Raw genomic sequence first — 69,712 nt, 5'->3', positions numbered from 1 at the left:
GAAGAGGGGGGAGAAGAGAAGAGAAGGAAAGAAAGGCGGGGGCGGAAAGGAAGTGGAAGAAAAGAATAAGGGGCGAAATAGAAAGAATGAAAGGATATGGGCGGAAATGAAATGATCAGAAACTTCTGACCCGCGTCAGAAATTCTGAGGGCGTCAGACCGGTCTGATGTCGATTGACCGGTCTGACGCCGATCTGAACCCCCACCCGATTTTTTTTTTGAAATTAAATAAAAAATGCCATCCTTTTGTTAGGGTAGACCAAAATTAGGTGCTGACAGCTTGCCCCTCTTTGGTTGCGTGCTCGGATAGAGGATGCAGCCAAAGATCATGAGAAGCACCTCGTCTGTCTTGATTCTTTCCCAGTAGCCACTTGTTCTCTTGTTTCGGACGTGTCGGAGAGAATTGTGCAAGTGCATGGACCCTGCAAAAAAGTAATGATGGGACTCGGCCCTACACAAGAGTAAAGATAGGACTCGACCCTGCAGAACAATGAATGTGGGACTCGGCTCTGCAGAAAAGTAATGATGATGATGGGACTCGGCCTTGCAGAAAAGTAAAGATGGGACTTGGTCCTGCAAAACAGTGAAGATAGGACTCGGCCTTGTAGAAGAGTGAAGATGGGACTCGGCCCTGCAGAATAGTGAATGTGGGACTCGGCCCTGCAAAACAGTGAAGATGAGACTCGGCCCTGTAGAAGAGTGAAGATGGGACTCGACCCTGCATAATAGTGAATGTGGGATTTGGCCCTGCAGAAAAGTAATGATGATGGGACTCGGCCTTGCAAAAAAGTAAAAATGGGACTCGGCCCTGCAAAACAGTAATTATGGGACTCGGCCCTGCAGAAAAGTAAAAATGGGACTCGGCCATGCAAAACAGTAAAGATGGGACTAGGCCCTGTAGAAGAGTGAAGATGGGACTCAGCCCTGCATAAGAGTAAAGATGGGACTCGGCCCTGCAGAATAGTGAATGTGGGACTCGGCCCTGCAGAAAAGTAATGATGATGGGACTCGACCTTGCAGAAAAGTATAAATGGGACTCGGCCCTGCAAAACAGTAATTATGGGACTCGGCCCTGCAGAAAAGTAATGATGATGGGACTCGACCCTGCAGAAAAGTAAAAATGGGACTCGGCCTTGCAAAACAGTGAAGATGAGACTCGGTCCTGTAGAAAAGTGAAGATGGGACTCGGCCCTGCAGAAAAGTAAAGATGGGACTCGGCCCTGCAGATTGAAAACATTTGCATAATTGAAAGGTGCGTGCATAATTTGAAAAGCATTTGCATAATTGAAAAGTGCAAGCATAATTGAAAAGCATTTGCATAATTGAAAAGCGAGTGCATAATTGAAAAGCGAGTGCATAAAGTAAAGTGCGAATGTGGAGGGATCGCGCGGGGCGCGAGGGAAATGGTTGCAGTTCGCTTGGCGCCGGGCTTGTGTATACTGCAGATGATGCTGGGACATAATGTTTTGCCGCTCACTTCTTGATTGCAGTGCAGTTGTTCGACCGTGTCGAGGCTACCCTGGAGACCCTCTACTCGCGTTAAGACTGCTGCCCGCTGCCTATTCTGCATGAGGCTAGGGCCGATCGTTAGCTTGGTGGGGTTGCCCCAGCTAACCTCGAGTGTTCATCAAGGATGCCCCGATTGCTTCTGAACGTGGCCATAAGGTGATGCTGCTGTGGATTGGCTTGGCTCTCGAATTGTGACTTGCCTCGTTGCAAGGGAATGATAACCGCCAGTGGTTCCCTCACGGAGGTGGACATAACCCAATGTTAGTTGGGTAAGCGGCAGCATGCGTAGTGAGTGTGCTGGGAGGATGCTGTCTTAAAGGTGTTGGCTTGCCGAAGGCCGGCGTCATTGCTAAAACAGCTGCGCGACTTGCTTGTTGGTATTGCTTTGCTAGGGGCCGATTTTGCCACTGGATCGATTGCTCGTTGCTCTTGCTGGAAGCTGGTCTCGCTGCTGAAGCGATTGCTTGCTGGGGATGCCTTGGTCTCGCCACTGGGACGGTTGCTTGCTGTTCTGCCAGAAGTTGGCCTCGTCGCTGGGGCAGTTAGTTTCAGCTCTACCTGAAACCGGCCTTGTTGTTGTGGCGGTTGCTTGCTAGTTTGCCGAGGCGGTTCCTCGTTGCTCCGCCTGGGGCGATTGCTCGTTGCTTCGCCCAAAGCGATTGCTCATTCGCCGGTTGGAGCGGTTGTTCATTCGCTATGGACCGGCGTCTTGTGATGCGGGACTCGAGCTCTGGGGGAGCCTACGTACCCCCTTGGATAGGGGATCAGAGTCTGCCGTAGTTCTTGCAGTATGGTACCTGTAATCCCGGCATCATTAGTAAGTCATGAGAGCTACTAACGATGTATGGGCCTATCAATGCTATGAAGATAACGTCATTGTGATGCACGACGCTTCAGTTTTGGGTCCCCTGGGTGACATGAGAAGAATTTTGCTTTGACAAATACGAATGGATCCCGCTTTCGAAGGCCTCAATGAGAGGCCTTCAAGGGCTTTTGTCGGCCATGCATGGGTATATTAAGATGTCCTTAGTGATGCCCTAGCGACTCTATCGATTGTTCGACGCGCTCGTCGGCTTAGGATCCTTCTCGTCAGGGTACCGTAAGGCGGCTGCGTTTGTGACCCGCATGGGGCAGCTCTGTGCAAATTTGGTCAGGCCTCGGTCTGGTCATTTCCAGAGTGTTATGACTAGACTCCCGAAAAGGGATATCTAGGATTTTGGCTTTGTGGTAGCCGATTGTAGGGTGGCTGTGATCTGTTTGAAGTTATGAATTAACTGAGAGAAAAGAGAAAGCATATGAAGCACGTTGCCCCAGACAGAAAGGATACACGAGTTCACGTCTGCGACGAGATGTACCCCCCGTTTTGTCCTTTTGTGGTGTAGGCTGCACCAAACTGCTCGGATGGTGTGCTTGGTCGCCTACTGTACTCGAGGAAGAATCTACCTCGGAGGGTTGAATTGTGTTGAAGAGCCGATCGGGGATCGCGTTGGAGTAGATAACCTGGCCATTTCCCTTGGGGATCCTTAGTCCGCGCAGTGTGCGAGAGCCTAGGGTGACTGTTTTGTTTATCTCTCATTTGACTCTCATTTTGCCACGGCCACCCACCTCGGGGCCGTACCTCTCAACCTAAAGGGGATGAGCTCTCCTTTTGCCACGGCCGCCCACAAGGGGTTTCCGGTCGTGCCTCTCTTTTGTCATAGCTTTTGCCTAAGCCGCCCCTAGGAGGGGTTTTCGATCTAGCGGGCTCGATTCTTTTATCTCTCGAGCTTCCAAAGGCATATGATTCAAAGGACTCGACCTCCGAGTGCATTGTGTCTTGTCTCCGTCGATGAGTTGCGACTGTTGCCCCCCTTTTTGTCGGGGTTTGTTGATTTCTTTTGGATTAGCATTGCCGGTGCTTTTGTTGAACGTCGGCGTTGCCTTATCTCGCTTATTGGCGGGTTTTTCCCGGTTCTTTTCTCTCTCTCTTCATTTGCGGGTTTTCCCGCTTCTTTTCGCTCTATTTTTTTTTCTTGCAGCTGGGGCTTGTTTTGTGCCCCATGTCTTTGTTTGAAACTCCTCGACTTTGCATCGTCGATGCCGCTTTGGTGTGCTTCACCTCGTGGAGACTTGTTGCATGTTATTGACTCAGTCCCATTTTGTGAGGGCCGACTTTCTTGGAAGTTTGACTTTTGTGCACTCGGAAGCCGAACTTTGTGTCATTTGCCCTTACAAGCATTACAAGTGAACTTCCCCTATTGTCTAAGAAAAGAAAATGTAGGATTGATTCGTGAATAAACAACTGATGTTGCCCCTGTGCGAATGTTGAACGAGGATGCCCTTGTCTTCATTTGTTAAACTGGCACGTGGCAGGCGCCTGGTGCGATGTCTCGGGTCGTCTCTTGTTGTTCTCTACAGTGTTTGCCTCTTGGAGGGTGCACGCTGCTGAAGTCGCTGGATGTTCAAGGAAGACGGTTGCATCAATGCTGAGTGATTCGCTCGATTGTCCTCGTCTTCGGTTTCATAGGGGGTACCTCATGGTCGGACCATTTCCCTGTCGAAGTAAAAGGTGAATGGCTCGACAGAGTTCTCGAGGAGGTGTGAACCCGCGCATCGCTCTTTGCCTGTGACTGGTGTGTCCCTATGAATGATGACAAAGAGGATGATGTATTAGGCGATTATGTGGTGGAATATAGGTAAGAAATATAGAATGGATCCATGGGAAATCCCCTTCGTACAACGCGTGACCCATGGGGTGCTGCGCGTGAGGGACACTCATTTTTTGGGAGCATAGTCATTGCCACACTGGAATGGTCAGACCGCAGCTGGGGTCCGCATAAGTGTTCTTTCCCGGGTGTGGGTAGGCAGACGCAGCCGTCCTAGGGAAGGCTCGAGGAGCTGGGTTTCACGGGGACATGCGAGTCAAACAAGCCCGATAGAACTGATAGGGCATCCTTGAAATTGTCCTAATGTCCACCTGAGAGATTTGTTTTGGCCGAGAGCCCGTTTGGAAATGCAGTAAGTAAAAATAATGAGAGAGTTTAGGATGATGTGCGCATGTTGCCCCGGTGGCTAGTTGGTGGCAACGGCAGTGGGCGAGTTGGGCCCATTCTTTGATCGGAGGTACGACCCAATTAGTGATTCCTGTGGCGAGTGGGTTGGGCCATGCTTCTGTTGTCGTGATCTTCGTGGAGGGAGGGTTAGGTCCTCGGTGTTGAAGCGCCCTAGGAGCTGGATGAGAGGTCTCTACTGTCCTGAGTGTGGTTGTTCGGGGTTCGAACTGGCTTCTTGTTGATTATTTCTTGCAATGGGAAGAGGAAAAATAATGAAGGAGCAAGAAGTGTCCGCCATCTTAATGCAAGAGCAAAGGAGAGCGAACTGGCTTGGTAGGTGTCGTGCGAGCGCACTGAGGGACGTATGCTGAGGATTCAACACGGGAAGGAGAGATGTGCTCGCACGACGCCTAGTGACGCGCTCTGTTGCATTGAGGGACGTGCACAGGACAGGCCAAGAAACGTGGAGGTGAAGTGGAATGGTGAAGACTGCAGGTTGTCTACCGGTGAAATTTGGCACGACTCACCTGTCACGTGGGAATGCGTGGTAGTTGCAAAATAATAAATAAACAGAATGGAAGCGATGCATGGGTTTTGAAAATACTAATGCGGTCATTCACATTGACTAGGACGGTTCAAAGTACAATGCAGGTTTTGAAATTGAAGTCCTAAGTCGATTTTCCACTGCGCTCGTGACGCGAGCCTACGTCGCTTTGGAAAACATTGGTTTTGGGCCGAGACCTCTCCAAGGCAGTGTTCGCTTGGGCCAACTCTTGATCACGTCTAGAAAGCTCGGCGCGGGTTTGGGCGAGCTCCCTCTAAGGTTGTGGTCGGCCGGTGAATTCCTCATCTCTCAGCAACCTCTTGATAATCAATCTTAGTGTTGGTGAAGTCGATCATGGTGGCTGTGCTAGCAGGGAAGGGTGTCATAGAAGACGTGCGGCCTGCATCCTGCGGCGGGTCGGTGAGGTTCTCGTGGGTTGGCGGGCTCTATCAAGGTGCGGGTAGGAGGCCCAGCAAAGCATCCCTTACCAAGACGACAGGAAAATCCGCTTAGGACTCGTCAACATGAATGACACCCTAATTTTTAAAAACTATAAGATGCATGTGTGCGAAGAAAGTAAATGCCCACGGCTTAATAGAAATTACAAGTACATCGCTCTTGAAATAGAAAAGACTCAAGTGGCTCGCAGGCCGACCCCAAGGACTATTGTTAAAGCCGGGTTGGAGGCTGGCATGAAGGCATGGCACGATGCAGGGTTTGGTTCTACAGGGACCGTGCTACCTAAGGATGGGGGTCCCCGGTTCAAGGGTATGAATTCCTTGAAACTGAGCGGGATTCTTTTCAAGGCCGAGACGGCAGTCGAACTGTGTGCTGTGCCCCTACTTCAAACCCCTATCTAACCCGTGGTTCTTAATATCGGTCGTGGGACGCGACCCGTAGGTATCTGAAGCTAGAATGACATGCACTGCGTGTGCAGGAAATAAATGTGCGTAAAATAGATAAGCGGAAAATTGCGAAAAGTGGTAAATAAGCAAGCAAACAAAGCAAGCAAGAATGAACTCGAACCCTCTAAGTGTCCACAGTGGAGTCGCCAAGCTGTGCGCACCCAAATTTCGTCTTGTTGGGGCACGCGTGCGCGCGCTTAAGCAACGCGGCTTGGGAGTGTCCACCTTCCCGGGGACGCGTGATGAACGCACGTGAGAAAGAGTCGCCACTTGCCATTTTACGACCCGAAGGTTGAGGGCCGGCAAGTTACCCGGGTCTAGGAGTACGGGGCACTCCTAATTGCTAAGGCATGTAGTTTGCGAAACCCGAGATTCCGAATTCGGGGGTTCTGTTACATGCGAGCTTATATCTCGCACGCTCTATCGGTACTCTAGCTTGTCTAGACTTGCCATTTTAATTTTATTACAGCTTAATTAAGTTCCGCTCATCTTACTTGTTTTGACACCGTAAATTCGAAAAAAACACTCCGACCGTCCGCTCTCCGGCCGGAATTCTTACATGAATAAATATACAACATAAACCCTTACATTGTTCTCTCAAATAAATAAAATACAATTTACAACAACAGAATCCCGGTCAGTTCGCCTTCGGTTATTATTCCACTCGTGCTCACCGTGTGGCTTGAGTGACCGAAACCGAAATTAAAGCAACGCGGGCTCAGAGAGTCAGGGGTCGGGTCCAACCGAACCAACGGATGGCGAAAGAGTCACGTGACTCTCTTGATAGCCGTAGGATCGGTCGAGTTCTCGGGTCATGTCCGGCTACGACTTACTTACCCGATCCGAGTCGTCTTCCACATAGACACTACTAGGAGCGAAGCAGTAAGTCGAAACAAGACCCGATTCCGCACTAGGGTTGCGTGCGCTAAGTGTGCGAGGGCGTTGGATCCCGTGATTGACAAGAGGGGGTGTTGGACCCCGTGTATATTGTATCCTAGGAATTCGGGCTCGACCCGCAATAAATAAATAGGAAAACAGACAAAAACAGCGAAAGCAGACAAAGTAAATAAAATCCGATGAACGTGTGAACGCAAGAGAGTTGTGTCTTTTAATATCGTGTTTACGTGGTTAGCCGATTCGTGCAGGATTTCGTTCAAAGCATATCAAATTATTCACATGTGCACATGAATAAGCAAAATTAGTCACGACGGAATTTAATTTTGTCAATTTTTAAGTCTGAATAATTAATTAAACCCATTTGTGTATTTAATTGATTTAATTCCCTTAAAGCCGAGTGAACATGAGATCGATTCGTGTGTATTCGTTCTCGCTTTAAACAACCGGTTTTAATGTTGAGTAATTAAAATATTCCAATTCGTGCTTTTATTGGTTTAATTAAAACAACAATTATTTTATTTTTTGTCATTCTTTTCTTTATTTTTTTAATTTTTTTATTCAAATTTTCGACACGACAATCACAAAATTTATCATCGCAATCATCAAATTTATTCACGAATTAAGACCTATGCATGTCACTAAGTCGGAATAGTATCCCTAATTTCGGTTTAAACCAGAAAACCAGGCGTTCAGACAGGACCGGGTGGTCTGAACAGTGTGGATCGGCTGCAAGGGGGCGCTGGGTCGGCGAGTTGGGCCGGGCGTGCGAAGGTCTGGGTCGCGCGTGTGGGTTGGGCTGAAGGCGCAGGAGTTGGGCCGCGGAAGGGCGCGTTGGGCCAGGAGCACGGGCGAGCTGGGCTGGGCGCTGGAGCTGGGCTGAATCTGCGGGCGAAACGGGTCGCTCGTTCCGGGCCGAACCCGAGGCGAGGCGGAACGGGTCGGATCGTCTCGGATGGACTGGGCTGAGCGGGCTGGGTCGAATCTGCTGGGCTGGACCTGCATAAACCAAAAGATGGGCCGAGCCCGTGAGAAGGAGTGTGAGCGGAGAAGATGAAGTTGGGCGGAGGAGAGGAGTCCGACGGCCGCGGACGGCGGTTCCCGCCGCTAGGTGCCGCGACGATGGCACAGGAGGGCGCGGGAGACGGCGGCGAGCGCCGCCTAGGCTATGCCGTGCTCGAGAGAGGCGTCGCAAGGCTCGAATCGGTTGGGATCGAGAGAAATTTCGTTTTTTTGGCGAGGTTTTTCGAGTTTCCGGCTAGGGATTTCCGAGTTCAATCGCTGGAAATCGGGGGAATTGAGAGGGGGAAATAGAGGGGTTTTATTCCGGGGAGTGTCACTAGTCCGTTCCCGGGGAGAAATCGGAGCGAGAGGGAGGGATTTCGAGCGTTCCCCCGAGAGATCTGAGAGCCGGTTGGGTCGAGAGACCGTGAGTGAGATCGGGACCGTGAGGGGGAGATAGCGGCCGAGGGAACGTGCCGGGGAAGTGAGCGGTGACGTGTCGGGCGAACGTGTCAGCGGTGGCAGGCGGTCGCGGTGGGTGGGCAACCGCGGCATGTCGGAGATGGCAAAGGGACGTCAGTGAAAGAGGAGGAGAAGAAGAGGGGGGAGAAGAGAAGAGAAGGAAAGAAAGGCGGGGCGGAAAGGAAGAGGAAGAAAAGAATAGGGGGCGAAATGGAAAGAAGGAAAGGACAGGGGCGGAAGTGAAACGATCAGAAACTTCTGACCCGCATCAGATCGGTCTGATGCCGATTTGACCGGTTTGACGCCGATCTGACCCCCCGCCTTTTTTTTTTCAAATTAAATAAAAAATGCCATCCTTTTGTTAGGGTGGGCCAAAATTGGGTGTTGACAGCGTCATTTAGAATAACGGAAATATTCCATGCTAGAAGGTGTATACAATCCGTACTTACAAACTGATCAATGAACTAAAGCTGATTGATTTAATTCACCAAAAAAAAAAGCAGATTGATTTACCGAGAACGAAAATGGCAATTGGTGAGAATCACTTAGTTAGCAATTTAATTAAAAATTAATTAATAGCATTTTTTTCCATAGAGCATGTGAAAATATTTTACTAAATTTTTGCTGGACCATAACTAGTTGGCTTTTGATCCAACTCAAAAAGTATAAACTCTTAGCAATGAAATTCAATCCTCTTATAAATACGTGATTTTATGCTTGATTTTACCTCATGGGATGTTAACTCAGCATTACTCACAAGAAAGAACAAAGAGATAAGGAAAAGTATATATCTATTATGATAGGTATTTAAAGCAAGTTCCTCGAGCCTGTGCGATGAGGAGCCTCAATTCATATGATGTGAGTCTGTCACGTTGGATTTTTCAGCAATTCCTCAACTGTTGGTTGAGTTTCTTTTTCATTTATTTTCTTTAATTTAATAATCCATCGAAAGTAATTAATAAAAAAATTAAAGAATGTGAGAGATGAACATAAGTTTATTAGTATTGTAGTGGTAGAAACATTGTTAGTTGTATCATTTTTCTTGTGTTCGAAACTTTCCATCCAACTTTCTTATTTTTGTTATGTTTTTCTGTATTTTATTTTGATTTAAAATATTTTTAATGTGGACTTGACACCGTTACGTGGTAATTTAGCAATGGTGACAAATTAAAAATATTAAAAAGTAAAAGAAAAATGAGAAATTAAAATAAAACAAATTAATTAAACCTTAAAAAAAATAACGCCGAGAGGCTGGGTGGTCATTGAGAGGCTAGATGGTCGACGAGACGGCAACCAGATCAGGGTCTCCCCCTTCTCAGCCTTTGCAAAGTGACACATATCATATGTCCAATATGTTTTATGAATATGGAACTTTTAATATAAGAGTCGCAAATATATAACTCATATTACTACAAAATGTACAAATTGTCCTATTTTTATAATATCAATACGAGGAATATGTATTATTTAATATAACTATTCATATGGGAAGTTGTTTTTAATTTAGCATTACACCATATATTGTTTATGAATAAATTTCTAAGAAAAATAAAAATAAAAATATCTATACCAATATTTACAAATAAATTTAGAAGTTTCTATTAAAAAAGAGTAGCATATAATAATAAGAAATTTATACTCTCAGTCAATGTTATATTACTAATATACAATATTACATATAAGCCATAAACATAATAACTCATAAAAACATAAAGATTTTATTTATTTATTTATTTACAACAAATTAACCAAAACAATCACAAGCACCCTGTGCGTTCAGTTTGTCTTTCTAATACATGCATTTAATTGAGAAAATTCTCATAAATGCCACATCTATAATTATGGACCTCAGTTCACTATTATAATTAATCATTCTATAAGTGCTTTAATAAGTAGTATTATGCATCAGTTTTAATGTATAGAAGACAACCAAGATTTTATTTTCCGGTAGGTATAATATATATATATATATATATATATATATATATATTGTTTACAAGAAGTAGTTTGTTCTATAAAAGACGACTCTTTTTTCGGTAGTAATATTAAAAGACGATCCACTTTAGTCTCTAGGCTGTGAAAATTACTTGGCCTATATATATAAGTTCAATAATCGAACGGCCGCGCAACGATGATCACATAACTATAATTTTACTTTAATAGATATCCTATCTATCATATGCTCTCATTCCAGCTTAGTATGAACTCCGCGCCAACTTCCTAATGCAAATAGTGATTTCCTGAACCAAACCAAATTTAATTACTAAACCTATTCCATAAAGCTCCATTTAATCCAAACACAAATTGATTTCTCTCAATCACGGCGATGAACGATTAATATTATCGGTAGCTTTAACAGTCAACATCTCTCCGCTGGATGGGTGTTCGGAAAATTACGTTGTCGTCATCATCCTTGTGATTTCACTCATCGAGGTGTACTAGATAGTCATCAATTCCGGCGCTTTCGCAGGTGCTACAGCAGCAGTGGAGATTAGGGCGTGACTACTAATCAAAGCGATGATTGTTGATGTAAATTACACAGGGCGACGCAAGTAATTGGAACTAAACACGAAATTGAATAAGTGAATGTCAAGCGTTTTTCTTCCGGAGTAGATTAGAACCTAACGAAATTCTAATTAGAGGTTTGCTTCAGTTTTTTACTAGTGTTGAGTTGGATACCAATGAAACTTTGTGCCGAATTTGGAGATCTTGTCATCTTTAGTTTTGTTTTTTTTTTTTGGCCAAAGATCGACGATTTCTGCTTATGCTTTCCCAGAGACTATGCAAAGCAAACAATTAAAGGCATCATGTTGATAGTACGCGACTCACAAACTCATCAAACAATGAGAGAGGCATACTTTGGTTTAGAGAGCGGAGCCTGCCAGTGTAGAATTTGATAAATAATACATATATTCAGATATTTGAACAAATTATTTATTGTATTTGAAAGTATTCTTCATGTATCATTATTTTTTCTTAGTACAGAAAATTCTTGAAAGTCCTCAAGAAAATAACACATGAAGGAATGAATAAATAAATGTATACAACTAGTAATTACAAAGCAAAGAATTCCACCTTCTTGCATTCACATTTTTCTCTTTCTTTTGCATTTCAAAGTTGATTGATAATAATAATGTAGAATATCTCTTGTTTTTAGTTTTTCATTTGGCTAAGTATTTGTGGCCCTTTTCTACTCAATCACTAAAATAAATCTCATTAGTTATCAAGTTCAAGAAAATGGCTAAACTGTCAAGCATCAAACGCTTAACCTCTAATTAATTGGTTCTGGTCCAGAGGAGTGTACACTTCGCTGAATTAACGCCGTTTCCCTTCTCAGTGAATTTTATAAATTTAATAATCATATGAAATAGATCATATGTCAAAATGAACATAACTGTTTATAGTTGGATGAGATGACTTAAGAAATTATTATTCTTATAGACTTCAGATATTTTTTCTTTGTGAAAAAAAATTGTAGAAGACGCTAGTCTTGTGATTTCAGGAGATCGAGCATTTGTAAGGTTTCATCTCTCGAGACTCAAACTTACTTTCTCCTCCTTACAGGGTTGAAACTGCTTATCATTCAACCAAAATTTTGTTGGTTAGACTTCATATATTTTGACAACGATTTATGGGATTCCAGTTAGATTGGTTGGCAAGACGAGCATTTTCATTGCCTTTGGGTGTCCATATTTTTTGTGTTATTTCTAACGGAGTAAGCCATTTATTATTAGGATATATTGTAGGGATTTCCACCCCATGCTTTTGCATTCTTTAAATTTGTTTTATTGGCTTCGGCCCCCAGTTCACCGAAAAATTCACAAAACTCTCAACATATTAAAATAAAATAATACTTGAATTCTTTTCTAATTAATTTCATTCTAGTCCTTATAATATCAGCCCATCTGGAAGTGTGGTCGGCCAGCCGAGGAAGACCGTCAAACATGATATAGTGGTCGGAAGGCATCTACTTTAGTGTTAGCTCAACTCCAAGAGCTCTTCCACATCTCCTCACAACTCTAAGCCTCTTTAGTTCTGCAACCTCTAAGAATTAATCCTTCTAAAAAATCTTTACAAGTTCTTCCCTTTTTCTCTAAGAATTAATCCTTCTAAAAAATCTTTACAAGTTCTTCCCTATAAAAACTAGCTAGACCAGAAAAATGCATCATTTCTTTGCCCACTTTCTTTTTATTTATTTATGGAGACGTTTTCCAGGTTCTGAAAATCTAGAAGGGGAGGCTAGCTTGTTACTTGATTTGATGGCAAGTCCATGTTGGAGTGCTTTGAACATTGAATTGAATCTCTTAAAATGAAATCAAAGAACATGATGAGCAAGCTACGTACGTACCCTTCTAATTAAATCTATAAATGCCATCAAATCCGCTTCCATAACAAGTAACAACACACCATTTCAGGAGCATTCGCATCATTTCTCCCAGCAAGTTCACTTCCTCGGACCAAAAGCAATTATGGGTGTCACCTGCTTCACTCAGGAATTCACGACCTCAGTCGCACCATCCCGGATGTTCAAGGCTCTCATCCTCGACTCCCATAATCTCATCCCCAAGCTTGTACCTCAGGGCATCAAGAGCATCGAGTTTGTTGAGGGTGATGGTGGTGTTGGAAGCATTAAGCAGACCAACTTCCCCGAAGGTTGGTACAACTTTTCTATTCCGAGTTTGATGATTTTATAAAGTCATGATCTTGTTCGAATAGACTATAATTAATTCGGTATGATAATGTTACAACAGGTGGGCACTTCAAGCACTTGAAGCACAGAATCGATGCTCTCGACAAGGCGAACCTCGTCTGCAAGTACACTCTTATCGAGGGCGACGTCATATTCGATAGGCTTGAGAAGGTTGTCTATGAGGTCAAGTTTGAGGCCCGAGCACTGGCGGGTGCGTCTGCAAGATGACAAGTGAGTACCACACCAAGGGAGATGTGGAGCTCAAGGAAGAGGAGATCAAGCAGGGCAAAGACAAGGCCATGGGACTGTACAAGGTCGTCGAGGAATACCTTGTGGCAAATCCCGATATGTACGCCTAAATCTGAAATCATTTCATGTTTTAATGGTTTAATTTTGTATGGTAAAAATCTTCTCTTTCTATTTTTGCGGGATCGTTTATGGTTCAATAAATAATTTGGGGGATGTAATGCATATTGAGGGGCTTTTGTCGTCGGTTGCTCTTTATTCATACTTGAACATCAATGTATTCCTCAAGCTATAATTTCCAACAAATGGACCTATATTTGTCATATCTAATCGCGATTATGCTGCAATTCTACTTCTCCATGTAAAAAATATGAACCTTAGCTGTATGTTTTCACACGTAGTGCTGCCAATTTTGCCTCCTCCATATCAGAAAAATACTGATTAACCATTAGATGGATCCTCTCCCGCCAATATTTGCTTCCACCTCTTCGCTCCCTGCCAACGATGTAAAGCGGCAATTCGACTCTTCTCTACATATTTTCCGATGTAAATCGTGCATCAGTCCTTTATGTTCTACCGTTTTACCTCCCAGCCCCTGCCCCCTAATACGCCCTCTGCTTTGTAAATTTGCCACGCACTGTCCCCATGCTTGGACAATACGCCCTTGACAGCTGCTGCACCCGAATGCTGCGTTACTCCCTGCACAGCCTGCTCGAACGCTATGTTCTGTCGATTGGCTTCTTCTTGGATCAAGGGTAAATTCCACGGCCCCTCCCAGATATGCCCTCCCAGTTGGATGAATGGTGTCACTTCTTTGTGCATTCGCCAATAAACTCCGCTATCCAACTTGTGTTTATTTATTGATTTCCATTTATACGGATTTTTCTTGTTTCCCTTTCGCTCTTGATCCTTCTTTATGCTTTGCTCTCAGTCATTGAAGGTAAACAGCAAAGCTTTGTGCATGCAATCATTACAATCATCGTATATATTGCACGTGACTATTAAAGCTGCAGCTGAATCGGTCATGGTCATTGACCGATTGATCGATCGGCAAAACCAAGTACATGTGTGAACGTATAAACTTGCTTGACTGAAGTATGCGACGAATGCATCACGAGCTCTGTAGATATAGATGTAGAAGATCTACCAGTCAATCGGAGAGTGACCGCTGTCGTCCTCTCATCTACCTGACCTACGAATTCACCCTGTCTGCTAAATTTGGGACTTTGTCACAAATGCTACATGTGACGTATTTGTCACGGGCTTCATAGATCTCAGTGCAAAGGATCAACAGGGCGAGGAGACAATGGATCGAAAAGCCCCACTATCCTAAAACAAGGTGCATTGAAATGGAATCAATCTAATTAAACCGAAAAGCAACAAAATTTGCTTTCTTATTATTTATGGTTTATTTGTTGTCTTCCAATAATATGTGATCTCTTATGGAAACTTCGGTTTCTAGTCGGCCATGGGACTCTACAAGGTCGTTGAGGGTATCTCTTTGCGAATCCCAATGTCTACGGCCAGTGGTGGTCATGTTTAATGTTCTGAGACTGTTGTTTGGTCGTGTGATGAAACTTTTCCTCTCTATCGTTGGCAGCTTTTTGGCATGATAATAAACTGGGGATGTGATATACGCTCTTTTTCCCCAATTTCTCTTAATCATACTTACAAATTACTTTTGTAACTGTCACACCAATGGATTTTGCACCATGTCTCGAATGCTCTTGTTATTCATTGCTAGGAATATAAATAATTTCAGCAGTGCGATGATCGAATTAAAGTTTCTGGGGCAAAAAAAAAAGACAAGGACTCTTTGAATTGATCCAAACAGCAGGATCAATTATTAATTCAAAGCTTTTTTTTTTTGATAAGAAGGATAATTTCATAATTTCATTGATAAACTTATTAATTTAAAGCTTTACTTCACAGTTTTGAACCAAGCAGCCAAGTCAAGAAACAGAGCAACTAAATTTACCTTCACAGTTATATTCGTGGTTAGGGCCAAATGACGCCTTTATGGGAATAGTTTCAACTAGTAAACTGAGAATACTTGTGGTCTCACCGAAAAAAAAAAAAGAATATACCTTCACATAATGCGTTGAAGATATACCTAGATTTATTTGATTTTATTTCCAATGTCAGATTCTTGGTACTCATCACTCTTAGTAGTGACAAAATAATAAATTATGGCCTTGAATTTACTCATCGTCAGATCAAAACATTTTCTTGATTCGGTCCAAGTAGATCATTTATATATCTTTTCCAATACACTTTTCAGAGGCTTTCATATTTCCTAGAACTTTAAGTCGGATTGAAGCATAGCACCATGACAGAGTGCAATTTTACATATCATATAAGAGCACAAATGGCTATCTGTTCACCGAGCTACAGAGATGATACTTTGATTTAGAGTTTTAATTTTGATTGTAGAAAAGGACAAATGAGATGTTATTATAAATTTGACTTGGGAAACGTGTGTTTTTGTTGTGTAGTGTGTTGAGTTAAAGTTAAAGTTAAAATTTTTGAATTGAGAAATGTGTATTTTTGTTGTGTAGTGTGTTGAGTTAAAGTTAAAGTTAAAATTAAAATCAACGAACTCTGAATTCAAACGGGGCAATATGATCGGTGAACAAAATGGAAAATGCAATAACTTTCCACGATATCTCCTTGCACCATAAAAATCCAATTTGGTTGACTTAGACTTTGCCGTACAGAATCGTACACCTTTATCTTCCAATAACATTTTTTTTTTGCTAACCTGAGCTTCGTCCGACCAATACCCGAGACTCCGTGAACTCCTGGTGACGCACGGAACAGGTAATCACCCTAAAAGGCGCTCCGGTGGCTCCAATGGGTTTTGAACCCGGAATTGGATGGATACTTAAACTCTTTTTTACCACTAGACTAAACTCCTTGGAGTTTTATCTTCCAATAACATTGAATCACCAATTCGTTTCCCAAAAGATGATTACATCGTATCACAATCTCTTTTAGTAAGAAAAGGTGAAATTTTTTTACATACGCGATAAGAATTAAATTAGAAAAAAAGTAGTGAGAAGACTAGTCCTTAAGCTAGAATAGAAATTCTGTAAAACTACTAGAAAAAAAAATCTTAAAACAATTAAAATGGACAAAAAAATGCATATTTTCTTTAGACAATTTCTTGTTTTCAGTTTTAATAGAGACATTTCCCATTTGCTGAACATCTAGAAGGGTAGGCAACTTTTTCTATACACATTTGTTACCTGGCAAGTCAACGTTGGAATGCTTTGAATGTTGAATTTCAATTTCTTAAAAAATTATTAATCAAAGCCCAACACGAGCTCACTACGTCCTCTAAATTTATAAATACCATCAAATCCTCTTCAGATCAATTCACAAACTCACAAGCATTTCCATCAGTGCCAGTGAAATAATATCAGTTCTTCCTAGCTAGTTCATTTCCTCTGATAAAAAAAGTCATGGGTGTCACCTGCTTCAGTCAAGAGTTCACGACCTCGGTCGCACCATCTCGGATGTTCAAGGCTCTCATCCTTGACTCCCACAACCTCATCCCCAAGATTGTTCCACAGGGCATTAAGAGCATCGAGTTTGTTGAGGGCGATGGAGGTGTTGGTAGCATCAAGCAAACCAACTTCCCTGAAGGTTGGTCAAACGGTTCTAGTCCACCTCGATGATATAAAGTCGTACGCCTATTCCTCTAGATTTATCATAATTGTAATATTTTTTATGTTTCCTGCAGGTGGCCATTTCAAGTGTTTGAAGCACAGGATCGATGCTCTTGACACGGTGAACTATGTCTGCAAATACACCCTGATTGAGGGCGACATCATATTTGATAAGCTTGAGAAGGTCGTCTATGAGGTCAAGTTTGAGGCCTCGAGCACCGGTGGATGCGTCTGCAAGATGACCAGCGAGTACCACTCCAAAGGAGATGTGGAACTCAAGGAAGAGGAGATCAAGCAGGGCAAAGACAAGGCCATGGGACTGTACAAGGTCGTCGAGGAATACCTTGTCGCCAATCCCGACCTTTACGCCTAAATGTGTGCTTTCATGTAATATCTTGATGGATGTGAAGTTGCGTGTGATTGATTTCTTTTCCCTTTTTCCTTGGATTGTTTTTGGTTGAACAATAATTTGGGGGATGTAATGCAAATTCAGGGCATTTTGTCACCTCTAATAATGTGACAAATTTATACAATTATTGGAATATGATGGGTCTACATCTGAATTGTATGAATAAATATAAATATTTGCATTAATTTACAATAATTGGACCAATATTTCGTTGGAATTGTACGGAATTTCAAGATTTATTGTGGTTGAAGTCAATCCAATATATGTCAAACAGTGTGGTAAAAACACGAACTCTTGAGTCGTCTTTTGATTTCATCGTGACACAATTCCAAAAAACTAGTTTGGAATGGCTTGTTTTATGCTATCTGAAAATTATATGATATTGGTTGTGATGGGCCTGTGAGCTATAGGCCCCTAAAGGCCCCGATATAGAGGCAACCCACAAAATATAGTAAAAGGCTAGTCACAGTCTAATGTTGGGAATGGATACTTAGAATTCAATTTTCAACCTCTTTCTAGTTAACTGCTAACAATTAGAAAAAGTTTATAAATATTCCAGGTATGTAATTTCGTGGGAAATTTCATTCGCTCATTCTACTTCCAATTACTAATTTAAGCTTCAGAGATGAAAATGGGAATTCTCTCCCAATATTCCCCTTCTTCCAGATTATCCGAGCATTGAGTTTGAGGAGGTTATTCATTAAGCGGACTAGGAGCCCGTTCCTAAAGGAGGATATCGGGCACCCTCCATTCTTGATCCACATTAGGTTGTAATCGAGATGTCTTGTTTTTGGATATCAATCCAAGCAGGACGAATTAAGGGCAGGTCGTGCTTAGATTGGCATTTTATATCCACATCCTCTGATTCATTTCCCAAAAAAGTTCTCTAGTATATATTGGACGACTGCTGATACAGTGGATTTACACACACACAAAAATATATATATATATGTGATTTTATATAAACTATATATATTCTTAAGAGAAAGTCACTTTTGGTCCTCAACCTTTAGCATTTTGTCATTTTTGTTTTAAGGTTAAATATCGAGTCCTCAACCTTTTGGCATTTTTGTTAATTCTTTCGGTTAATTTTCAGTCGAGGCTGTTACTTTTTTTTTTGTCCAAAATGATTTTTTTAAAAATAAAATTATTTATTTTCACAAATTTGAAAAGATTAATTAATAAAGAAAAAAAAGAAACGGTTGTGACCGAAAAGCAATTGAGAGGGAACTGCAGCGACTATCACCCCATCTGCCTATCATTTAACTGAAATGAGTCACTTAATCAGGATTAGGAGATGCCTAATTTGTCCAAGACGACAAGTAATGAAAATAAAAAGAGAGCAGAAAATAAGAGTCACATGCAGCCAGCTAAGATAAAAAAATGCGAACTCTGACATCAATCTCTGATATTATACTACACAAGGAGTAGTTTCTTATAAACTATGATAATCATCGTATGTGTTCTTACATGATAAGTAAAGACTATATTTTGTCATTTGATTAATGTTTTCCAACAATTTGGCTGTCCTGAAAATCTAGAAGGGCGTTCGGGCCAGCTTTAGTTGATTCAATTGGCCGGTGACAACTCCATTTTGGTGTGCTTTGGACATAATTTGAAATACCAAATATATTAACGACATCATATGAACTTAATTATTACTTCTGTAATCTATAAAATACATCATCAAGAACTCTTCCACATATCAACCCAAGCACAAATTTCATAAGCAATTGTTGCATCCATAGTTGCGAATAGAGGTGTGCGGGTCCGAATACCATGTTTTTTTTTTTCATGATATCCAGACCCTATCCTCTAAGGGACAAGTTTCAAGATTTTGGAACCAGACTCTATTCAGTTGAGTCCTAAAACCGGAACCTACCCAGAACCTATATTATACCACATGTTCCGGGTACCTTGTTTGAAACCGTAAGTTTTTTAGTCTCGCTAAATAAAATAAAAAATGTTACATCCATAATCAGTAATCACATAAAATAAAATGTCGACATAGATTTAGATTATATATATATATAATGGGGAAATTATTATCCGAGTCCGGATATTGATTCCGATTTCGATTTTGGGTACCCTATATGCTAGAACCGGAACCGGCACCGATTTTCACCGGTTCCTTATTTTAATACCCGGACCTTATCCTATTTTCAATACTAGCTACCTAGACCCTACTCTAAATGGTAGATTCCAACCGGTTCTGTGTATACCCGGTATCCGTGCACACCCCTAGTTGCGAAGCACTACCTCTCTAGACTCCGCGCTTCCTCTCACTATCAACGCAACAAAAACATGGGCCTCACCTGTTTCACTCAAGAGTTCACAACCATGGTGGCACCGTCCCAGATGTTCAAGGCCTTCATTGTCGACTCCCACAACCTCATCCGGAAACTGGTGCCTCAGGGCAGCAAAAGCATCGAGTTTATCGAGGGCAATGGAGGTGCTGGGGTCATCAGGCAGACCAATTTCACCGAAGGTCAGTCTGATGATATTACTGTTCTGCTCCAATTGTTTGTTAGAAGGACCATCGGCATAAGGTGGATTCTTAATTTGATATCGTTTTATTAATGCTACTATAGGTGGCCACTTCAAGTACTTAAAGCACAGGATCAATGCCCTTGACATCGAGAACCTTGTCTACAAGTACACCCTGACTGAAGGCGATGTCATATTCGACAGAGTTGAGAAGGTCGTCTACGAGGTTAAGTTTGAGACAACAGGCGCAGGTGGCTGCATTTGTAAGATGACTAGGGAGTACCACGCCAAGGGAGATGTGGAACTCAGGGATGAGGATATCAAACAGGGCAAAGACAAGGCCATGGGACTCTACAAGGTTGTCGAGGAATATCTCTTGGCGAATCCCAATGTCTATGCCTAATGGTTGTCCAGTTTAATGTTTCAACACTGTTGTTTCATGTTTGGTCGTGTGATGAATTTTTTTTTCTCTGATCTTTTGTTTGGAGCTTTTTGGTTTGACAATCTGGGGATGTGATGCTCTTCTTTCCAGTTTATCTTATTCATAATTTTAATTACTTTTGTAACTGTCATACCAATGGATTTCATGCCCTGATTGAACCTTTATTGTCCCATGCCTCCAATGCATTGGTTATTCTTTGCTAGCAATATGATATTTTCAGCAATGCGACGATCATATAAAAAATTTTGGGATAGAGAGAAAAAACAAAGAGGACAACCACTCTATGATTCCATGATTTGATCCAAACAGCAGGATTTAATCAGTTCAAAGCTTACTTCACATCTTTTAGCAACTAAGTTTAAATCCACAGAGTGCATTGTGGGACTCTTGGTACCAATCAATTTGCAATATCTTCTTCTACTTGCGACGAATATGTAGCCTCTCCAACTTGCCCATCATCAGATTAAGACATTTTGCTGATTCGGTCCAGGTAGATCATTTATATATTTGTTTTAAGTACACTTATTGGAGGGGTTCATCTTTCCTCGAGCTTCAAGTGGGACTGAAACTTAGCACCATGATGAAGAGTACAAACTATATATACCTTCCAACAGTAATTTTTTTTTTTTATTTGCAAAGAGCACCAAAGACGAAAACATGATGTACACTTGTACAGAGTCAATCCTGCTTCATGGTTCACTGAGAAATAATATGATGTGCATTTGGTTTCAGAGTAGAGTTATACTCGAATCTACTCCATGGGATAGAGACAAAATAGTTGGAAAAAATTATTACTAAAAAATTGATTGTAATTATGATTAAGAAAAAGTATGTGAGATAATTTATTATAAAATTGACGAAAAGGACAGAAAAGTAATGAAAAATTAGGAAATTTTAATATTAATAAATTAATTGTAATAATAGTTAAGAAAAAATATATGAGAGAATTTGTTATTAAATTAAAGAAAAAGATAAAAAAAAAGTGTGTTGTTGAATTGAGAGAATAATAAACTAGACTGGAGTAGAGTTAAATTATAGTTTCTTTTTGGCTTATTAGGAAATCATGTTCTTCATAACATGATTAGCGAACAATATACAACAATTTTCCACGATGTCTCTTTGCACCATAAAACTTCAATTTGGTTGATTTAGGTCTGTACAATACGTCCGTGCAGAACCATTTGACCTTTATCTTCCATTTTTATTTTTCTAATGACATCATATCATTGAGAAATTGAGTGCAATATAGAGAGTCACATGCCGTCATCTAGTAACTTAGAAATTTCATAATTGATTTTTGTAGTTGAACGATTTGTGTCCCTTATTAGATTTTTTTTTATTTCATTGTACTAGAAAAATCTTCCACAAGGGTAGGCAAGCTTTTCTATCTTGTTTTCAGTTTTAATAAAGACATTTCCCATGTGCTGAACATCTAGAAGGGTAGGCAACCTTTTCTGTATACATATATTTCCCGGCAAGTCAATGTTGGAATGCTTTGAATGTTGAATTTCTTAAAAAATTTAACTAATCAAAGCACAATCGCGAGCTCACACTACATTCTCTAAATTTATAAATAGCATCAAGTCCTCGTCACTTCAACTCACAAACTCACAAACATTTCCACCAGTGCCAGTGAAACATCATTTCTTCCTAGCTAGTTCATTTCCTCCGACAAAAAACAGTCATGGGTGTCACCTGCTTCACTCAAGAGTTCACGACCTCAGTCACACCATCTCGGATGTTCAAGGCTCTCATCCTTGACTCCCACAACCTCATCCCCAAGATTGTTCCTCAGGGCATCAAGAGCATCGAGTTTGTTGAGGGCGATGGAGGTGTTGGCAGCATCAAGCAAACCAACTTCCCTGAAGGTTGGTCGGACGGTTCTAGTCCAGCTTGATGATATAAAGTCACACGCCTATTCCTCTAGATTCATCATAATTGTAATAGATGTTCCCTGCAGGAGGCCACTTCAAGTGTTTGAAGCACAGGATTGACGCTCTTGACACGGTGAACTTCGTCTGCAAGTACACCCTGATTGAGGGCGATATCATATTTGATAAGCTCGAGAAGGTCGTCTATGAGGTCAAGTTCGAGGCATCGAGCACCGGTGGATGCGTCTGCAAGATGACCAGCGAGTACCACACCAAAGGAGATGTGCAGCTCAAGGAAGAGGAGATCAAGCAAGGCAAAGAAAAGGCCATGGGACTGTACAAGGTCGTCGAAGAATACCTTGTTGCAAATCCCGACGTTTACGCCTAAATGTTTGCTTGCATGTATTATGTTGATGGGTGTGAATTTGTGCGTGATTGATTTCTTCTCTCCATTTTGCTTCGATTGTTTTTGGTGGAACAATAATTAGGGGATCAAGAGAGAGAATAACACAGTAGTACATATTTTGCTTAGTGATCAAGAGGTCTCAGATTCAATACCTAGTGAGACTACTTGTGCCTCTTTATTGGATATTTAGGATTTTTATTTCAATACACTAGGCTCATGGGTCTCCCTTATAACCGGTTAAAAAAAACAATAATTGGGGGATGAAATAAAAATTGAGGGCATTTTTTCCCCTCTAATAATGTGATAAATTTATACCATTATTGGAATATGATGGACCTACATCTGAATTGTATTAATAAATATAAATGTGTATTAATTTATAGGGTTAATCATGTAAAAAAAAGTATCTATTTACTTGAATTCGTAATTCTCTCCCGACTTTTTAAAAATAATACAGAAAAACACGATTCTAGATTTTTGTCTCGTTTCTATTATGCCATCAATTTTTCCGTTAATCTTAACAGAAACTGCTGACACGGGCTTGGTTGGTTGGGTGGAACCCACAAGATTTATTTAATATATATAATTCTGAAAAATTAAAAGAAAAATTTTAAAAATAATGAATGTGTCACGTCTCAGCAGCCCTTGAGGCTGTCCTCGGCGGAGGTGACGCAGATGAGGAAGGCACCTTTGGCGCGGGTGCAGGGGACGAGGCGGAGGAGCTCCTAGGTGTTACCGGACTTGCTGAAGAGGACGAGGATCGCGGGAGGTGAGAATGTCGATGTCGCCGTGGAGGGCGTCGACTGGGGAGAGGAAGGAGGAGCGGGTGCCGAGGGAGACGAGGGTCTGGGAGATCTTGTGGGCGACGAAGCGGGACTTGCCGACGCCGGAGAAGAAGATGGTGCCACCGAGGGAGGAGAAGCGGAGGAGGGACTGGGTGAAGGCTACGGTTTGGGAGAAGTTGAGGTGCTTGAAGAAGTAGTTGAGATGACCCCGCTGGGCCTTGCAGAGGTTGAGGAGGGTGGCCTCGTCGACGAATTCGGCGGCGGTCTTGGGATCGGCGGGCGGGAAGTCTGTGGAGAATGTGGCAACGAACCCATTTTCTTGATTTCTGCTAAAAATGTCGAATTTTTCTTGATTGGAAAAAGGAAACCGAGGAGACAGGGACAGAACGGGGAAGAAATCTGAGGAGGAAGAGGGACAGAGGAGAGGTGGCCGGCGAGGTGGAAGGAGGAATATTTTTTAAAAAAATGTATTTTTTTCTTTTTTCAGAATTATTTTTATTAAATAAATTTTATGGGATCCACTCGTTCAATCAAATCGCGTCACGTGATACCGTCAAGCCGATATAAGCTATTTCAATTAAGATTAAACGAAAATTGACGGCATGATAAAAACTAAACAAAAATCATAAATCATACTTTTTTGTGCTATTTTTAAAAAGATCAAGATAGAGATAAGAAATTTAACAAATGCCATGCTTTTTTAAGTGATTAATCCTAATTTATATTAACTGGATTAATATTTCGTTGGAATCGTACGGACTTTCAAGAGTTCTTGTGGTTGAAACATTAACTCTTGAGTTGTCTTTCGACTTCTTCGCCACCCAATTCGACGGGACTAGTTTGGAAATTATATGATTTTGACGGGAATCGAGCACCCTGTTTGGTTTCGCAATTAAATTTTTAAAATTTTAACTCTAACTCTAACTCTACTTACTATATAATAAAAATCACCACCACAATTATTACTTTTTTCTTCAATTTTTTTAATCATTCAATTCAATTTTTAATACTAAATTCTTTCAATTTTTCCATTACTTTTTTTACAATTCAACAATACAATCATTATTTTCTCTTAACTATTCATTACTTTTTCACATTTTTTCTTATAATTCAACAATACAATCATTACAACCCAATTAAAATTAAAACACAATTCTAGTTAACTCTAAAATCAAACACACGATGTCTTGTTTTTGGATATCAGTCCAATTCAGACCAGTTAAGGTCAGCTCTAGTGCATCGATTGGTACTTTATATTCACATGCTCTTTTATCAAGCCAAACCCTCACACGGGGCTCTTTTATCGAGCGAGGCCCGGACATCTCGTGTCGGGAAAAAAAAAAAGAAAAGAACACCCTCCAATTAATTTTGGAAAACGTTCTTTAATATATATATCAAGCGACTCCATCATACAGTGGATTACATATATATGATTTTATATAAACTATATATATTCATAGAAAATATCAGGCGACTACATCATGCAGTGGTTCTCAACAGTTAGCACTTTTGTCATTTTCGTCCCAAGGCTATATCTTGTTCTGAACATTATCGTATGACGTCAACTTTATTCCTTCCAATAATTTTCAGTCGAAACCATTACCTTTTTTGTCCAAATAACTTTTCGTAAAAATACAAAAATATTTTTACAAATTAGAAATGGTTATTAAAAATGAAAAAAAAAAACTATTCTGACTGTGGAGACAAACGATCCAATCGTTATTGTCCGGTTAGTGCTTCTGTGACTGCCTTATTTTTTTCAAGTCCCATTTTTTAGATTTCACAATTTTAGCTCCTTTTAAATTTGATTCTATCAACAGTGATTAGTATTTGGACAAGACGGCGTGTGGGGAGCTTTTGCCCGCCCTCCCTTTTTTATGTTTAATTTCAATTTTCTCTCCTTTTCCAATACTATTAAATTCGATCCGAAAGGATATTATATAATACGGTTGACCGGTCGAGACAAACGATCCAATCTTTATTGTTTGATTAGTGCCACCACTACTGCTTAATTTTTTGTTTTTCATTTTTTAATTTTCACATTTTTAATCCTTTGTTAGTATTTTATATTCATTCCAATCAAGATAGCAAGTAATCTTATTGGCCTATCGAAATAAACGATCTGGTCATTATGGTTGGATCAATTATTTCTAGAAAAATATTTTTTGCCCAACATTTGTCTATAAAAATCAGAAGAAATTTAGTATCATAAATAGCATATATACAAATTAGGATACATACAATTTTTTTCCCCCCTCAAATTTAGGTTGCCAATGGGAAACCTTCTCCCATTCTAGGGAGTTCTTATACACGGAATCATAAAAACACCAAACACCTTACTTTAATTCTTGTCTTATTTAATAAATAAGTAGGTACTAAAAAAAATAATATGATCTCGATATTACATATATCTGACAGATCATTTGAGACAATTTTGGACGTGCGGTGACACGCAGGCATATAATGCCTAAGTATCTCCTTGCGCCATGAATATCCAATTTGGTTAACTTAGACTTTGCCTTACAGAATCGTACACCTTTATCTTCCAATAACATAGAATCAGCACTTCGTTTGCCAAAAGATGATTGCATAGTATCAAAATTTCTATAGTAAAGAAAAAAAGGGTAAAATTTTTTTCATGCTTCATAAGAATTAATTTTTTTTTAAAAAGTAGTGAGAAGACTAGATAAAATATACATTCTATAAAACTGCTAGGAAAAGAAATGAAATTAAAAAAAAGGACAGAAAACTATATTTCATTTAGATAATTATTTTCAGTTTTAATCGAGACATGTTCCATGTGCTGAACGTCTAGAAGGGTAGGCAACCTTTTCTATATACATTTACTACCTGGCAAGTCAATGTTGGAATGCTTTGAATGTTGAATTTCTCAATAAATTAACTAATCAAAACACGATCGCGAGCTCCCACTACATTCTCTAAATTTATAAATAGCATCAAGTCCTCGTCACTTCAACTCACAAACTCACAAGCATTTCCACCAGTGCCAGTGAAACAATATAATTTCTTCCTAGCTAGTTCATATCCTCTGACAAAAAAACAGTCATGGGTGTCACCTGCTTCAGTCAAGAGTTCACGACCTCAGTCTCACCATCTCGGATGTTCAAAGCCCTCGTCCTCGAGTCCCACAACCTCATCCCAAAGATTGTTCCTCAGGGCATCAAGAGCATTGAGTTTGTTGAGGGCGATGGAGGTGTTGGTAGCATCAAGCAAACCAACTTCCCTGAAGGTTGGTCAGACGGTTCTAGTCCAGCTTGATGATATAAAGTCGTACGCCTATTCCTCTAGATTCATCATAATTGTAATATTTTTGATGTTCCCTGCAGGTGGCCACTTCAAGTGCTTGAAGCACAGGATCGATGCTATTGACACGATGAACTTCATCTGCAAGTACACCCTCATTGAGGGCGACATCATATTCGATAAGCTTGAGAAGGTCGTCTATGAGGTCAAGTTCGAGGCCTCGAGCACCGGTGGATGCGTGTGCAAGATGACCAGCGAGTACATCTGAATTGTATGAATAAATACATATATATGTATTAATTTACAATAATTGGATTAACATTTCGTTTGAATTGTAGTGAATTTCAAGATTTATTGGGGTTAAAGTGAATCCAATGTATGCCAAACAGCGTGGTAAAAACATGAACTCTTGAGTCGTCTTTTGGAAATTATAGATTTTGGTGGTGATCGAGGTGTGTTCTTTTTGCATAAGGGCAGTTCGTGCTTAGAATGGTATTTTATATTTACATCCACCGATTGATTTCCAATTAAGTTCTCTAGTATATATTAACTCCTGAAACAGTGGAGATTACATATATACATATATATTATATAAACCATATGTATTCCAAAGCAAAGTCGTTTTTGTTCCTCAATCTTTTGGCATTTTTGTTAATTCCTTCTGTTAATTTTCAATCGAAGCTGTTACATTGTTTTTGTCCAAAGAAACTTTACTGAAAAATAAAAACTATTCATTTTCGCAAATTTGAAAAGATTAATTAAAAAGGAAACTACTGTGACTAAAAAGCAAGCAAGTGGGAACTGGAGAGGAGGGGAGTGGTCGCGGCCTCAGCCGACGGCCATCACCCCAGATTCCTTTTGACGATTAACTTCTTTCTTTTTTCTTTTTGGATTCAGGGCGGTGGGCCTTTTTGGCGGGCATTACTGCCATGGCGGGGTAGTTGCAGCCGCTTGATCTCACCACCCCTCCAGTGTGTCACTGGCAACCTCAACATATAATTTCATTTAAAAATGTTTTTGAATGGAAAAAGTAACGGTTTTTGACTGAAAGTTAACGGAAGGAGGACTAAAGTTGACATGATACGAGAAGGTTGAGGACGAGATATAATTTAAAAAAGATTTGCGTTTGGTAACGGAGTAGAGTTTGATTTAATTTGATTTTTTGGATGAAAACAAAAGTAGTTGGGAAAATTTATTATTAAAATTGAAAGGAGAACAAAAAAAATTAGGGTTAATGACCCAAAAAGGCTTGAATTTTGTGGCTTTTTCAATTTTGACGTGAACTTTATTTTTTGGCAAGAAAAAATACGAACTTTGATTTTCTTATTACGTTAGGCATCTTTGCCATTTTCCATAAAAAATTATAAAATAATTTTACAGAAATTTAAAAAAAAGAAAAGAGAAAGGCTTTGATCGGAGAAAGGGTGGGAGCCCTCAGCCGCTTACAGCCGACCACTCGACCACTACACCCCTCCCCCCAACATCTGCAATTGCCAATGACTCCAATGGGGGGTGATGGCCGGGATCGAGGCCCCACTCGCCGAAATTTGGAGAACCTCCAACTTGGGAATTCTCCTGATTTCAGGGAGTGGGGCCTCGACTCCCACCCCTCAACTTGGTTGAGGGCCTCGGTGCCCTCTAGGGGGTGGGAAGGGGAAGTGGCCAGTAGTGGGCGATGGGCGATTGGGACCCCTACCCTTTCTCCGATCAAAGCATTGCTCTTTTAAAAAAAAAAGTGTAATTTTTTTATTATTTTCAATGACGTGGTGTGATGTCGTTCGCCACGTTGACATCGTTTTCCGCCACGTCAATAAAATGGATGGAAGATGGTTAAGATGACTAACGTGGCAAGAAAATCAAAGTTCCTACATTTTCTTACTAAAAAATAAAGTTTGTACTAAAATTGAAAAATGACATAGAGTTAATTTTTTTTGGATTATTAACTCAAAAAGTAATAATAGTCATGAGGGAAAAGTAATGAATAGATGAGAAAATTTAATATTGAAAAATTAGTTGTAATAATAGATAATGAAAAATATGTAAAAGAATTTATTATTAAATAAAAGAAAAAGATAAAAAATAATTATTATGTTATTGAATTAAGGAAAAAGTAAAGGGGAGTTAAATTGCATATGAATTAACTCCGTGCAAACCAGCCAAGTAAGAAAATGACAAAAACGCCATCCATTGATTACCAAATGCGACATATTCCGTATATTCTTTGAGTCCCATATTACATCTTATTTATTATAACAAACGGTAATTAGTTTTAGTTTACCTGAATTTTGTGTCGTGGCATTACATTTATTACATTGGGCTTCTAGTGGATGTTAGTGTGGGCATATATTCTCGGATCCTTGACATCATCTGCATGCAAAATAAGTCAATTACTGAGCAATTGAATTTAATGCAATGGCCTTCGTTCTTGACTCTAATATATCAATTTTTGGTTGAATTCTCGTTAGAAAGACTCCCCTACTCTGTAATTTTCAAATCCTCTTTGAGGCTCATGACACATCTGCGTATTTCCTTTTTACCCATCAAAAAAAAAAGAAGAAGAGAGAGAGAGCAGAATATAAATGATAATTGCTGAGCTGAAAAGCTTGAATTTCATTGATACTCAAACGTGTACATATACTGTTGATTACATCAAAAGAGGAAAGGAATTCTAATTATCTATTGTCTAATTTGTATGTAACTAATAAGGCTAGTTAATATACAAGGATAATAAATCTCCGCTAATCTTGGCAAGATATACTCGGCAATACTCCTCCTCAAGTTGGAGCATGACGATCCCGAAAGCCCAACTTGCTCAAGAGAAAGCGGAATCGATCTCGTCCTAAAGCCTTCGTCAAAATATCAGCAAGTTGCAATTTCGTAGGAACATGCAAAGTCTTAATGATATGAACCGAATGTGTTCACGAACAAAGTGGCAACCTATCTCTATATGCTTCGTTCGTTCGTGAAACACTGGTTTTGCTGCAATATGTAAAGCAGCCTGGTTGTCACAAAATATTCGAGTAGGCTCACTATATTTGATTCCAAGAGAATTGACCAAATTTCGAAGCCATAAGATTTCACTAACCGCTCCTGCCATGGCTCGATACTCCGCTTCAGCTGAAGAACGAGCCACCGTGGCTTGTTTCTTCGTTTTCCAGGAGATAGGACAACCTCCTAATGTAACAAAATACCTTGTAATTGAGCGACGGGTCGTGGGACAACTAGCCCAGTCCGAGTCACAATAAACTTCAAGCTCCAATGATTTTGGCCGAAGAAAAATTCCCTGGCCTGGAGATTGCTTTAAGTAACGAAGTACCCGCATCGCAGCATCTCAATGTTCCTGACGAGGATCTTGCATAAACTGAGATAGAATATGCACAGGATAACTAAGCTCCAGCTGCGTAATTGTTAGATAAATCAGACGACCAACCAGCCGCCTATATCTGCCAGGGTCATCAAAAGGAACTCCCGATCCTGCTGACAATCCATGATGTTGCTCCATTGGAAATGAGGATGGTCGAGCACCAAGCATCCCACACTCCGTGAGAATATCGAGTGCATATTTTCTCTGATTAAGGAAAAGGCCATATTCCATTCTGCTCACTTCAATTCCAAGAAAATACCGTACCGGTCCCAAATCCTTGATGCGAAAACAACGATCAAGGTATCGCTTGAAGCAGATGCATTGCTCATGGTTGTTGCCAACGACTAGAATATCATCCACATATACCAATGCCGCAAGAAAAATATTGCCACGATTAAAAACAAATAGTGAATGATCTGCTCCAGACTGTCGGAATCCATAATGCCTCATAGATTCAGCAAGTTTGGCATACTAGTTTTGCGAAGCTTGCCTCAGCCCATAAAGTGATTTCTGAAGTCGACACACCTATCCCTGCCCTCGGGAAAGAATATCCAGGAGGTAAACGCATATAAACTTCCTCATCGAGATCTCCATGCAGAAATGCATTGTTCACGTCCATCTGATGTATCTCCCATCCCTTCGCTACAGCCACAACCAACAAACATCGTATAGTGACCAATTTTGCCACGGGTGCGAATGTCTCATTGAAGTCTACTCCTTCGACCTGAGTGAATCCCTTTGCAACAAGTCGAGCTTTATACCTCTCTATGCTCCCATCAGCTCGACGCTTGATCTTATATACCCATCTACAATCATTTGGACGCTTCCCCGATGGTAATCGCTCGATAGTCCATGTGCTATTGGCCTCAAGCGCTTTGATCTCCTCGGCCATAGCTTCCTTCCACCGTGGATTGACTGCCGCATCTTGATAAGACACAGGTTCCACCTTCGAATCCAAAGCACTTACATATGCAAGATATCGATTAAAGGCACCAGAATATGATAAATATTGCTGAATTGAATGAACCATACTTGAGGATTTTGATGAAGTAGGTGAATTGAGGGGTGTGTGTAAAGCGGTGTGAATACGAACTTCAAAATCCTTCAAATATCTAGGCGTAGACTTAATTCGATCGGAACGCCGCAACAGATGGTCTGCAGTCTCCACTTCTGGTCCTTCCACTTCTTCCGTCAGTAGTTCACCATAAACTTCTCGTTGATTACCCATCGGGCTTAAAGAATGTTGATGCCCTTTTTCTTCTTTCCTTTCATCAGGGTTCTCAAATCTCGACTCCTCCTGACTCATCATTTGACTGACATGCTTCTCATTGTCAGTAAAGAAATGAACCTGTGTACCATCTTCCTTCCCAGTATCATTCATCTGTAAAAATGGGAACTCCTTCTCGTAAAACCGAACATCTCGAGTCACAAATATCTCATTCTTTTCAAGATCATAAACTCACCAACCCCTTTTCCCATACGGATATCCAACGAACACACACCGACGAGAATGAGGTTTGAACTTATCCTTGTCCTTTGGTTTATCATGTGCATAATATAAGCATCCAAATACCTTCAAGTTAGAATAATTCGGTCATCTCTCAGACAAGATTTCATATGAACTCTTACCTCCCAGAAGTGATATGGGAGTCACATTAATTAAGTGCGCCGTCGTGGTAACACATTCTCTACAGAATTCAGTTGGAAGTCCAGCCTGAAAAAGTAACGATCGTGCAACATTCAATATATGCCTATGTTTCCGCTCGACATGCCCATTTTGTTGAGGTGTGTCTATACAAGATGTTTGGTGAATAATCCCTTTAGTAGAGAAGTAATTCTGCAACTCTCGCGAAACAAACTCCTTCCCATTGTCACTTCGCACTATTTTCACAATGCGATTAAACTGATTTTTCACCAACTTGCAAAAATTTATAAGATGTTGCCGCGTCTTTGATTTCTCCCGCAATAAATATAGCCACACCGCACGACTGTAATCATCCACAATCGTCAAAAAATACCGAGCACTAGACATAGATGCCACTCTATAAGGTCCCCACAAATCACAGTGGATCAATTGAAATTGAAAAACAGCTTTCTTCATACTTAGGTCGAAACTTGACCGAGTCTGTTTTGCACGAAGGCAAATATCGCATTCCTTATCCATAGCTGCATTCAATTCTAAATTAATACCATTAAACTTGATTCGCCGTGATGGATGTCCAAGGTGCATATGCCACAAATTACCCGTCTCTTCACTGATGACCCGATTAGCCTGCTCTTGAATAGCCACACGCCGAAGATAATACACACCCCCTTGGAGCTCACCCACTCCAATTGTCCTCGTGGTGCGGTCCTATATCAAACAAAAATCAGTGTAGAACATTACACAGCAATCCAGATCTTTTGATAACAGAGATGCGGAAATGAGACTGCAATTAAATTCTGGGATCAATAAAACATCTGATAAGACGAAAGGGCCTATATGTATTCGTCCAGTTCTGCAAGCAATAGAGACACCCCCATTTGGTATATGAATTCTTGGCCTCTCGGTAAGTAGTTGCGACTCAACAAATAGGTTGGCATCTCCTGTTATGTGCCTAAAAGCTCCGCTATCAATTATCCAATCATGTCCAAAATTTACTGAAATAAAATTTTTACCAGAGGCTGGGTGCATGTTGTCATCATCTGGACCTAAAAAATTGAGGAGCCTTTGAAAAGCCGTGTCTGAAAGTTGGGATAATTTATTCAACCCGCTTCTCGGCTGCCCAGAAGGCGCCTGATAGTCCTGAAGCCTGCCCATTTGATTTGGGCCTAAGCTGGATTGCCTAATCTGCGCCTGATGGGCTTGTAGCCCACCAAATTGGCCCGACCCCGGGTTAAAGGACCTAATCTACGCCTGATGGGCTTGCAGCCCACCGAATTGGCTCGAGCCCAAGCCCGTCCGCTGTTGCCCTGCCATCGTCTCCCCAATCCTCTTCCCTGCAAACCCTCCTTTTCCCTTTTCCTTCTTTGAATCCTAGGTACCCGGGAAGCCATGGAGCAACCGGCAGGAATTCTTGAGATGCCAGGGACGGCCACAATGGTAGCAAGCCTTGCTCGTCCCTCCTTTACCTCCTATCTGTCCTCCGTAGCCTGAGCTGCCGCCACTGCCTTGCATCTCCGCTTTGTTCCCGGTAAGTTTGCTCAGAAATACCGCAGCATCCGGTGTAGAATTCTCATGAGACAAAGCCACCATTTTTTGTCTCTCTTCATGCAGAATTAGGGCATGTACCTTGTTCAGAGAGTGGGCCGGTTTGTGGCTGAGGATATTCGACCTCATTGTGGCATATTCCGACCTTAATCCCATCAAGAATTGACGAATTTTTTCCCGTTCTCTCTGTGCCGCATACGTTCTGGCCGTCGAACAGGTGCACGTCGGAATTTTGAGGTAATTGTCTGATTCATCCCAAAGCCCCTTCAGCCGAGAGTAATATTTCGGAATTGTCATGCCGTCCTGCTTTAATTTTCTAATCTCTGCCTTTAATTGATAAATCCTTGTCTCATTCCCTAGTGAATATCTCTCTCTGAGATCCTCCCACAGGTCTTGAGCCACCGTCGCACAGGCCACGCTGGATTGGAGCTCCGAGTCCAGCCTATTGAAAATCCAGGATATTACTAAGGCGTTACAAATTTCCCATTTCGCCCGATTTGGGTCTCCTTTCGGTGGCCTTGCCACCGTTCCATCGATCATCTCGACCTTATTCTTAGTAGTCAGTGCAGTCAACATGGCCCTTGACCACGTCAGGTAATTCGATCTAGTTAATTTGCAATTAATCAAACTAACTCCAGTGTAGTATGATGAATTAACAGTGAGAGCAGAAAGCCAATCTACTTCCACATTCCCTGTACCCTTTCCTGAGGTTTCGACCCACTTCTCCATATCCGCCTTCACTCACGATTAACCAACAAACACTAAACCTGAGAAGATAACACTCTCCCAGAAATCTCTTGAACCTGATATCGCTCTGAGACCATGATAATTGTTGAGCTGAAAAGCTTGAATTTCATTGATACTCAAACGTGTACATATACTGTTGATTATATCAAAAGAGGAAAGGAATTCTAATTATCTATTGCCTAATTTGTATGTAACTAATAAGGTTAGTTAATATACATGGATAATAAATCTCTACTAATCTTGGCAAGATATACTCTGCAATAATAAAAATCACATGCAGTCTATTAAGATAAAAAATAAATATGAACTCTGACATCAGTCTCTGATATATTATATTACAAGGAATAATTTCACACCGAAAAAAAGAAATCATGTTTTCGAACATTATTTTGCTATCCTGAAAATCTAGAAGGGCGTTTGGGTCAGCTTTTTTTGATTCAGTTGGGTGGTGACAGTTCCATTTTTGTGTGCTTCGGACATAATTTGAAATACCCAATATAGTAAAGACATCATGAACTTAATTATATATTACTTCTCTAATCTATAAATACACCATCAAGAACTCTTCCACACATCAACCCAAGCACAAACTTCATAAGCAATGGTTGCATCACTAGTTGAGCAAGCACTATCTCTCTAGACTTCACACTTCTTCTCACGAGCAATGCAACGTAAACATGGGCATCACCTGCTTCACTCAGGAGTTCACAACCACTGTTGCGGCGTCCCGGATGTTCAGGGCCTTGATAATCGACTCCCACAACCTCATCCCCAAGCTGGTTCCTCAGGGCATCAAAAGCATCGAGTTTATCAAGGGCAATGGAGGTGCTAGGAGCATCAAAGCAGACCAATTTCATCGAAGGTCAGTTCGATGACAGTTACTGTTCTGAGAGAACGAATAGAGCAGAGAGAATTTGTGTGTTGTATTCGATAATAAAAAAAATAGGGTACACATTCTGCTTAATACATAATAAGGAGATATTTGTGAGAGACTACAATGATTACAAATCCCATACGAGATATTCTCCAACAACAATTATTTTGAAACTGCCATAGGAGGATCTTCAGGAGTTTGTGTTGACTTGGTTACACTCCCCCTCAAACCGGTCACGGGAATTGTCCAAAGACCGAGTTCGGTCTGAAAATCAAAGAAAATAGACCGACCCAATGGCTTAGTGAAAACATCGACCGCTTGAAGAGAAGCCGGAACCAAACACATCGTGATAGAACCAAGTGCAACCTTTTCATGAACAAAATGGTAGTCAATCTCCACATGTTTCGTGCGAGCATGAAAGACTGGATTAGACGTCAAATAGAGTGCCGAAATGTTGTCTGAGAACAAGAGAGGAGCGCAGTTGAAAAATGCCAAGATGACGAAGGATAAAAGACACCCAGATAAGCTCAGCTGCAGCGGTGGCTGACGCTCGATACTCAGCTTACCGGGCAACCGTGGGTTGCTTTTGGGCACCCCAGGAGGTGCAATTGGCTCCAAGGAAGGTACAAAGCCCGGGGGTGGATGGACGAGTGTCCTTGCAACCTGCCCAAGAGCAAGTTTGAGAATTAATAATTGAATTAATATTTATCGTAATTTAGGGACTTTCAGGAGGATATGGGGTTGAAGTTAAACCCAATATATGTCAAGCATTGAGGTAAAAATAATGAAATCTTGATTCCTGCAAAATTTTTACTGTACAAGCGGCTGGGCCCAATAAACTCAATAATTTTTTTTTTAATTGCGCTATATAGTCTAACGTTTGAATGAATTCTTAATTCTAACTCGAACTTGATTTTTTACCTGAGATATCCTAATGTTGACGTGTTGGTTTCACATATATTCCGACGCTAATTTTTCATCCAAAATTGACGGAATTGCACACGTGGCACGTTAATTTCACATCTATCCCGACACTTATTACAAAATTAACGTGCCACGTATGTAATTCCGTCAATTTTGGATGGGAAGTTAGCGTCGGCATAGATGTGAAACCAACACGTCAACGTTGGGATATCTTAGGTAAAAAATCAAGTTTGGACTAGAACTAAGAATTCTTTCAAACGTTAGGTTATATGGACCAATTATCCCATTTTTTTTCCCCATTTTTGAATGTAGAATCGACAATTTAAACTATTCTTGTGATTCATCATGACACAATTCACGGATATGCTTATTTACGAAATCAAATTAACTTAACTTAACTTTACTTTACTCTACTTTTGCCTCAATTCAACAACACAATCATTACTTTTTTATCTTTTTCTTCAAATTCTTTCTAATATTTTTTATTATCTATTATTATAATTAATTTTTTAAAATTAAATTCTCTAAACTATTTAACATTTTTTCTCAATTTCAACACTTTTTTCTCAATTCAATAACACAATTATTACTTTTTTATTTTTTTCTTCAAATTCTCTCGCATACTTTTTGGTTATAAAAGAGGCTCATTGATCTAGTACAATCAAATAGAAATCCTAATAGCTCATAAAGGGACACGGATATTCCACTACGAGTATCGAAAAACTATTTACTATAGGTTGTTTGATGCAATAATTTGGAAATTATGTAATTATTTTTCGGTGTGAACCCTAGTATTCGAAAGCCCAATTCGACCCCGACTAATCTAGTCGATCCAAGTCAGCCCACTAAAGGGTGAAGCTCTCATAGCGTGGATTTTCTGCATTCACGATAACTCGAACCCGAGACTTTGTTTAAATGGAATAAGCACTGAACCACTTGAACCAATTCATATTGGTGAAATTATGTAACCTTGGTGGCAATCGAGATGTCTTGTTTTTGGATATTAATCCAAGCAAAGGCTACTTAGGCATGTTCCTAGTATTTGATGTCCATGTCCTCTGCTTCACTCTGTAAAGTATTCAGTTATTCTGGAGAAAATAAATAATGAGATTATAAGAAATCTCGAAAATATATAAAATAATATTTCATCAAATTAATTTCTTCCTTGCTCGACGGCGGTCTTCAAATTTTCAGGTTTAATAAAAGATATCCCTAAAACCAATCCTTCATCTGTATAGGAGAGCCTCACTTGTACTAATACCAATGTTCCAACAATGAGCCCAATATATCGAAGCGGATACGCCCTGCCTTAACACATGGACTAGGAAGGGCCTCAAACCTTGGCCTTGTACATCTTGACTTTGAATCTTGGGAACAAGAGCATTTTTGTTTTCCCGGATATATGCATTTCAATATGTAGAAGCTGTAATAAATGTTTCGGTAATTTAGATTTTATTTTTTCTCATCTTTCTTCGAAAGAGAAGGCATATATACTTGTAGGTCTAATAGGAAGATTTGGCATTTAATTAGACCGAGCTGGTAGGCTCTAGCTCTGTGTATTATTGTATGATCAAATATGTATAGAGAAGTTCAACCATAAATATATGTGTGTGTGTGTGTGTGTGTGTGTGTGTGTAGGGAACAATTCTGTCTGTCAATATTATCTTCTCTGTCTCTTTCCGTGTGGGCATCAATCTTTTATAATGTCTCTTGATAGGAGAGAAATGAAGGAAAAGAAAGGATAGGGGAGGGAGGTTAAATTAAACTTTGAGCGGTGCTGCAACTTCCGAATTCGAATTCGAAAGCTTCCGACTCTCTAAGGGGGTCAGATTCGTAATTAAATAAAAAAGGAGGAATATTTGTTGATTGTCTCTAAAGGGCAGATTTGTAATTAAATACAAAAGGAGGTTTATTAGAAAATTGATTTTTACAACTAGGGTTCGTCAAGTAAGCCTCTACCTCAGATTTTCATGACGGCAGAGAAAATTGTTGGCCAAGTAATCTTCCGAGGACCAAAATGACAATTTTCTCTAAATTAATCTTTGAGCAGTCAGCGGTGCTCCAACCTCCAAAAACGGAGTGTCCGACGACCATCCGTAAGGGGTCAGATTTGCAATTAAATATAAAAGGAGGGGTATTTGTTGGTTGTCTCTTACTCACAGGTTGGAAGATTGCTTTCTTTTGAAGGAAAAAGACATTTTCTATTGATCTTTTTTTAAATAAGACTATGGGTACTCTCGTCAAACTTCTTAATAAACTATTTGTTGGTGAGTCAAAAGTCATATTCAATTGCAACCGATAATGAATTACAATGATGAAAGAGAGTCCACAATGCAGAAAATTACAAAAAACACTTACAGATAGTGGCTGACATTTAAATACACTGAAAAAGGACGAGTACAAATGTCCGAAATATCTCATAATTAAGTCGAACACACCGAAAAATTGAACACACGGTTTGACTTCTTCTTTTTTACGCTAACGAAATTTATCACTCATCCAAAAGAAGGAAAAAAAAATCGAAGATAAGGTATAAATCACGTGCTATGACGCGTCGAAAAAAGGACTACCTATACAGGGAGGAATCAGGGAGTCAAACTTGGGATTGCTCGAACTGGGCATACTTTGACTCGTCGTAGAAATTGAGGTGGTCCGCGATGATGGCCATGTCGAGGTCCTCGTGGAGGTAGGACTTGCAGACAAAGTATATTACGATGAACGTGACCAGACCGACTAGAGTCACGAATGCGAACAAAAACCAAATGACGACCCCGACAAGGACCTTGAGTGCAATGATATGTACCAACCCGAGTACAACGAGGACCTCGAAACCGAACTCGACCAGCCCGGAGCACACACTGAGTAACACGAAGAGGCCAACAACGGTCCACAGCTTGCCTTTCAGCAGGGCCTTGCTCCTAGACAATGCCTTCCTGCCATACACATCCTCAAGGAGAGAGACAACGTATGCCAACTCCGATACAATTGTTATGTACACAATGCCCACCACGTACGCAACAACAAGGATGACTAGTAGGACAATTTCGATTACGCGTGAGAATAGAAGGCACAAGAAGAGGAGCCCTACAAAAATTAAGGTGTAGACGACGAAAACGAGGAAGATCCATAGGAACGTGACTATGAGCCTTAGCCAAACCTTTGGCACGACGGTCATGACCTTCTTGAAGGTGGCATCTTTGGAGATGTAGACGCAGGCGACCATGTAGACTACAGCAGATGTTGCGAGGAGGGAGAAGATGACGACGAGAGTGAAGTAGACAACCTTAATGGCTAAGACTACCACCCAGCCGTACTTGTTGTACAAGAGGGCCATGTACTCTGGAATATTCCCGTCAGTGTCGAGGCGGCTACCGCCGTCGGTCTTGAGGGTGTTCAAGAGGATGAGCTGGGTGACCGTCGACTGGGCAAGCAAGAGGGCGCAGAGGGGAAGGATCAAGGCAAGCGTGATCTGGGCAAAGAGCTTCTTCCTCGCGGTGATCACCCGGAAGGACTCCCTGAACATCCCGCACGCCCCGAGAAACTTGTGCCTCTCTAGCCTTGATCTCTCCATTGGAATCGAAACTCTCTCTAGACAGCAGATAAACCGCTTGGATTCCTCTTCTTCTTTTCGGAAAGGTTAATGCAGATGTAGGGCGTGTAGGACGGGGGTTGAGAGCCAAGAAAGGTCTTATACAAACTGGATTTCGGTGATGATGAGATGAACCAAAAAGATTGACTGAGAACCGTCTTATTGACCGGGGGGCTCACCAATCCATCCCATTCCCACTTGCTTGCGAATTAATAAAAGAGAAAAAGAAAAGGGAAATTGCAAGTTGCAAATTGCAAATTGCAATGGCAGAGGATAGTATTTGAATCAGACAAAATATTTATTTGATCATCTTCTTGCGGGTAGGGTGTGCCCACAGGGGAAATAAACATTGATAAAATGAAATATTGATAAATATTGATAAATAACACATCAGTAATTATCAACCAAAGGGGAAAGAAACAATGCTCTCCATAAATATGCCCTTTTAATTTACCGAAAAAAAAATGCGTTTTTGGCCCTTTCTACATGAATCCTATGTGAAACCTATTTTCCTTGAATACATTATTTAATTTATAGGCCTTTTTTTTGTATATGTCAAATATTTTTTTTAAAAAAAATTTCAATCAATAAGTTTTTTTTCAACAAGAGTTTACACAGCTAAACATGCATGAATTTGCAACTAATCGGAATATCATATGATGATAAATAATAATGTAATAATTATTATATATTTATATAAAAGAATAGGTGATACATTTTTGCCTACAACTCCCTCTGCTTTCTAAACACGTGGTTCTCCACATGGAATTCCCTCAACATGGTGACTTGGAAGTGCTCTCATCGCATTCAATGAAGAGCATTTTACCCTGATATCGTAGAAGAGCTTTCTCCTGGTAAAACACGCAAGCACATGACTGGAAAAATCTAGCAACATATTGAAATCAACCCAATTATCTGTTCCGCTGTGATTGGCTTGCGCTCGACCATTCGGAATTCAATTTATAAATTGAAAAGCAAATAAAAAAGAAAGTCATGATAAATCAGGTGATAAAAAATGGAAACCATTAATTTTAGGCGAGGATGTAGTGTATTTTCCCATGCTTGCTAGCAGGCTAGTGTGCACGTGAGGCCGGAACCTTGCACGTGATCCCTTCCTCTCTTCTCAACCGTTGGATCTACTTCTTCCCGTTGCCCCAGTTAGGGTTCTGTCGTCGCGAGGTCTGCACAGAGGCCAAACCCTCACCGGAAATGGCAGAATCGACCCTGCAATCAATTGCAAAAGTTGCCTAGAGTCTCCCGCAAGCTGTAGCTGATGAGAAACTGGCTTCAAAAGGCCCTCTAAACTGGAGGAAAGTCTTCCCCAAGGTAAATCAGAGTCTTGAATTCTTTGAAGGTGTTGAATACTGTAATGTGAAACCGACAGAGCTGTTGTAGATTGGAGTTGAGCAATGGTGCTACACTCTTGTTGGGCTGTTCTTGGGCAAAGCCCCTGAGTTTGGAAAGGTTGCTGCAGTTGTTAATGGTCTATGGGGAAAACAGGGGAAAGTTGTGGTGAGCACCATGGGTTCTTTGTTTATTTTCAAGTTTCCGAATGAGGATATCATGACCTGGGCTCTGGAAATGGGCCCGTGGCATGTCGAACTAAAATATCTGATCTTGCAAAGGTGGAGCCCGAATTTCACTGAAGAAGAATTGAGCTTGAAGAGAATGTCGGTTTGGGTGCAATTGCGGAGGGAAAGTTGTGGTGAGCACCATGGGTTCTTTGTTTATTTTCAAGTTTCTGAATGAGGATATCATGACCTAGGTTCTGGAAACGGGCCCGTGGCATGTCGAACGAAAATATCTGATCTTGCAAAGGTGGAGCCCGAATTTCACTGAAGAAGAATTAAGCTTGAAGAGAATGCCGGTTTGGGTGCAATTGCGGAGAATCCCACTTCAGTATTTCCATCCTAAAGGCATTAGCTATCTCGCGAGTGCCATTGGCAAACCACTTTACATGGATAGAGCTACCGCTCTCTGCTCTAGACTGGACTACGCAAAGGTTTGTGTAGAGGTAGATGTTGAAAAGGAAATCCAGAATGTTCTGAATGTGGACTTAGGCAATGAATGCAAATTGGAAGTCCTTGTGGATACTCCTTGGTTGCCAGAGAAGTGCGCTCGATGCAAGGTGTTCGGGCATAACTGCAGCAGTACACCCGAAACTGCACCACCTGAGGTGACTGAAGGATCCATGGCACCAGCTGATGGCTCTACTGCAGCAAAGGACCCGACTATTTTTAAAGCAAACATACTGGGGGGGCCTAGAATGGCCACCTCTTCCCGGTCTGATGCTGTGAAGGTTGTCGGAAATGCTGAATTGGTCACTTCTGTTCAGCTTGCTGCCAAGAAGAATACTGATAATGCTATCAATAATAGTGAAGAGTTGACTTCTAATACTGCTACTGGCTGTCCTGTTGAAGAGAAGGATGCAGGTGCGGCAAGGAATGACTTGAACAAGGGGAAAAATAAAGTCTCTTCTCAAGGAGATTTCCCACAAATCGATAACAAGCCAATTGGTATCGAGCTAGTGGGGGGTCGAGGTAATGAGACCAACTCTGATGATGAACTGGAGGTAATGGAATCTCGGGTAAAAGATTCAAGGCAACTAAGAAGCACATCAATGGAAGTGGCAAAACTGGTTAAGAGAGTTCAAGGCAAGAGGAAATCGAGGGTGGGCAAGGAAGGTAAGCCCCCTAAATTACTCTTATGATAGTAACTTCCTGGAATGTTAGAGGGCTAAATGACCCTTTCAAACAGAAAATGGTCTACAAGTTTGCAAAAGACCATGACATAGGAGTTTTTGCTATCATTGAGACACGGGTTAAGGAAAAAAATTGTAAAAAGATTGTTGACCAATGGAAAGGCTGGTACCTAGTAGAAAATTATCAGCACGCTTGCAATGGTAGAATATGGATTATGGTTCGGGAGGATCTGAAAGTGCAAATACTTTGCAAAACTAGCCAATATATCCACCTGTTGTTAGATGTTCCTCAAGGTGTAGGCTGGACTGCATTTTCTTTTATTTATGCTTCAAATGATATGTTGGAGCAAAGGGTATTATGGCACGATCTGCAGGGATTAGCTCGGGGCATGAGGCACAATTGGATGTTGATGGGTGATTTCAATGCAGTAAAAGAAATAGATGAAGTCAAGGTAGTCGGAAGGGAGATGGCCATCGATCAAAGCATGCGAGACTTCACTGATTTCATCGCGTCATCAGAGCTCAAAGATCATCCCTTCACCGGCTGTTACTTCATGTGGTGCAACAAAAGACAAGAGAGGTTCCAAGTTAGGAAAATTGATAGAGCTATGGTCAAGAACACGTGGTTTCAACGGGATATTGCCTCATCAGTGGAATTTCTCCCACCAGGTATTTCGAATCATAGTCCTGTCATGCTAAGGTTCGGTGCCAAGGAGAATCCTGGGCCCAAGCCATTTAAATTTTTTCACTTCTGGACCGACCATCCAGAGTACATGGAACTTGTGGAACGTGTCTGGTCCAAGGCACAGGAAGGCACTCTGATGGTTGTGTTGTACAAGAAATTGAGGAATCTCAAGAGACACCTGAGAGACTTTAATAGATCTAAATTCGGGGATGTGCATGTGCAAGTTGCTGACTTACAAACTCAGCTTGCTCAGGTTCAGACGTCTATTCTTGAAAGTGACTGTATGGCTACTGATCTTCTTAAGAAGGAGCTTGATCTAAGGGTTGACCTTTCAGAAGTCATTGACAAGGAGGAGAAGCTTCTTAAACAAAAGTCCAGGGTGGCATGGCTGAACGCAGGGGACCAGAACACCGCTTTCTTCCATAGAGCGGTAAAGGAAAGGAACGCAAGATCCTCTATTCGAGTCCTCTACTCTAATTTCGATGCAAAGCTGGAAGGAATACAGGAAATTAAAGCGGAAGCAGTTACCTTTTTCCAAGAACTCCTAGGGCGTAAGGATGATCGCGTTGTAGGGATCTCGGCTGCACAACTCTCTCATATTCTTAAAAGGAAGGTCTCTCACGCCCATTACCAATCACTTCTATCTCCTATTACCGAAGAAGAGATCAAAACAGCCCTATTCTTGATGGGGAATGACAAGTCCCCTGGCCCAAATGGTTTCACGGTGTATTTTTTCAAACATGCTTGGAAAGTTGTTCATAAAGATTTTGTTGAAGGTGTACAACACTTTTTCTCCATTGGTGAGCTGCGCAGGGAAGTGAACTCTACAATAATAGCCCTCATCCCAAAGAAGGAGAAAGCTAATCGCATGAAGGATTTTCGGCCAATATCATGCTGCAATGTGATCTAGAAATGCATAACAAAGGTGATCGCTAATAGATTGAAGCTGGTGCTTCCTAATATTATAAGCTTGAATCAAACAGCGTTTGAGCAGGGAAGGAAAATATCAGATAATGTCTTACTTGCTCACAAGCTAGTGAGAAACTATCACAGACAAGGAATTACTCCTCGCTGTGCTATCAAAATTGATCTGATGAAAGCTTTTAATTCTTTAAATTAGTACTTCCTACTTAACAGCTTGGAGGCCATGGGATTTCCTCTCGATTTTCTTAGGTGGATCAAGGGCTGCATTACCTCTCCCTATTTTTCAGTGGCCATCAATGTGACCTTAGCTAGTTACTTTGTAGGCAAACGGGGACTGAGACAGGGAGATCCTTTATCACCCGATTTATTTGTCATTGCCATGGAGGTCTTCTCAAACCTCTTGGACTCTGCTGCAGAAGAGGGAAGGGTTCGTTTCCATCCACGATGTAAGTCTATAAAGCTGACCCAGCTTTGCTTTGCTGATGATATGTTCTTATTTACGAATGGGTCTAAGGAATCCCTCATTGCTATTATGGATGTGTTGAATACCTTCTATAACTGGTTTGGACTTAAGCTGAATCCGCAGAAATCTGAGATTTTCACAGGAGGCCTTAGGGAGGAAGGTATCTCTGAACTGGTGAATTGTTCCGGCTTTAAGAGAGGTGCACTCCCAGTGCGATACCTGGGGCTCCCTCTTGTCTCCGGAAAGCTTTCTTCGAAGAGCTGTGAGGCTCCTACTGAGAGAATTGTCAAGCGACTAAGGAGTTGGTCTACGAAATACTTGTCTTATGCAAGTCGGGTGCAATTAATCAGATCTGTTCTCTTCGGCATGGCAAGCTATTGGTGTTCCCATTTCATCCTTCCCAAGAAAGTCATCATGCTGGAGCAGCAGAAGTGCAGATCATTCCTCTGGAAAGGCCTTGAGCAGCATACTGGTGGGGGCAATGTCAGTTAGGAAACTATCTGCCTCCCAAAAACTGAAGGAGGTCTCGGCATCAAAGATTTAACTTTATGGAATAAGGTATGTGTGTTAAAGAACTTGTGGTCTCTTCTAGTGCGTTCATGGTCTCTTTGGGTGGCTTGGGCTGCTTAATATCTAATAAAAGGTCGAAGTATCTGGTCTCTAAGACTGCATGGAGATTGTTCATGGAACTGGAGGAAACTCATGCAGTTAAGGACTCTGTTATCTCCCTACATCCGATACAGAGTCAGCCCAGGAACGGGTGTGTCCTTTTGGTACGACACTTGGCTACCAATTGGACCATTGATTAATTACTGCACTAAGGAACTGCAGTGTTTCCCGTCGCTCAAGGAACATGCAACAGTTAATATGATTCTAGATGAAGGTAGTTGGCATTGGCCCAGAAGCTTAGACCCACAAGCTGCTGTTATTCGTGAATTAGCTGCAACAATCCAACCCTCCAGTTAGAATAGAGTTACATGGACACCTCACAAATCTGAGACATTCTCTATTGCTAGTGCCTGGAAGTGCTTACGACCTAAGAGTTCCAAGATGGAATGGAGGAATGCGGTATGGTTTGAGGGGCAATTCCCCCGCTCTTCGTTTATCAGCTGGCTCTGTGTTCATAATACAAAAGACCGGCTACTCAAAAGGCGAATCCCGCTTGTCGTTGTTGAATGCGAATTTTGTAGTGCTGAGTTGGAAACTCGAGATCATCTATTTTTTGAATGCCCGATTACTCAAGGAATTTGGCAAAGTCTTTTAGCCCGAGTTGGTTTGAACAGACCTAATGTTAACTAGAATTCGGAGCTTTGCTGGATTTCCTCTCTTCGTGGAAAGAAGCTAGACGTTACTTGTCTCAAACTTCTATGGACTCATTACATATATTGCATATGGCGGGAGAGAAACGCCAGGATTTATAACAAGCAATTCTCGCCAATAATAGATATAATTCGAAAGATTTGCTCGGATGTGCAGGCCAAGTTGTCCATTCTACCTCGCTTCTCTTGCAAAATTGTACATGCTGTCCTGGTAGGGCGTTTGTTTCACCTTTGATATTGCCATAGCTGATTTGGGGTAGATTTTGGGACTGTTCGATTAGTTTGTTCTGTACAGGGGTAAAATGGTGCGGTTCTGATGTAAATTCATTTTGTTATTAATGAAGTTCACCATTTATCCAAAAAAAAATGGAAACCATTAGTTAAAGAAAAAGTGGATAATTAGACAAAATGTTTTTTTAACTCATGTGCGACTTGAAGAGTGGAGAAGCAAATTTTCCTAAAATTTTTTATGAATAATTCTTTTTTTTTTTTTTTGCATTTTCAAGTTTTTGAAAAGTTCTCTAGAAAAAGTGAAGGATCCTCTGGAACTAAAACGGGCCCATAGATTTCTTAATTTTTAACATGATGTCTTCAATTAATTGCAGGCCATTATGTTCCTCAGTTGGCAAAGAGAGTCTATGACTACAATAAGGGACAGTCTTGTCCCATCCTCAACCTCAAGGGATTCATTGTGAGCTTAATTCGACCATTTTAAATAATCGCGTATATGGTCACCATTTATTCCTAAAAGGAAACTTGTTTGCACTTCAGAAGTTTTTTTCCCTTTCATTGAAATCTTATCGGTCTGCCTTAAAACCAAAAAGATCGTATCATGTTCGACTCAAAATGTTAGGTGATCACTTTCTCTAAGCAGGTCCCTCCCTGTGTTGCAAAGGTGGGGAATGCAGTGCGACAACATGGGTACGGTGTTGTATTAGGGGAGCCACTCCATGATCTCGGATGCCACCTACAAATGCATCCTCAAGAACTGTAACTTCTTGTTGGAAAAATCCTCGCAGAAATGCGATGACTGTGAACTGTGCTGTGAACCATGAGTTCAGGAGCATCAATCGGTACAGCATTTACACGCCCTCATGTCTGCAACTTTCCAATGCAACTTTACCATTGTTTAGGTTCGGCAATGGCCTCCTCCGAAGACAGGTCTCGGGCTATCACCCTTGGATGAAGAACTATGCAGAGAAGTACTATTACCGGCCCGACGTGCAGAAAGCCATGCATGCAGGGGTGGAGCCAATGTTATGGCGGGGGGGGGGGGGGGCAATTGCCCCCCAGAACTTTGATTTTTTTTCAATTTTACCCCAAAATTATGATTTTTTTATGTAAAATTAGTATTTTTCCCTCCCTTAACTTTAAATTTTTAAAATTTTGCCCTAAAAGGATGAATTTGCCCCCCTGAATGGAAATCCTAGCTTCGCCCCTGCATGCATGCAAACACCACAGGAATTCCGCAGAGATGGATTGCTTGCAGGTTGCTCAATGAATCTCTTATAGCTCGCTCATTCTCTGATAGTTGTCGTGATTCATTTTCCCCTTTATGTCCACCGGTGGGTTGATTATATTATTAAATTGTGAAAAAACGTAATGAATAGTTGAGAGAATTTAGTATAAAAAATTGAATTGAATGGTAGTTGAGATAAAAAAAAATTGAAGAAAAAGGGAAAAATAATAATTGTGTTGTTGAATTGAAGATAAGTGGAGTTAAGTGTAATAGAGTAAATGGAGTTGAACTCCAAAACCAAACAAACATATTTCGAACGATGTTAGCAACCTTAATAGCTTATAGCATGGGAAATTTTGCAATAACAATCTGTGAAGCCTATATAATCGATAAGAAATACCAACAAGGAAAGGAGTTTGTTCGAAGCTTGCTCAGGAAGTAAAATTCCTCTTTTTTTTTTTTTCCTCGGTGATCACAGGAGCCAATTTTCAATAAGAGGATACAACTGATATAATTTATTGGGCACATGTATACTAGTTTTCAATGAACATATTATTATATTTGCAAGAGCAACACCAACGACCAGAAAATCGAACATCTTATTGACATAAATCCGAAACAAAATAAGGAAGATATGAACTAAAGAGCCACCAAATTCTCCAGATTAATGATCCGATTGGAAATCGGTAATCAAGGAGAATCATTAGTTATAGGAGTCTGGGTTGGCCAAGAGGTGGGCTTCGATGGCCTTGAACATTACCATGGCTTTCTCTTTCCCGGCCTTGATCTGCTCCTCCTTGATCTCAATACCCTCCTTCGTGTATTACTTGCTGGTGCTCTTGCAGACGCATCCGCCGCCCTGCCCCGCCTCGAATTTGAGCTCATTCGTGATCTTCTCGAGCGCACCCATCAGGGCATCCCCCTCAATGATCGTGTAGCTGTACCTCAGCTTCTCCTTGTCCAGCTCGTCTACCCGGTGCTTCACTGAGTTGAACGTGCTGGCTGCAAGACAATAAGGAATAAGTTGATCAACTGCTCTGCTCTTTTTATGATCGGTGCAGTTGACCCAAATTTTTAATTCTCTCTCTTTTCTTCCTAATTAACAAATTGTGTAGACCATGAGCTTAATAGGGAATTTTCTTTATCATTTTTCTTTGTAATGATTTTCATCACGCGTTGCTGATCAAGAAAGGTGGAAAACTGGAAAAAATGGAAGAAAGTATCCGTGTTTTACCGGCATAGAACATTAAAAATCTTGTTTTCATCATGACACAGGTGAAAATATGATATATATATTGAAAGCGTAACATAGGGAGACCATGCTCACCATCACCGAAGTGCACCAATTTGATAGTCCCGGGCCCACCATCTCCTTCAACAGTCTCGACGCTCTTGATAGCCTGCTGGAGGATGGTGGGAATGAGTTTGTCATCGAGGACAAAGGCTTTGAACATCCGGGCCGGCGAGATCGAGGTGGAGACCTCCATAGAGTAGCTAACAACACCCATGACTCTTTTACGATTGAAAATGCTCTTAATGGGAAGATTATATGAGTTATGTAATTAGAAGAAGAAACTAAGGAAAAATGTTTTGATTTGTGGAGATGTGAGAAGAAAGAGCTGCTATTTATAGATTCACACCCCAAAGCCCAAGGGGTACCTCTCACAGTTGGAAGAAGTTTCATTGCTTTCTCATCCTTGTTTGGAAGTCTCCAAAGGACATTAAAGAAGAATGTCATATTTCCACACTATAGAGCATTCCTTTCGTCCTCTTCTTTAATTTTCATTTTCATGGTTAGGTAAGATTCTAATAGTAGCTAGTCATATTCGAACATTTTGGTTTATACTAGAATGGACTACTATACTGGAAATGAATCATATTTGCAGCGAAAATTATAGTCCTCAAACTATGCCACAATCGGGAGTATTCGATTCAATAGATTAAAAAAAGAAAGAAAGAAAAAAAGAGCCAGATTTTGATCTGGGCCTGCTTGTCCGACAAACTCTGAAGAGAAGGAGACGATTCCCATTTTTTGGGTAAATGGAGACAATTCGTTTTGCCTTTGATATATCGAACCAACTATTTATTAATTAATGTACTAAAGGAAGAATGGACAAGAAAGGGGATACCTCAAACATAAGAAAATAAAAATACATAAAAACGAGGATAAAAAAAAAGGGTGTAACTCAATGGCGCATAATCTTACTTGGTAATCAAGACGTTCCAGGTTCGATATTTAGTGGGACTACCCGTATCCATTTAGTAGCTATTATAATTTCTATTTCATATACTAAGCCCATAGGCCAACCTTGTAACCCGTGAAAATAAAAATACTATTTACATGCTACTAGAGTTTGATTTTGAGCATCTTATTAGTCAGAACTAAAAGAAATTACGGGATAATGTAGTTGAAATTCGCATAGTTACAACCGTGACCGACGAATCGCAAGTATATTCTCAAGCGATAGAATCAAGTATTCCGTCATAAATTTTCCTATGTGATGCCTTCGATTACAGAAGGATCCATAGATATAATGGATAATATGAAACGGGAAATTAAACAGTGTGCAGGAAAATCCCACTGTCAAAGCCAACTCAGCTTTTTGTCAATTTTTCTAATGCCCATTAAATGGCACATTAGATTTGACAGTGAAATTGTGATTTGTAGTGCTAAATTCTAAAACCGTGCTACAAGGTGAAAATTGAGTAAATTTGTGCTATGTGGTGCTCTCGTGATGGCTACATAATGAGTTAAGGCGACACATACATATTTCGCTTGGCTTGACTCAATCGTCTACAGAATCCAGTTTGAGACTTCCGGTGATGTTGGGACACTTGGGTGCACCAGCAGGATCATAGACCAGCAAGTTTCTCATCAAATAGGAAAGATCGAGCCTAAAGAAAAGGGCATTAACCATGGGGAAATAGAGCATCAGAACATGCGAATGTTTCCTCGCAGATATCACAAATGCGAATCTCATCCTCCCATAACTTTTCAGTGAATTATATCTCTTCTTGCTAGGCAAATTTTGTGGTACCCCGACGTACTGCACCCATGCCTTACCTACTATTGCATTGCTCTGGAGTAGTACCGTTGTTACTAAGCAAAAAAATCAAAAGAGAAGTTGTTGATGGTACTATAATGTGAAGTTGTTAAAGTCAATGTCCTATTCAAGATCGATTAGGATTTAGGAATCAGAGTTTTGTATATTAAAATAAATCATGATGAGAAAAGGGGTTGCCTGAAGGGGCATTGCCCTGAGACCTAGTCCATTTCACCAGTGGAGATTTTTTTTTTATCCTTTTATTTTACCTTTCTCTATTCCCTTTAATTACTCACAGGTCTCGTTCTATTCCCTTTAATTACTCACTGATCTCATTCGTAACTGAAAAAATTAAAGAAGAAATCAATCATCTTGTCATAATAGAGAAAAGGAATTATTACAGTGACACTCGCCTCAATCAAGAATAAATTGGAGGTCATACGCTCAATTCTTGTCAATAAAATTTTTTATTTCTAATATTTAATTTCCCGTTTCATATTATTCCAGTAAATTTATGGATCTTTCTTGTAATCGAAGGCACCACATTGGAAAATTTATAATGGAAGACTTGATTAAATTTATAATGAAATACTTTATTAAACTACATTGTCCAAAAAATTCATTTAGTTCTTTCCACCAAAAAAGAAATTCATTTAGTTCTGACTACTATGATGCTCAAATTCAAACTCTAATCACATGCAAATAGTATTTTTATTTTTCTTATGCTTGAGATCCCCTTTCTTGTCCTTCTTTCCCTAGTAATCTAATTAATTAATTAGCTGGTTAGAAGGATATTCAAGGCAAAGAGAATTGTCTCTTCTGTTCAGCGTTTTCACCAGACCCGCAAATCAAATTTCTCTCTAGTTCTTTTTTGTTTTTTGTTTTTTCCTTTTTGTTGTTTTTAGTTTGTAGATTCAAAGGCTCACGATTATTGTGACATCGAACTAAGTAGTTTGAAGAGTTTAATCCTCGAACCATGTGCAGTCCTTTTCTAGTATATAATCCTTTCTAGTATACACAAAAATGATTGAATATGACTAGGTAATCAGAATCTTTTTCTTTTATATTTCGGTGGAACAATAAACCGAACCCAATCCCCATGCTTTCGCAATAACTCGGTTTATTTGACTTAGGCACTTAAGGCGGTAGCCTTGCCCCAAGCTGACAGACCAGGGTACAATCAGAATCTTACCTAACCATGAAAATGAAAAAAAGAAGACAAAAACTTGTCTATAGTGCGGAAATATGACAATTATTTTATGTTCTTTGGAAACTTCCAAACAAGAACTAGAGGGCATTGAAACTACTTCCCACTGTGAGAGGTACCCCTTGGGCTTGGGTGTGTGAATCTATAAATGGCACCTCTTTCTACTCACATCTCCACAAATTAAAACATTCTTCCATAGTTTCTTCTTCGAATTACATTACTCATATAATCTTCCCATTAAGAGAATTTTCAATCCTAAAAAAGTCATGGGTGTTGTTAGCTACTCTATGGAGGTCTCCACCTCGATCTCGCCGGTCCGGATGTTCAAAGCCTTTGTCCTCGATGACAAACTTGTCGCCACCATCCTCCCGCAGGCTATCAAGAGCGTCGAGACTGTTGAAGGCGATGGTGGGCCCGGGACTATCAAATTGGTACACTTCGGTGATGGTGGGCCCGGGACTATCAAATTGGTACACTTCGGTGATGGTGAGCACGGTCTCTCTACATTATGCTTTCAGTTTATCTCGGTCTTTCTTGACAGCCAACGAGTCACAAAAATCACCACAAAGAAAAATGATAAAAAACTTTACCTATTAGTCTCATGGTCTACGCAATTTGTTAATTAGGAAGAAAAGAGAGAGAAAATTAAGGATTTGGTGCAACTGCACCGATCACAACATGAGCAGCCCGGTTGATCAACTTATTCGTTATTGTCTTGCAGCCAGCACGTTCAACTCAGTGAAGCACCGGGTAGACGAGCTGGACAAGGAGAAGCTGAGGTACAGCTACACGATCATTGAGGGGGATGCCTTGATGGGTGCGCTCGAGAAGATCACGAATGAGCTCGAATTCGAGGTGGGGCCCGACGGCGGATGTGTCTGCAAGAACACCAGCAAGTACTATACGAAGGAGAGTATTGAGATAAAGGAGGAGCAGATCAAGGCCGGGAAAGAGAAAGCCATGGTAATGTTCAAGGCCATCGAAGCCCACCTCTTGGCCAATCCAGACTCCTATAACTAATTATTCTCCTCGGTTACCGATTTCCCATCGTATCATTTATTTGGAGTACTGTATTTTCGGGTTTATTATGTCAATAAGCGATGTTCGATTTTCTGTTTGCTCTTGAAACGTGAGTTGGTGTTGCACTTGCAAATACTGCAATATATATACATATATACAGTACTGTGGAAAGCTTATACTTGTGCCCAATAAATTATGTCAGCATTTTATCATCTATTGAACATTCGCTCCTCACCTTATGAATTTTACTTACTGAGCAAGGTTTAAGGGATACCAGCTTTTGCATCGATACATATTAATTATTGATGGTTTAGGCCTCACATATTTTTATGAAATTTTTTTCGCTTGATATAATGCACTAACACTGCTAAGATTGTTTGAAATACAAATTAAAGTCTTAAGACCAACGATGGTTGGTTCAAATGGTTCGCCGATTGTTCTCCTTATATAAGGTCTCGGGTTCGAATCTTGTAAAGTGAGAAAATTCATGTTAAGAAAACTGTAACCCTTAGTGTGCCGATCTTGCTTGATTGGATTAGTGGGTAACCCATTGGACTTCCAAATACCAAGTTTCACGTGCGATGAGATCTAACCATCGCCATAGATGTTTATGATGAGGACCTCCCACATTGGAGGGACAGGAGGGTCATCTTTAAGAGCAATAACAAATCATTTCTTCTGGGAGGCATTTTTAAAGACAAAATTTCTGGGTCAAGATAAAACAGACATTAATATTATTCATATAAAATCGGGTTAATTACGTAAAAAAATATAATTTTTTCACAATTTATCAATTCTAGCACGAATATTTTTTCTTGACTTAAAACTGCACAAACTATTGATTTGATATTAATTTAGTACGACATCAACTTGCTTATTGCTTCGGTCAAAAAGCAGTTGCCTATTGCTTCGGTCGAAAAGCTCCTGGACTTGCTTCTATTTTTGTCTCTGGTGATTCCAAGAACATGGAGAAGATTAATTTCAGTTGAGCCACTCTCTTCGCTATATGAAAATTGATAACTTGCACTTTGGAGTGTGAAAGAAGTATGACAATGTTTCAGGTTATTAAAAATTTTATTTAAATTTTAAAATTCTTTATTTGACAGCTCTACAATGTTCTGGATAATGTCGGATGACCTCGCAAATTTGAGGCAACTCAACCTATACGACCTAATGCCTCGGCTCCCTATGTTGGATCACTCCGGAATAAGGTTCTTGAAACAGATAGCAAACAAGGGTAACATATCCGCTATGTTGCTTTATGGAACACATCTATTCTTTCGTTGGATGAAAAGCATCGAAGGAATTCTCTACCTAAGGAGAGCGCCATCAATGAAATTCCTACAATGTCTATATCACTACTCGATCGCATTACTTGTTATCGACGATCAAAGATCCTATCAATAATTCACTCAGATGCTTAAGTTCGGCGACAACATAGATGCTCTCAATCTTTGTCTTTCCAATAGAAGGGCCATATTGCCACAATATTTGATCGACAATCTGCCATTGACATTCAAGTGGCCTACTATTGGAAATGAGCATTGGAATGTCTAATAGATGTTATGGACATTGAACTTTTTAGACTCCGGATTGCAAAAATGTAACTCCTGCTACTACTAAATGCAAGATGACCCTATATTTCGTATCTCAATAAATGAAATGGTACATATGAAAATATTACATTCTATTTTTATATAGTATATTTCAGATTTCATTGTCATATTAATTGTTCATATTAAAAAGTACATTCCATTGTCCCAAAAAAGAAGAAGCAACTACTAATATATACTCCAAATCAAGATTACATTAGTTAATACATAATAATACATGTAAACCATAAGCAACATGTATTATAGTTAAAAAAATTCAATTATTTATTTACGAAAAAAACGACCAAAACAAAATCCAAGGGCCCATGCAGCGCGCTGGCTTGAATACTAGTTGTTCTTAATTGAAACAATTCTAAAGATTCTTTCTGATCATATCGTCTATCAAATAGGTTCATTTAAAATTTTCTCGACGATAGAATTAATTAGTGAACTGTAAAACTCATTATCACCCCATTTTTTTCAAGAGACACCTTTAAAAGACAAATTCTCTTCTCTTTACTCTCTTAGTGGGCCGATTCGGTTAAGACCGGATTATTTGGGGCCCGTTGGATTTCCGAATAACAGGGTACACACCGAAAAAAATAAAATGTTAAAAATTTGGTGCAACTGCACTTTTCATAACATGAGCATAATTTATTAGGACAACCCGGTTGATCAATTATTCCTTCTTGTCTTGCAGCCAGCTTGGTCAAGTCAGTGAAGTACTAATTTCAAGGGATTTGACCTTGTAGTTAAGGAAGAGTTTAAGTAACCACTTGATCTCGGGTTCGAAATTCCCTGGAGCCACCGAAGTGCATTTGGCATGATTACCGACTCGTTGCGTCGCCGGGGTTCATAGAACCCGAGGATTTGTTGACTGAAGCTCAGACACCACGGCTCAGCAAGGAAAAAAAAAAAAGTCAATGAAGCACCGGGTTGATGAGCTGGACAAGGAGAAGATCACGTGCAACTACATGATCGTTGAGGGGGATGCCTTGATGGGTGCACTCGAGAAGATCTCGAATGAGCTCAAGTTCGAGGTGGGGCTCGGTGGTAGATGCGTCTGCAAGAGCACCAGCAAGTACTACACAAAGGAGGGTATCGAAATCAAGGAGGAGCATATCAAGGCCAGGAAAGAGAAGGCTGTGGTAATGTTCAAGGCCATTGAAGCCCACCTCTCAGTCAATCTGGAAGCCTATAATGTGTGATCTTGAAAGTAAGAATCCCACGTGCAAAAAATTAGAGTAATATAATGGATTTATTTGTGATTTGGGTACAACATTTAACATATTGAGTTTTTAAGTGGATATGTGACTAGATCCGCATAAATCTAATGAAAATTCAATATAGTATCAGAGTGGATTATAATATGATCGTTCGAGAATTAAATTGAATGTTTTCTCTAAAAAAGAAAAAAAAAAGAATTCTTTTTTGGGTGGAACTCCATCTCATGGGTGTTGAGCTCACACCGTTATCTTCTATTACTATTATATGGGAGAAGGAAGAAAGTTTATCTAATTTTCTTTCCCCATAATACCTTTTAAAAAGTAATTGAATTAATTTATATCCATTAAATTGAGGATAAAATAATAACTTTGACTTTTTAGAACTACCCATTTCCCTATTTTCCTGTTTCTTTTTCTCCCTCTCTATCCTCTCTGTCCTCTCTCTCCACGTTCTTGCTCAACTGGCCGCACGCTCATTCTTCTTTCTCTTCTATTCAATTTTTCTCTTAATTATTAATTAATTTATTAAATTTAACTGAAAAATTCCCTTTTTATTCCTGTGAAAAAATTTGTATATATTCAAAAATAATGAAAAAATAATTATAATTTTCTTTGAAGTTAACATATAACAAAAATAAAACAAAATAAAATAGTACCATGTAGCGCCGGATATGGAAGCTTCTTAGAGGAATTAGTTTCCATTTTAATCACTCAAGTTAATCATGATTTACGTGCGTTGCACGAGCATGACTAAATAAGGGCTATTACCGAGGGCACATTTTGCCGGAATTCCGTCAGCAACATACGGTTACCAGTACCGAGGAAAAATCCCTCTCTAAAGCCTTGGAATAAATAAAAAATAAAGGACACTTTTATTGTGGGAAACTTTTTTTCAATAATTTGCTGGAACTCCGTCAGTAACCAAATATCGAGGGATTTATCAAGGAAAATTTCCTTGATAATATGCAAAATGCCTCAGTATTATCGTGGAAAATTTTCCCTCGATTTTCCATCGAAAGATTCATCGTCGATATGTCACCGATAATTTTTTTAGATGGAATCTCTACGATTTATTGAGGAAAAATTTTCATCTATAATTGATAAACTTTTAGTAGTGGGGTCAAAATCTAGTTGTCACAAGAAACGCAGCGTCCTAGCCATATGCTCAGCACTCTAGTCTCTCAAAAGGCTATGATGATGCCACATCCCATATCAGATAGATACAATGGAAATAATTCTTAAATATTCTTATCTCACCGTAAGGCGTGAAAAATATTAATTAAATTATTTTAAATAAGAATATAAGTATTAATCGCTTAATTAATTTTTATAATTATTTTTAATTATAATAATTTTATCAATTTTTTTCTCATTATATCACTATGAGCTAATATAATTTAAGATATTTCTCTACGATGGGCTTTCTTTTTGCGCCAACTCTACGATGGACTTGTAAGAGCAATAACTGCCATTTTCTTCCAAACGATGCCCTTTTAAAAACAAAAAATATGCGAGTTAAGCCAGATCCGGAAAATATCTTTTTATATTTTATATAGAATCTCGATTTGATCCATCTTTCAAATCTTGAACCCGCACATCATCAGTTTGATCACGATAGAAATAGTTGCTCCAACAAAAATGCCCTTTTTGATGCGTAATCCTGTTAGTAATAAAACATGAAAATCCTTATCTACACTAGCGGAGCGTCTTATTTCTATGTATATTAAACGGAAAATGAATCAAGAAAATTGAATTTTGTTTTAACAGAGATTGGAAAGTGAAACAAATGAAGGATGTTTTCTCAAGGAAATTGAAAAATCGATTTATTTATGGCATATATTAGCAACAAGTTGATAATAACGACTCAATATGCCTGCTTTATTAGTGCTTAATTTTCTTCTTTCTGAAGTAGTAAAGTAGTCTTTCGGTATCAATCGTGATACCATAAATTAATCGCACCAAACTCCATCACAGATGGTGGGAAAATAAAAAATAGATATTTCATAGTTATATATATGTCAGAAAAGAAATTTCAGTTAATAAGCGTCAATTATGTCGGTGGGGATTTTTCAGAATATGAAAACGATTGGAAATAATAATTTAATTAAATCATGACATCCATCGTCAGCCAAAGTTGACTACTGGGAGCAGCCATATGATATATTATTAGTACAAATCAATTTTGAATATTCTCGGAATTTAATCGTGGTAAAAGTCGTTTGCCAAAGGGTGATTGGTAGGTATATCGGACGGATATGAAACTGATTTGCCAATAAAGTTAGGATCATGATTACATACAATATTAGTTATTCATATTAAAATTTTTACTTTATTGTATTAAATTTACGGACTTTCTTTGTAATCGAAAAATATTAGGATCACGATTACATAAAATATTAGTTGTATGCATACTGAATTATTTTTCCCAAAACACATGTATTTCAAATATCAGTTTTGATCACACTATTAATATTTGGAGATACTAAGGACAATACGTGGAAGGGATGCAATTATTAATATTAGATTAATTAGGTACACAAATAATTCATTAAAGGTGTGTTTCCTTTTTCTTTTTCTTTATTAGTCTTTTAATGTAAAAAGAGGTAGAACATGATTCAAGTGATCCGCACTTGTTTCCCTTAAGTAAATCTTTGAGTTCTTTTTTGTTAATAAAGAAAACCCACCTACAGAGAGCTTTACTCTTAATAGGTCCGACTCAAACTGAATTAACCAGAGTTAAAAGAAAACCCACCTACAGAGAGCTTTACTCTTAATAGATCCGACTCAAACTGAATTAACCAGAGTTAAAAGAAAATCACTTCATACGGATATACATCAGGTCACAAACTCTGCCTCGCCCCAGGACACCAAATATATACATTAATTATCGGCAAAATGACTTGATCTGTGTCATTATCTCCTAAGGAAAAAAAAAATCTCATAAGAAACACCTCATACTTATAATGAAGTCGATATTTAAGCTAAAATTAATCTCAACTAATAAACGGAAAACATCTCGAAATTTCACAAAATATAAGTTCTAGTGAATCCAAATTTTTGACCTCTCCTTTCAAGTTCGGTCTGTGTGTTAAAAGACTAGGTCTGAGCTCGAATTTACTCGCACCGGAAAAATCCAGCATGAGACAATATCAACTTATGGGTATAATGATCGGTTGGTTCGACCTAGTTGTATGGCTTTCCGCACAATCCTACGTGAAAGGAAAGACTTGTAAATTGTAATGTACATAGGTTGACAATATCCAATAATTTCTTTTCATATCCTGGCCCCCGCGCTCCCTTAAATCCATCTCTGTTATTTCTTTTAGGGATAAAGACAAAAACTATCTTATGATTTGGGGTTAAGATAAATCACACAATGCTCTTTTATTTGGGATAATTAATCCCCTGTGATTTGCTCCATCAGACAAATAGGATTACAACGTTATTTTTTTTTAATTTTAGTCCACAATCTTTAACTTTTTAATCATTTTAATTATAAATCTTTTTCTTTTATCATTCCTATCATAAACTTTATATTTTGTTCATTTTAGTCCAACAAAGAAAATCGAAAGGGAATCGGGATCGGGGCTGCCAATCAGCGACCCCGACTCCTCCGCCGAGGTTGCCGGCGTCCTCTGTGGGCACCGGCGACCTCGGTGGAGGGGTCGGGGTTGCCGATTGGCTGTCCCAACCCCCTTTTCCTTTCGATTTTTTTTTGGTGGATTAAAATGAAATAAAATGAAAAGTTTACGATAGGAGTGATAAAAAAAATATTTATAACTAAAATAATTAAAAAATTAAAGATGGAGGATTAAAATAAAAAAAATTAACTCCGTAATCTCCTATGTCTAACGGAACAAATCACAGATGGCTAATTATCCAAAAAAAAAAATAGAGTGTCATTTATCCCAATCCAAATAACAATGGGATTTTTGCCATTTTTTTCCTTTCTTTTACTACTTTTATATGTTTCCAAGCACTTGGCGTGTTATAGTAGTTATCAATCACATTCGGAATAGCACAATAATCAATGTTAACCAGGGCCCGTCGCGACTTGACATATTCTCTGTATAAGATAATGACCATTTTTTTCTCTCCTATTACAAATTAGGAGGCGAGTAGGCCTAATATAAAAAAATAAATCCTATTTAGTAAATAATAATAATAATAACTCTAAATAAAAGGTATAATCAATTAACGATAATTAAATTCGAAACTTCCTCATTTTTAGGCAAGAATATATGTCACTCCTCTACGATTCTTTTCTCATATGGGACCAGCTTTGGTTTCTTAGATAGATAGATAGATAGATATGTATAATACTTTCGGACAGATTAATATAAAGGGGTTAAAAGCAAAATAACCCAGCTCGCTCAACTATATATGCCCAGCTCACTTCTCCACTCACTCCTCACCCCCATAGAAGCCTACATCCTCTAAATCCTAAATTGGTCTTTATCTTGTTCTTCCCCCTCATCTTGCTCTTTTTCCGGGTTCGAAAAAAATGGGAGTGATCACATACGAGATGGAGATAAGCTCGAAAATCCCACCGGCCAGGATGTTCAAGGCCTTCGTGCTCGACGCCGACACCGTCATCCCTAAGATCCTCCCCCAGGCCATCAAGAGTGTCGAGGTCCTTGAAGGTGATGGTGGAGCCGGCACCATCAAGCTCATCACCTTTGGCGAAGGTATATATCCTATACATCTATATAAGTTATATATATATCTATATATAATACATCCATTCATAGTTCCTGGCTATGATTAATCTGTCTTGCATCTTGTTTTTATGAACTTACATATAATATCCGAGATCGCTGATAGTGTTTCTGTTTTTGCCAATAGGGAGCCAGTACAAATCAGTGAAGCACAAGGTGGACTCGATCGACAAGGAGAGCCTCACCTACAGCTACTCCATCATTGAGGGTGATGCCCTTTCGGACAAAATCGAGAAGATCTCCTACGAGGTCAAGATCGAGGCGTCCTCCGATGGGGGATCAGTCTGCAAGAACACGAGCAAGTACTACACAGTCGGGGAGGTCACCATCACGGAGGATCAGATCAAGGCTGGCAAAGAGAAGGCCTCTGCCATGTTCAAGGCCGTGGAGACATACCTCCTTGCCAACCCCGATGCGTAGACTAAGCTAATCAATCGTTCAATCAGATTGCGCTGAGAAGTTAAAATCGAGCCTTAAAAAGTTTGTCTGCACCTTTCCTTTCGGATTTGTGTACTTGTTAATGAGATGCATAAGTGAGTTGCTCGTGAGGGCCAAAGGGCATATAAGTGTTGTAATAAGTTTCAAAGAGTGTGTTTTGGTGTGAGAAATATATACTGGGATTGCTGTTAAGATTTGTAAATTCAAGTTAATTTTCAGTACTTTACCTCATACTTGATGAGTATATCTATAACAAGAAACACTGAAAATAAGGGCAAATGGACAATTTTCATTATTTGTAATCGGTGTATCGATCCTGACAGGAGCATCTTAAAGCACTCGACTGCGCTGCTATTAAGACAGATTTTCTGACAGTTTCTCCCGTGATTTCTCCTTACTAACTGGCCTTATCAATTATCCTCTATACTTGATTGTCGCATTTCACCAATTAACGGAATCCCAGGGGGCCAGGATTGATTCCTGGTTTGCTGAGGACATGTCTGTATCAGCTTGTTGGAGATTTTAAAGCAACATTTAAATCAAAAAGGGACCAAATCAAGGAAAAGAAACAGAGCAGACCCTGTAAAAACTCTTTTAAAGTGGCCAGTTCATCGTTTGTTCGTGTACTCCATACCAGATATCGTGTGGACAGATGAACTATTGTTAGTAGACCATCATCGGTCTCAATCGAAAAGTCGAGAGAAGTGTTTCTTACGTTATCAATATGATAACTGCACTGGCTGGACATGAACCATAACTACAGAGAAGCCTTTCCCGCTATGTTGCATTTTGGGGTCTACAGTTCTCGTATGCTTTAGTCATGCGGAATAAAATCCGATAAATCGGTCAACATTCAACATGACTTTTAAGTTCAAAGAAGCACACCTTAGTTTCCTAGCAATTTCAGCCCAAAAGAAAGGATAGTGGAATATCAACCAAATAATAAGCCAGCCGCCCATGTATATGTGAAACGTTTGAACTTTGAACAACATCGTTATAAATTTCTTCTCAAATTCTTGCAATGACTCCTCTCTTTATAAACAGCATACAAGAGGGTGTTCTATTCATTGCACCAAATAAAAATTTCTTTTCCTTTCTGTGGCTTTGATCACGGGATGGGCGTCACGAGCTTTACCCAGGAGTTCCCGTGCCCAATCTCTCCCGCCCGCATGTTCAGGGCCCTGATCGTGGAGTCGAGTGACTTGATCCCTAGGCTTCTGCCCCAGTTCATCAAGAGTGTTGAACTTGTCGAGGGAGATGGAGGAGCCGGAAGCATCGAGCGGGTCAACTTCACCGAAGGTACATCGACTTTTAATCTCAAAATTTATAACAGATCTCTTTGGTGCATTAACAAGATTCCGATGATCAAATCAAAGAAATAAAAATCTGGCGAACACCTCACTCAGAATATTTACTTAGTCATATCATCATGTTTGAATATGGATGACTGGCTTAGTAATTTCAAGGTCGAGAACTAATGGGAATCGTGACGCTATTTTTCTGACTTGATTTATTTGTCTTCAATTCAATTGATTCTGCAACTTTCAATCATGCTGCAGCGAGCCATTTCAAGTATTTGAAGCACAGAATCGATGAGCTCGACAAGGAAAACTTCCTATGCAGATACGCCATGATCGAGGGCGATGCACTGGGCGACAAGCTTGATTCGATTGATTATGAGGTCAAGTTCGAAGCTGCCACCGGTGGAGGTTCCATCTGCAAGATGACCAGCAAGTACAACACCAAGGCCGAATTCCAAGTCGACGAAGAAGAAATTAAAGCCGGGAAAGAAAAGGCCTTTGCCATCTACAAAGTCGTGGAGGCCTATCTCTTGGAGAACCTTCATGCTTATGCTTAATATTAATTTTCCGCTGTGAAATGCAAATTATATAATATTGATTGTTACAAGCTTAAATAAAGAAGGGATTATTTTAAGTAGAGTACTTCTAGCAAGCAATTAAGGTACGTAATTCTTGTGCATTAAACATTAACTGTGTGCAATAGTGAAACTTTGGGGCAAAATTGATCTTCCCAAATACAATGAGGACCAAAATTGTATGGAAGTCTGCTTGATAATTCAAGTCAGAAAATCCAACTGAAAGTTCGAGGTGCATCGTCCTCAATGCAATTCATGAGGGCTAAATTGAACTTACTAAAACTCAATGGGGATGAAATCGTAATTTCCTGCAAGTTTCAGGACTGATTGAGTTTACTGAAAAGCATAATGGGGGCTGGTTTGTTAAGTGGCTTCAATGTGATCACTAGACCACAACAAAATGTAGGGCATTGGCGCAACCCGTCGTTTGATAACTAAGATGTTCCAGATTTGATACTTGCATGGTAGGCAATGTTTTCAATCCCGACCCAGGCATCGAACCGGACTCTTCACCAGGTCATGGGTCAATCGATTCAACAACTGATTTGACTATATTTTTAATTTTAATAAATTATAAGGAACTCTAGAATTGTTGAATTTAAAATTTAGAGTCCTTAATAAAGTTATCCATTGCGATTTGCATTTTAAATTAAAAATATAATTTACGTGAGTATTGGTACATAAATTATAAAAACTATATGACAAACAACAAATAAAGTTAAGAATCGGTATCCAAATATGCGTTATTTTTTAATATATCTAGAATTTTATATATATCCTAATATGAAAAAGGAAGATTATATATATCCTATTAATCTAGCAAAATAGGAAAGGAAAGATTTTTCTTCTAAAAAAACCGGTCCGAACGTGATGAAAGGGGCCATTTGGGTTGACCGGGCCGAGCTAGGTTTGAAAACATTGATGGTGTACTATCCCTACTCCTTTGTTAATTATTAGAATTTTTTGTTTCAGTGTATCAAGTCCATGACATTTCCTTATAAATAATGATTAAAAAAAATTGATCACCAGCCCGTTTTCTCTTTGAAGGCTGTCAGGCCTCAGGTTTCCTTTTCGGGCTTGGACTTGGCTTTCAAAAGGCCCAAATCAACTCATTCATTTGCAGAAGAAAATGGTGAAATGACAGTCATGTTGAATTATATCTAGATTACTCATGTTTACTTCCACGCCTTTGTGCAGAAGACAAATGTATCATAGTACAGGACACCCTTCGACCTTGGCCCCTAGAGCAGTGGGACATGAGGCCAACGGACAATGGTCATCGGCCTCAAGGCCCCACCACTCAGGGCCGAAGGTGCCCTTGTATTGGATGGTGACGTAAAGTAACACAGCGAGGAGGGCCATCCCAGCATCTAAACCGGCCGATAGAACATAGTTGTACCTTGCCCACCATCCTTTATGTTTCTTATAGACATAAAAATTGAAGAAGAGCCCTACCGCTCCCCAACTGATGTAATTCACTGATCTTACTGGTGGTAGTGCTTCGGCAGCTGCAAGGATGACGGGCATGTTGATGTAGGCGAACCACTTCTTTTCCGGGAATGTCTTGGTGAGGGCCCAAACAGGCACTGGGGCAAGGAGCCCGATCAGGAAGAACCAGTTCATCTCAGGGTAGTTTCCAAGCTTGGTAAACATGCGCAATGGACCCACAACACCCCATATAATGGACTCGTTAAAGAACACATCGTCCATGGGACAGGTCCATGGACTCCCAGAGGGCAATAGCGACGGGTCACAGATGTGCTCGACTGTGGTTAGGAGCCACCATGCGATGCTGAAATATATGGTTGAGGCGACCATTGTTCCAACCAACTGCAGAAAGATACCAATTAATAATGTTGGTTACTGTCGTCGTGATTTTCTGAATGAAGTTTTACAAATCAACATCATATCAGATCAGCACCGTCGAACCATCCGCTGAAACATGTCCGACCCTTAATGTAGTTAAAAATGGAAACATATTGACCTCATACTAGTTTTGGGGAGAATTGGGATTGTCCTAGCTCGTTTGGTGTAATGTGCAAAGAGCGAATGGTTGTTAGCGCGACTTGTCGAACGGACAGTTCAGCATGACTCCAAATCTATGTTGTAAAAACAAAATAAAAATAAAAATAAAAAAGTGAGGCAGCTTTACTTGGGCGATGAACATCGATTTAGGAGGGATCTTCATGTAATGGCCCAGCTTGAAGTCACCGGTAATCCACAGTGCTTGGAGCGTGCTGACAAACCCGTAATTCCTGAAAGTGACGTTTGCAATAGGTTTCCCGGGATAGAGGTAACCTATCACCAACTGCGTAATAATATTCAGCCCCGGTGCCTGCACACGACATCACGAGTTACTGAGTGTGTTTGGATTGAGAGTTGAGTTGAGTTGAGTTTTGATTTTAATTGATTTGTAATGATTGTATGGTTGAATTATGAGAAAAAGTATGAAAAAGTAATAAATAATTGAGAGAAAATAATGATTAAGTAATGATTGTGTTGTTGAATTGTGAAAAAGTAATGAATAATTGATAGAATTTAATATTAAAAATTGAATTGAATAGTTAAAAATATTTAAAAAATAAAAAAAAAATAATGATTGTGATGTTGAATTGAAGATAAGTGGAATTGAGTTGAGTTGAGTTAAACTTTATTGCGAAAACAAACACACCCTAAATTCGGTTTTGTTCCCCATTCTTGCCGTGAAATCGAATTATGAGATAATAAGTAGAACCACGGGCTGATCTAGGTTGCTTGGAGTCCCCCTCGATTTTTACCAAGAAACTATTAGAAATTGCACTGCAGTTCTTTTCTTAATTTTTCAAAATTTTCAAATAACTATGGTACAAAATATAAATTCGATCCCATTTTTTTCTCTCACGCTCTCTGTCATGTGGAAGAGAAAAGCAATATAATATGGGGGCCCGATACGAAAATTATACCTCAATTCACTCATGAAACTTCGACTCTTTTTTTTTTTTATTAAATCTCTTTCAACATTTTCTCTCAATCTCTTTTACCGGAAAAGTTAAAATAAGAAGAAAGAAAAAAGAAAGAAAAAACTTGCGTATGGAACTCTTCTTAAACTTAAATATAGTATACACACACACTAGAGGTTTGCATATTCAAATTTCTCTTTTTTGATGTAATATTCATCTAATTTTAATTTTAATAAAACGAATCAAGTATTTCGATTTATTGAATTTTTTTAAAAAATAAAAAGTGAGACCAAGGGGAGGCCACTCTCTACATTATGGTATAGATTTCTTAAGTTATTCTTAAGTATTATCGTTTCGCATTTCAATTTGGTTTCATTCCTTCCATCAAAGAATTTTACTTGTCTAATAGACACTAAATCGAATACCGTTTTAAATCGAATGATATTTAAGCCTTTTCTCCATGTACCTGTCAATATATGCAATTACAATATGAGGAATTTTCAAAGGAATTTGAAGAATGGATTACTAACTCAAATGAGTAATTTGTAAATGAATAATTGTTAATTTCTTGTTTTAGCAAAATTCTATTTGATAATACTGATGATGAGGTATAGACAAATATCTCATAATGTAAAATCCCACGAAGCAGTTTTTAAATGTTTAAATTATTTTTCGGTTTCAATGGCATTTCAAAATATTCATTTACCATTTTGATTTATGCTACTTTTATATGTTAATACGAAATTTTATATTGTTTTAAAAGTAAAATATTTACGTCGTGAACTCATAGTAGGAGACTTTTGTACCCAATTATCGGGTCCTAGTTCCGCTACTGGATAGAACTTTTAAGTACCGAGCCGGTTGTTGCTACGATTATTCCAATAGGCAACGTGAAGACCAAAGCGACCCCGCAAGCAAGGAAGACTCCCCACCATGGGAGCTGGAGCTGCTTGTCAAAACCTTCACAGGCCAAAAGAGAGAGGGCCACCATTGAAACCAAGATAATGAGGAACCACCATTGCGGGACCTCATCGTAGTTCTTCTTCATCAGCCTCGTGTGCACGTCCCCGAGCTGGTTTTTCAATGTCTCACCCGTGCTTTTCCACATTTTCCAAATGCTCCTGTTACCAAAACATTTCTAATTAAGATAATCGGTGATGGCTTATCCCGAAAAATAAGAGATCATAGCTGGTCACGGTTTTCAGATACACCTTTGATCAGCGGTAGTCACCTATTAGGAGTTTGAAGAGAAAGGGATGGGGAGCTTACTGTCCATGGAAGAGGGCAACGTGGGAAAGAGTTGCAGTCAATGCGGCGAAGCCAAGTCCAATGCTGTTGAACGCAAAAGTGACACTAAGATACAACTTGCTGTAGCCATCATATGCAGCCCAATTGATTTCAAAGTTCTCGCGATTGAGGATTCGAGAAATGTTGTAGGTCTGCCCTTCAGAGTCAAACGCGTGGGCGGAAATCATCGGGAACCTCCTAGCATCATACACGTTGTTATAATACAGAAGCGGGACGGCAACATAAACCACAAGGAAGAACCCGACGAGCACATTGAAGATGGCAAAGGCCGGAGAAGTCAGTGGGCTCCCCATCATGGAGATCGTGGCCCAGTCAAATGCCAAGGAGCCTAAACCAAGCCCGTGTAGGCCTGACCCAATCTGTTGGAGTGTGATCGAGTCCTTCCATATGAGGCACAACAAGGAGACGGTCGATACTGATGGGAACAGGTATCCCGGGACGATGTAGTAAACGAAGCTAGAGACAAATGCCATGAGGAAGAACTGCAGCCTTGTGAGGCCTCGCCTGTGTCTCTTTTCCTTTTCGTGCAATGCCCTGCAATTTTGCGCATATAAAACCTATCATTTTAGATAGACGCATAACTTGCTTTATCGAGAAATTTCAAATATACATAGTTTTTAGGAAAATTGAGGGACAATGAATTTAATTACTTCAAATATTAATCAAGCACGCACCTGAAGAAAGAGACTTGAGCAAGGCTTGAAGGCCACCACATGTATGGGGAGTCCACCAGGTACTTCCTAAACAGACCAGCCCATCCGTATCCCAGCAGCTATATATATGTCCAGATATATATATATATATATATATATAAATAATATGAATTTCATTAAATTTCCCAAAATAAACAAAAATAAATTAGTAGTTGGGACGCTGTAAATATATTCAACTGTAGACAATGTAATGAGATAATAAACACATGGAAATGTTTTTCATATTTGGGGATAAACCTGAGTTGTCTGAGCCAGCAAGAAGGCTGCCAAGGGGTGGATGGTCCAATGGTAGTAAGCCAAGGCGGAAGTGATGATGTGGACAGCGCCGACATTGTTGGCTCCGGAGGCTGCAAACATACTTATGAGCACGTGCTCCTTGAGGTTGAATGGACCGGGGTTCATCGAGAAGGACCAATCCGTGAGCGGGACCTTGATGGGCTTTGAGGGAAGGGTCATTGCCATGAGCATCCCCAAAGGTAGGGCCACAATTTGGAACGAGACCGGGGAGATGTAGAGTGGGTTCTGACGGTAGATGAAGAACTGGTTCACGAAGGCCAGGACTATGCATGAGGTGAGACCGAGGATCAATGTCCTGAAAGTCAGGACGGGCTGGGTGGGGTCGTCAGTCGTAGGCACCGTCAGCCTCACTTCCTCGATTGGGCTGTCATTCTCTTCATCCCCTGTGTAGACATGAAAACCGAAGCAAATAAGCGGAGAACACCTTCATATGTCTGTATTAATACAAATTACTGAAATAATTTGACAAAAACATCATATGTACGCATTTCAGTTCTGAGGGATGATCAGGTATATATATAACATATACATACACCAAACGAAAAGGAATGATCTTAATTACCATGAACTTCACTAGAGGACTGAGGAGAGTGATCCGCCATCTTCCTCTGGTTCGTCTTCTAAAATCAAGAAAATTAAAGATGACGAAAGAGATCAGAGAGAGCTTTTTGTTTTGTTTTTTTGTTTTTTTGAAGAGAGAGAGAGATAGGGAATTTATATCCGAATCGTTAGTAGCAAATTAAAATTAAAAGCTCTCAAAATAGTACTTCCCTTATATATGTAATGAACCAGTCCCAAGAAAATTAGCTAGGAAAGACAGGGTGGAAATAAATTGCTAAATATATACATGGATAAAATCATCTCATTACCATTTACCCCAAAAAAAGAAAAAGAAAAAGAAAAAAAGATCATCTCATACCATATACACACAGTATCCAAGTATTTATGTAGGGTACATACACAGAAAGGAAGAAGACAACAAACAACACAGCAATATGTGCTGTTTTCGGATAAAAGAAAAGAATTATTAGATTTTTTCCGATTATAAAGAATTATTAGATTTTACGTTGGGAAAATTTACCCAAAATATGCCCTATTGTTCGCTCTTTTTGGTACCTACCATGTAAAGTTTCCTGAAATTTTATAAAACTAGAAAATCAAGAGAAAATTGCATTTTTTTTTAATTATCCCTGAAACTGTAAGGAGTGCGGAATTTTATATATCCCATCAACTATATATTCTTTGAGAACTATACGTTGCCTGCATTGCATATGCGTTGTCTGCGTTCCAATTTTTTAGGTAGCACATGCTTTTTATTGAACTAAACAATTACTCTTCAATAACGCTAATGTAGCTATTATAAAATCAAGAAAATATGAACATTTCAATAATTAATGTCTTGTTAATTCTATTCTTTTTCTTTTTCGTTCTCTTATCTTATGACGACTTATGGTCGTGGCAAAAACACATTTGAAGCTGAGGAAGCTTGGTGGGACTTCAAAAGTTGCCGAATGTCAGAGCCTCAACTAAGGAAGAAGAAGGCACCTATCCACTTCTTTGTGGGCTCATTCTTAAGGAAGCTCACATAGGAAAAAACCTAGTTACAAGCTAGTGCTGTCCAAGAATAAAAGGGGGCAGGATTGGGGAAAAGATGGTGGTCTCTTCAAGAGCTCGAATATTTTGTGGTATTGATCATGATGATTATGGCAATGGTCATGGTCTCAACAGTCTCTACTGTGAGTCGACTCCCCACATATTGGATGGTTCAAGCTCAAAGAGTGGATCTCTTCCTTTTTCACTTTGTGCATATAATTTTAACCAACAAAAGAAGGTTTAATCATGTAATATGTAAATTGGCTTTCTATAAAAGGATCCTGATATACATCAAATCAGAAACACCCAAAACAAAACAAGCAAGTGATGGGACATACAGAAGGGAATGATGGAGTTGCGTGGCACCACTGGAGCCTAGTTCATATTGCATTGGAAAAAGAATATGTGATAAGCGCGCACAAGCAATACTGAGCAACCGGTAGGGGCACTTTGCATAAGAATTTCTAGAGGAAAATAATACCATATAAACTTTGAAAGTGGAAGATAGAAAAGCAAAGAAGGATACAGCGGAAGAAGGGCAAGAAGGAAAGTGAATGAGAAGTAGCTGTAATCGAAAATAAAGAAAAGTGAATGGAATGTGACGAATGATCTATTCACCCATTGAATGAAAAGACACAAATCTGCAAAGTTTTATGTGTAAAAGGAAACAAAGAAGTAATATTGAAGAGATTCCATTAGTTATTAAGCAGTTTCTTGTAATGAGAAGAAATAAATTGAAATTCTGAGGGTGTGAAAACGCGTTGAAAGAGAACAGTTAGAAAATTTAAAATGGATGGACTATGTCTATGGAAAAAAGAATGCATGGATTACTTTGAAAGGCACAATTAGTACTGTAGTAGGTGCAAAAACATTTTGGGGAGCTT

At 39.8% G+C, this 69,712-nt stretch overlaps 9 protein-coding genes and 1 pseudogene across 10 annotated transcripts; 8 read left to right on the top strand and 2 right to left on the bottom strand.

The window, feature by feature from the left end:
- The first annotated feature begins 12,727 nt into the window (after positions 1-12,727).
- Positions 12,728-13,613, top strand: LOC116197520 (annotated as a pseudogene).
- A 3,040-nt stretch (positions 13,614-16,653) lies between these two features.
- Positions 16,654-17,548, top strand: LOC116194307 (major strawberry allergen Fra a 1.06-like). The gene is made up of 2 exons (XM_031523093.1): positions 16,654-16,931; positions 17,029-17,548. Exons 1-2 carry the CDS (start codon positions 16,748-16,750, stop codon positions 17,325-17,327), a joined length of 483 nt encoding a protein of 160 aa, XP_031378953.1. The 5' UTR covers positions 16,654-16,747; the 3' UTR covers positions 17,328-17,548.
- A 2,119-nt stretch (positions 17,549-19,667) lies between these two features.
- On the top strand, positions 19,668-20,253 carry LOC116198404 (pathogenesis-related protein STH-21-like). The gene is made up of 2 exons (XM_031528599.1): positions 19,668-19,851; positions 19,955-20,253. Exons 1-2 carry the CDS (start codon positions 19,668-19,670, stop codon positions 20,251-20,253), a joined length of 483 nt encoding a protein of 160 aa, XP_031384459.1.
- Positions 20,254-21,878: 1,625 nt separating this feature from the next.
- On the top strand, positions 21,879-22,897 carry LOC116193999 (major strawberry allergen Fra a 1.06-like). The gene is made up of 2 exons (XM_031522740.1): positions 21,879-22,160; positions 22,253-22,897. The coding sequence occupies exons 1-2, from the start codon at positions 21,977-21,979 to the stop codon at positions 22,549-22,551; spliced, it is 483 nt and encodes a 160-aa protein (XP_031378600.1). The 5' UTR covers positions 21,879-21,976; the 3' UTR covers positions 22,552-22,897.
- Positions 22,898-26,323: 3,426 nt separating this feature from the next.
- On the top strand, positions 26,324-26,886 carry LOC116203341 (major strawberry allergen Fra a 1.06-like). Its single transcript, XM_031535033.1, has 2 exons — positions 26,324-26,604; positions 26,702-26,886. The coding sequence occupies exons 1-2, from the start codon at positions 26,421-26,423 to the stop codon at positions 26,884-26,886; spliced, it is 369 nt and encodes a 122-aa protein (XP_031390893.1). The 5' UTR covers positions 26,324-26,420.
- A 20,405-nt stretch (positions 26,887-47,291) lies between these two features.
- LOC116192276 (major allergen Pru av 1-like) lies at positions 47,292-48,471 on the bottom strand. Its single transcript, XM_031520779.1, has 2 exons — positions 48,185-48,471; positions 47,292-47,859 (listed from the first exon to the last, which is right to left on the bottom strand). Exons 1-2 carry the CDS (start codon positions 48,363-48,365, stop codon positions 47,681-47,683), a joined length of 360 nt encoding a protein of 119 aa, XP_031376639.1. The 5' UTR covers positions 48,366-48,471; the 3' UTR covers positions 47,292-47,680.
- Positions 48,472-51,269: 2,798 nt separating this feature from the next.
- On the top strand, positions 51,270-52,304 carry LOC116192304 (major allergen Pru ar 1-like). 2 transcript variants are annotated; one of them, XM_031520821.1, is made up of 2 exons: positions 51,270-51,594; positions 51,830-52,304. In XM_031520821.1, exons 1-2 carry the CDS (start codon positions 51,375-51,377, stop codon positions 52,126-52,128), a joined length of 519 nt encoding a protein of 172 aa, XP_031376681.1. In that variant the 5' UTR covers positions 51,270-51,374; the 3' UTR covers positions 52,129-52,304. The 2 variants fall into 2 exon arrangements, with proteins under 2 accessions (XP_031376681.1, XP_031376682.1); XM_031520822.1 differs by having other exon boundaries at positions 51,280-51,555.
- Positions 52,305-59,313: 7,009 nt separating this feature from the next.
- LOC116192905 (major strawberry allergen Fra a 1.06-like) lies at positions 59,314-60,333 on the top strand. Its single transcript, XM_031521607.1, has 2 exons — positions 59,314-59,634; positions 59,792-60,333. The coding sequence occupies exons 1-2, from the start codon at positions 59,451-59,453 to the stop codon at positions 60,082-60,084; spliced, it is 477 nt and encodes a 158-aa protein (XP_031377467.1). The 5' UTR covers positions 59,314-59,450; the 3' UTR covers positions 60,085-60,333.
- Positions 60,334-61,116: 783 nt separating this feature from the next.
- On the top strand, positions 61,117-62,045 carry LOC116195168 (major strawberry allergen Fra a 1.07-like). Its single transcript, XM_031524155.1, has 2 exons — positions 61,117-61,401; positions 61,662-62,045. Exons 1-2 carry the CDS (start codon positions 61,218-61,220, stop codon positions 61,958-61,960), a joined length of 483 nt encoding a protein of 160 aa, XP_031380015.1. The 5' UTR covers positions 61,117-61,217; the 3' UTR covers positions 61,961-62,045.
- Positions 62,046-63,187: 1,142 nt separating this feature from the next.
- Positions 63,188-67,837, bottom strand: LOC116203321 (oligopeptide transporter 1-like). Its single transcript, XM_031535016.1, has 7 exons — positions 67,798-67,837; positions 67,176-67,618; positions 66,900-66,997; positions 66,187-66,759; positions 65,771-66,038; positions 64,131-64,313; positions 63,188-63,808 (listed from the first exon to the last, which is right to left on the bottom strand). The coding sequence occupies exons 1-7, from the start codon at positions 67,835-67,837 to the stop codon at positions 63,188-63,190; spliced, it is 2,226 nt and encodes a 741-aa protein (XP_031390876.1).
- Positions 67,838-69,712: the final 1,875 nt, after the last annotated feature.

The sequence above is a fragment of the Punica granatum genome, chromosome 1 (assembly GCF_007655135.1).
Source record: "Punica granatum isolate Tunisia-2019 chromosome 1, ASM765513v2, whole genome shotgun sequence".
Lineage (NCBI taxonomy): Eukaryota > Viridiplantae > Streptophyta > Magnoliopsida > Myrtales > Lythraceae > Punica > Punica granatum.
Note: the sequence above shows the minus strand (reverse complement) of the source record. Positions and strands in the feature narration are given on the sequence as shown.

Bases quoted from the DNA above. Each gene is read 5' to 3' on its own strand.
- LOC116192276 (XM_031520779.1), bottom strand. From the start codon at position 48,365: ATGGGTGTTGTTAGCTACTCTATGGAGGTCTCCACCTCGATCTCGCCG. The intron at 47,860-48,184 runs GTGAGCATGGTC...ATTGTCTTGCAG, and splicing joins ATTGGTGCACTTCGGTGATG to CCAGCACGTTCAACTCAGTG.
- LOC116195168 (XM_031524155.1), top strand. From the start codon at position 61,218: ATGGGCGTCACGAGCTTTACCCAGGAGTTCCCGTGCCCAATCTCTCCC. The intron at 61,402-61,661 runs GTACATCGACTT...ATCATGCTGCAG, and splicing joins GCGGGTCAACTTCACCGAAG to CGAGCCATTTCAAGTATTTG.
- LOC116203321 (XM_031535016.1), bottom strand. From the start codon at position 67,837: ATGGCGGATCACTCTCCTCAGTCCTCTAGTGAAGTTCATG. The intron at 67,619-67,797 runs GTAATTAAGATC...ATGTCTACACAG, and splicing joins GTCCTCTAGTGAAGTTCATG to GGGATGAAGAGAATGACAGC. The intron at 66,998-67,175 runs GTTTATCCCCAA...ACATATATATAG, and splicing joins TGCTGGCTCAGACAACTCAG to CTGCTGGGATACGGATGGGC.
- LOC116194307 (XM_031523093.1), top strand. From the start codon at position 16,748: ATGGGTGTCACCTGCTTCAGTCAAGAGTTCACGACCTCGGTCGCACCA. The intron at 16,932-17,028 runs GTTGGTCAAACG...TGTTTCCTGCAG, and splicing joins GCAAACCAACTTCCCTGAAG to GTGGCCATTTCAAGTGTTTG.
- LOC116203341 (XM_031535033.1), top strand. From the start codon at position 26,421: ATGGGTGTCACCTGCTTCAGTCAAGAGTTCACGACCTCAGTCTCACCA. The intron at 26,605-26,701 runs GTTGGTCAGACG...TGTTCCCTGCAG, and splicing joins GCAAACCAACTTCCCTGAAG to GTGGCCACTTCAAGTGCTTG.
- LOC116192304 (XM_031520821.1), top strand. From the start codon at position 51,375: ATGGGTGTTGTTAGCTACTCTATGGAGGTCTCCACCTCGATCTCGCCG. The intron at 51,595-51,829 runs GTGAGCACGGTC...ATTGTCTTGCAG, and splicing joins ATTGGTACACTTCGGTGATG to CCAGCACGTTCAACTCAGTG.
- LOC116198404 (XM_031528599.1), top strand. From the start codon at position 19,668: ATGGGCCTCACCTGTTTCACTCAAGAGTTCACAACCATGGTGGCACCG. The intron at 19,852-19,954 runs GTCAGTCTGATG...ATGCTACTATAG, and splicing joins GCAGACCAATTTCACCGAAG to GTGGCCACTTCAAGTACTTA.
- LOC116193999 (XM_031522740.1), top strand. From the start codon at position 21,977: ATGGGTGTCACCTGCTTCACTCAAGAGTTCACGACCTCAGTCACACCA. The intron at 22,161-22,252 runs GTTGGTCGGACG...TGTTCCCTGCAG, and splicing joins GCAAACCAACTTCCCTGAAG to GAGGCCACTTCAAGTGTTTG.
- LOC116192905 (XM_031521607.1), top strand. From the start codon at position 59,451: ATGGGAGTGATCACATACGAGATGGAGATAAGCTCGAAAATCCCACCG. The intron at 59,635-59,791 runs GTATATATCCTA...TTTTGCCAATAG, and splicing joins GCTCATCACCTTTGGCGAAG to GGAGCCAGTACAAATCAGTG.